The sequence below is a fragment of the Daphnia pulicaria genome, chromosome 3 (genome assembly GCF_021234035.1).
Source record: "Daphnia pulicaria isolate SC F1-1A chromosome 3, SC_F0-13Bv2, whole genome shotgun sequence".
Taxonomy (NCBI): domain Eukaryota; kingdom Metazoa; phylum Arthropoda; class Branchiopoda; order Diplostraca; family Daphniidae; genus Daphnia; species Daphnia pulicaria.
In genome coordinates this window covers 5019523-5091611 of record NC_060915.1, presented here as the reverse complement: position 1 = coordinate 5091611, position 72089 = coordinate 5019523, and positions in this window count along the sequence as shown.

Genomic DNA, 72089 nt, shown 5'->3' with positions numbered 1-72089 from the left:
CTTCTCAATCAAACATAAAAACTTTTCTCTCCCAAATGGCACCATATTCTTTTCAATCAAACATCAAATCTTTTCTCTCCCAAATGGCACCATATTCTCCTCAATCAAACATAAAAAAATTTTCTTTTCCAAATGGCACCATATTCTTCTCAATCAAACATAAAAAAAATTATCTCTTCCAAATGGCACCATATTCTTCTCAATCAAACATATAAACTTTTCTCTCCCAAATGGCACCATATACTTCTCAATCAAACATAAAAACTTTTCTCTCCCAAATGGCACCATATTCTTCTCAATCAAACATAAAAATTTCTCTCCCAAATGGCACAAAATTCTTTTTATTCAAATATAAAAACTTTTCTCTTCCAAATGACACCATATTCTTCTCAATCAAACATAAAAACTTTTCTCTCCCAAATGGCAACATATTCTTCTCAATCAAACATAAAAACTTTTCTCTCCCTAATGGCACCATATTCTCCTCAATCAAACATAAAAAACTTTTCTTTTCCAAATGGCACCATATTCTTCTCAATCAAACATAAAAACTTTTCTTTCCCAAATGGCACCATATTCTCCTCAATCAAACATTAAAAAATTTTCTTTTCCAAATGGCTCCATATTCTTCTCAATCAAATATAAAAACTTTTCTCTCCCAAATGGCACCATATTCTCCTCAATCAAACATAAAAAACTTTTCTTTTCCAAATGGCACCATATTCTTCTCAATCAAACATAAAAACTTTTCTCTCCCAAATGGCACCATATTCTCCTCAATCAAACATGAAAACTTTTCTCTCCCAAATGGCTCCATATTCTTCTCAATCAAACATAAAAAACTTTTCTCTCCCTAATGGCATCATATTCTTCTCAATCAAACATAAAAAACTTTTCTTTTCCAAATGGCACCATATTCTTCTCAATCAAACATAAAAATGTTTCTCTCCCAAATGGCACCAAATTCTTTTTAATCAAATATAAAAACTTTTCTTTCCCAAATGGCAACATATTCTTTTCAATCAAATATAAAAACTTTCTTCTCCCAAATGGCACCATATTCTTCTCAATCAAACATAAAAACTTTTCTCTCCCAAATGGCATCATATTCTTCTCAATCAAACATAAAAATTTTTCTCTCCCAAATGGCAGCAAATTCTTTTCAATCAAATATAAAAACTTTTCTCTTCCAAATGGCACCATATTCTTCTCAATCAAACATAAAAACTTTTCTCTTCCAAATGGCACCATATTCTTCTCAATCAAACATAAAAACTTTTCTCTCCCAAATGGCATCATATTCTTCTCAATAAAACATAAAAATTTTTCTCTCCCAAATGGCACAAAATTCTTTTTATTCAAATATAAAAACTTTTCTCTTCCAAATGACACCATATTCTTCGCAATCAAACATAAAAACTTTTCTCTCCCAAATGGCACCATATTCTTTTCAATCAAACATCAAATCTTTTCTCTCCCAAATGGCACCATATTCTCCTCAATCAAACATAAAAAAATTTTCTTTTCCAAATGGCACCATATTCTTCTCAATCAAACATAAAAAAAATTATCTCTTCCAAATGGAACCATATTCTCCTCAATCAAACATTAAAAAATTTTCTTTTCCAAATGGCTCCATATTCTTCTCAATCAAATATAAAAACTTTTCTCTCCCAAATGGCACCATATTCTCCTCAATCAAACATGAAAACTTTTCTCTCCCAAATGGCTCCATATTCTTCTCAATCAAACATAAAAAACTTTTCTCTCCCTAATGGCACCATATTCTCCTCAATCAAATAAAAAACTTTTCTTTTCCAAATGGCACCATATTCTTCGCAATCAAACATAAAAATTTTTCTCTCCCAAATGGCACCAAATTCTTTTTAATCAAATATAAAAACTTTTCTCTCCCAAATGGCACCATATTCTTTTCAATCAAATATAAAAACTTTTCTCTCCCAAATGGCACCATATTCTTCTCAATCAAACATCAAAACTTTTCTCTTCCAAATGGCACCATATTCTTCTCAATCAAACATAAAAATTTTTCTCTCCCAAATGGCAGCAAACTCTTTTCAATCAAATATAAAAACTTTTCTCTTCCAAATGGCACCATATTCTTCTCAATCAAACATAAAAACTTTTCTCTTCCAAATGGCACCATATTCTTCTCAATCAAACATAAAAATTTTTCTCTCCCAAATGGCAGCAAACTCTTTTCAATCAAATATAAAAACTTTTCTCTTCCAAATGGCACCATATTCTTCTCAATAAACATAAAAACTTTTCTCTCCCAAATGGCACCATATTCTTCTCAATCAAACATAAAAATTTTTCTCTCCCAAATGGCACAAAATTCTTTTTATTCAAATATAAAAACTTTTCTCTTCCAAATGACACCATATTCTTCTCAATCAAACATAAAAACTTTTCTCTCCAAAATGGCACCATATTCTTCTCAATCAAACATAAAAACTTTTCTCTTCCAAATGGCACCATATTCTTCTCAATCAAACATAAAAACTTTTCTCTTCCAAATGGCACCATATTCTTTTCAATAAATAGAAAAACTTTTCTCTCCCAAATGGCACCATATTCTTCTCAATCAAACATAAAAACTTTTCTCTCCCAAATGGCACCATATTCTTCTCAATCAAATATAGAAACTTTTCTCTCCCAAATGGCAACATATTCTTCTTAATCAAACATCAAAACTTTTCTCTCCCAAATGGCACCATTTTCTTCTCAATCAAACATAAAAAATTTTCTCTCCCAAATGGCACCATATTCTTCTCAATCAAATATAGAAACTTTTCTCTCCCAAATGGCAACATATTCTTCTTAATCAAACATCAAAACTTTTCTCTCCCAAATGGCACCATATTCTTCTCAATCAAACATAAAAACTTTTCTCTCCCAAATGGCACCATATTCTTCTCAATCAAACATAAAAACTTTTCTCTTCCAAATGGCACCATATTCTTCTCAATCAAATATAAAAACTTTTCTCTCCCAAATGGCAACATATTCTTCTTAATCAAACATCAAAACTTTTCTCTCCCAAATGGCACCATATTCTTCTCAATCAAACATAAAAACTATTCTCTCCCAAATGGCACCATATTCTTCTGAATAAAACATAAAAATTTTTCTCTCCCAAATGGCACAAAATTCTTTTTATTCAAATATAAAAACTTTTCTCTTCCAAATGACACCATATTCTTCTCAATCAAACATAAAAACTTTTCTCTCCCAAATGGCACCATATTCTTTTCAATCAAACATCAAATCTTTTCTCTCCCAAATGGCACCATATTCTCCTCAATCAAACATAAAAAAATTTTCTTTTCCAAATGGCACCATATTCTTCTCAATCAAACATTAAAAAAATTATCTCTTCCAAATGGCACCATATTCTTCTCAATCAAACATAAAAACTTTTCTCTCCCAAATGGCACCATATACTTCTCAATCAAACATAAAAACTTTTCTCTCCCAAATGGCACCATATTCTTCTCAATCAAACATAAAAATTTCTCTCCCAAATGGCACAAAATTCTTTTTATTCAAATATAAAAACTTTTCTCTTCCAAATGACACCATATTCTTCTCAATCAAACATAAAAACTTTTCTCTCCCAAATGGCAACATATTCTTCTCAATCAAACATAAAAACTTTTCTCTCCCTAATGGCACCATATTCTCCTCAATCAAACATAAAAAACTTTTCTTTTCCAAATGGCACCATATTCTTTTCAATCAAACATAAAAACTTTTCTTTCCCAAATGGCACCATATTCTCCTCAATCAAACATAAAAAACTTTTCTTTTCCAAATGGCACCATATTCTTCTCAATCAAACATAAAAACTTTTCTCTCCCAAATGGCACCATATTCTCCTCAATCAAACATGAAAACTTTTCTCTCCCAAATGGCTCCATATTCTTCTCAATCAAACATAAAAAACTTTTCTCTCCCTAATGGCACCATATTCTTCTCAATCAAACATAAAAAACTTTTCTTTTCCAAATGGCACCATATTCTTCTCAATCAAACATAAAAATTTTTCTCTCCCAAATGGCACCAAATTCTTTTTAATCAAATATAAAAACTTTTCTCTCCCAAATGGCACCATATTCTTTTCAATCAAATATAAAAACTTTTCTTTCCCAAATGGCACCATATTCTTCTCAATCAAACATAAAAACTTTTCTCTCCCAAATGGCATCATATTCTTCTCAATCAAACATAAAAAATTTTCTCTCCCAAATGGCAGCAAATTCTTTTCAATCAAATATAAAAACTTTTCTCTTCCAAATGGCACCATATTCTTCTCAATCAAACATAAAAACTTTTCTCTTCCAAATGGCACCATATTCTTCTCAATCAAACATAAAAACTTTTCTCTCCCAAATGGCATCATATTCTTCTCAATAAAACATAAAAATTTTTCTCTCCCAAATGGCACAAAATTCTTTTTATTCAAATATAAAAACTTTTCTCTTCCAAATGACACCATATTCTTCTCAATCAAACATAAAAACTTTTCTCTCCCAAATGGCACCATATTCTTTTCAATCAAACATCAAATCTTTTCTCTCCCAAATGGCACCATATTCTCCTCAATCAAACATAAAAAATTTTCTTTTCCAAATGGCACCATATTCTTCTCAATCAAACATAAAAAAAATTATCTCTTCCAAATGGCACCATATTCTCCTCAATCAAACATTAAAAACTTTTCTTTTCCAAATGGCTCCATATTCTTCTCAATCAAATATAAAAACTTTTCTCTCCCAAATGGCACCATATTCTCCTCAATCAAACATGAAAACTTTTCTCTCCCAAATGGCTCCATATTCTTCTCAATCAAACATAAAAAACTTTTCTCTCCCTAATGGCACCATATTCTCCTCAATCAAATAAAAAACTTTTCTTTTCCAAATGGCACCATATTCTTCGCAATCAAACATAAAAATTTTTCTCTCCCAAATGGCACCAAATTCTTTTTAATCAAATATAAAAACTTTTCTCTCCCAAATGGCACCATATTCTTTTCAATCAAATATAAAAACTTTTCTCTCCCAAATGGCACCATATTCTTCTCAATCAAACATCAAAACTTTTCTCTTCCAAATGGCACCATATTCTTCTCAATCAAACATAAAAATTTTTCTCTCCCAAATGGCAGCAAACTCTTTTCAATCAAATATAAAAACTTTTCTCTTCCAAATGGCACCATATTCTTCTCAATCAAACATAAAAACTTTTCTCTTCCAAATGGCACCATATTCTTCTCAATCAAATATAAAAACTTTTCTCTCCCAAATGGCAACATATTCTTCTTAATCAAACATCAAAAATTTTCTCTCCCAAATGGCACCATATTCTTCTCAATCAAACATAAAAACTTTTCTCTCCCAAATGGCACCATATTCTTCTCAATCAAATATAGAAACTTTTCTCTCCCAAATGGCAACATATTCTTCTTAATCAAACATCAAAACTTTTCTCTCCCAAATGGCACCATATTCTTCTCAATCAAACATAAAAACTTTTCTCTCCCAAATGGCATCATATTCTTCTCAATCAAACATAAAAACTTTTCTCTCCAAAATGGCACCATATTCTTTTCAATCAAATATAAAAACTTTTCTCTCCCAAATGGCACCATATTCTTCTCAATCAAACATCAAAACTTTTCTCTTCCAAATGGCACCATATTCTTCTCAATCAAACATAAATTTTTCTCTCCCAAATGGCAGCAAATTCTTTTCAATCAAATATAAAAACTTTTCTCTTCCAAATGGCACCATATTCTTCTCAATTAAACATAAAAACTTTTCTCTTCCAAATGGCACCATATTCTTCTCAATCAAATATAAAAACTTTTCTCTCCCAAATGGCTACATATTCTTCTTAATCAAACATCAAAACTTTTCTCTCCCTAATGGCACCATATTCTCCTCAATCAAACATAAAAAACTTTTCTTTTCCAAATGGCACCATATTCTTCTCAATCAAACATAAAAACTTTTCTCTCCCAAATGGCACCATATTCTTCTCAATCAAACATAAAAACTTTTCTCTCCCAAATGGCACCATATTCTTCTCAATCAAACATAAAAACTTTTCTCTCCCTAATGGCACCATATTCTCCTCAATCAAACATAAAAAAATTTTCTTTTCCAAATGGCACCATATTCTTCTCAATCAAACATAAAAACTTTTCTCTCCCAAATGGCACCAAATTCTTTTCAATCAAATATAAAAACTTTTCTCTCCCAAATGGCACCATATTCTTTTCAATCAAATATAAAAACTTTTCTCTCCCAAATGGCACCATATTCTTCTCAATCAAACATCAAACTTTTCTCTCCCAAATTGCACCATATTCTCCTCAATCAAACATAAAAAAATTTTCTTTTCCAAATGGCACCATAATCTTCTCAATCAAACATAAAAACTTTTCTTCTCAAATGGCACCATATTCTTCTCAATCAAACATAAAAACTTTTCTCTCCCAAATGGCACCATATTCTTCTCAATCAAACATCAAAACTTATCTCTTCCAGATGGCACCATATTCTTTTCAATCAAATATAAAAACTTTTCTCTCCCAAATGGCAACATATTCTTCTTTATAAAACATCAAAACTTTTCTCTCCCGAATGGCACCAAATTCTTCTCAATCAAACATCAAAACTTTTCTCTCCCAAATGGCAACATATTCTTCTTAATCAAACATCAAAACTTTTCTCTCCCAAATGGCACAAAATTCTTTTTATTCAAATATAAAAACTTTTCTCTTCCAAATGAAACCATATTCTTCTCAATCAAACATAAAAACTTTTCTCTCCCAAATGGCACCATATTCTTTTCAATCAAACATCAAATCTTTTCTCTCCCAAATGGCACCATACTCAATATAACATAAAAAAATTTTCTTTTCCAAATGGCACCATATTCTTCTCAATCAAACATAAAAAAATTATCTCTTCCAAATGGCACCATATTCTCCTCAATCAAACATTAAAAAATTTTCTTTTCCAAATGGCTCCATATTCTTCTCAATCAAATATAAAAACTTTTCTCTCCCAAATGGCACCATATTCTCCTCAATCAAACATGAAAACTTTTCTCTCCCAAATGGCTCCATATTCTTCTCAATCAAACATAAAAAACTTTTCTCTCCCTAATGGCACCTTATTCTCCTCAATCAAACATAAAAAACTTTTCTTTTCCAAATGGCACCATATTCTTCTCAATCAAACATAAAAATTTTTCTCTCCCAAATGGCACCAAATTCTTTTTAATCAAATATAAAAACTTTTCTCTCCCAAATGGCACCATATTCTTTTCAATCAAATATAAAAACTTTTCTCTCCCAAATGGCACCATATTCTTCTCAATCAAACATCAAAACTTTTCTCTTCCAAATGGCACCATATTCTTCTCAATCAAACATAAAAATTTTTCTCTCCCAAATGGCACAAAATTCTTTTTATTCAAATATAAAAACTTTTCTCTTCCAAATGACACCATATTCTTCTCAATCAAACATAAAAACTTTTCTCTCCCAAATGGCACCATATTCTTCTCAATCAAACATAAAAACTTTTCTCTTCCAAATAGCACCATATTCTTTTCAATCAAATAGAAAAACTTTTCTCTCCCAAATGGCACCATATTCTTCTCAATCAAACATAAAAACTTTTCTCTCCCAAATGGCACCATATTCTTCTCAATCAAACATAAAAAATTTTCTCTCCCAAATGGCACCATATTCTCCTCAATCAAACATAAAAAAATTTTCTTTTCCAAATGGCACCATATTCTTCTCAATCAAACATAAAAAAAATTATCTCTTCCAAATGGCACCATATTCATTTCAATCAAATATAAAAACTTTTCTATCCCAAATGGCACAACATTCTTCTCAATCAAACATAAAAAATTTGCTCTCCCGAATGGCACCAAATTCTTCTCAATCAAACATAAAAACTTTTCTCTCCCAAATGGCACCATATTCTTCTCAATCAAATATAGAAACTTTTCTCTCCCAAATGGCAACATATTCTTCTTAATCAAACATCAAAACTTTTCTCTCCCAAATGGCACCATATTCTTCTCAATCAAACATAAAAAATTTTCTCTCCCAAATGGCACCATATTCTTCTCAATCAAATATAGAAACTTTTCTCTCCCTAATGGCAACATATTCTTCTTAATCAAACATCAAAACTTTTCTCTCCCAAATGGCACCATATTCTTCTCAATCAAACATTAAAACTTTTCTCTCCCAAATGGCATCAAATTCTTCTCAATCAAACATAAAAACTTTTCTCTCCCAAATGGCACCATATTCTTCTCAATCAAACATAAAAACTTTTCTCTCCCAAATGGCACCATATTCTTCTCAATCAAACATAAAAACTTTTCTCTCCCAAATGGCACCATATTCTCTTCAATCAAACATAAAAAACTTTCCTTACCAAAGGGCACCATATTCTTCTCAATGAAACATAAAAACTTTTCTCTCCCAAATGGCACAACATTCTTCTCAATCAAACATCAAAACTTTTCTCTCCCGAATGGAACCAAATTCTTCTCAATCAAACATAAAAACTTTTCTCTCCCAAATGGCACCATATACTTCTCAATCACACATAAAAACTTTTCTCTCCCTAATGGCACCATATTCTCCTCAATCAAACATAAAAAACTTTTCTCTCCCTAATGGCACCATATTCTCCTCAATCAAACATAAAAATTTTTCTCTCCCAAATGGCACAAAATTCTTTTTATTCAAATATAAAAACTTTTCTCTTCCAAATGACACCATATTCTTCTCAATCAAACATAAAAACTTTTCTCTCCCAAATGGCACCATATTCTTCTCAATCAAACATAAAAACTTTTCTCTCCCTAATGGCACCATATTCTCCTCAATCAAACATAAAAAACTTTTCTTTTCCAAATGGCAACATATTCTTCTCAATCAAACATAAAAACTTTTCTCTCCCAAATGGCACCATATTCTTCTCAATCAAACATAAAAAATTTTCTCTCCCAAATGGCACCATATTCTCCTCAATCAAACATAAAAAAATTTTCTTTTCCAAATGGCACCATATTCTTCTCAATCAAACATAAAAAAAATTATCTCCCAAATGGCACCATATTCATTTCAATCAAATATAAAAACTTTTCTATCCCAAATGGCACAACATTCTTCTCAATCAAACATAAAAAATTTGCTCTCCCGAATGGCACCAAATTCTTCTCAATCAAACATAAAAACTTTTCTCTCCCAAATGGCACCATATTCTTCTCAATCAAATATAGAAACTTTTCTCTCCCAAATGGCAACATATTCTTCTTAATCAAACATCAAAACTTTTCTCTCCCAAATGGCACCATATTCTTCTCAATCAAACATAAAAAATTTTCTCTCCCAAATGGCACCATATTCTTCTCAATCAAATATAGAAACTTTTCTCTCCCTAATGGCAACATATTCTTCTTAATCAAACATCAAAACTTTTCTCTCCCAAATGGCACCATATTCTTCTCAATCAAACATAAAAACTTTTCTCTCCCAAATGGCACCATATTCTTCTCAATCAAACATAAAAAATTTTCTCTCCCAAATGGCACCATATTCTCCTCAATCAAACATAAAAAAATTTTCTTTTCCAAATGGCACCATATTCTTCTCAATCAAACATAAAAAAAATTATCTCTTCCAAATGGCACCATATTCATTTCAATCAAATATAAAAACTTTTCTATCCCAAATGGCACAACATTCTTCTCAATCAAACATAAAAAATTTGCTCTCCCGAATGGCACCAAATTCTTCTCAATCAAACATAAAAACTTTTCTCTCCCAAATGGCACCATATTCTTCTCAATCAAATATAGAAACTTTTCTCTCCCAAATGGCAACATATTCTTCTTAATCAAACATCAAAACTTTTCTCTCCCAAATGGCACCATATTCTTCTCAATCAAACATAAAAAATTTTCTCTCCCAAATGGCACCATATTCTTCTCAATCAAATATAGAAACTTTTCTCTCCCTAATGGCAACATATTCTTCTTAATCAAACATCAAAACTTTTCTCTCCCAAATGGCACCATATTCTTCTCAATCAAACATTAAAACTTTTCTCTCCCAAATGGCATCAAATTCTTCTCAATCAAACATAAAAACTTTTCTCTCCCAAATGGCACCATATTCTTCTCAATCAAACATAAAAACTTTTCTCTCCCAAATGGCACCATATTCTTCTCAATCAAACATAAAAACTTTTCTCTCCCAAATGGCACCATATTCTCTTCAATCAAACATAAAAAACTTTCCTTACCAAAGGGCACCATATTCTTCTCAATGAAACATAAAAACTTTTCTCTCCCAAATGGCACAACATTCTTCTCAATCAAACATCAAAACTTTTCTCTCCCGAATGGAACCAAATTCTTCTCAATCAAACATAAAAACTTTTCTCTCCCAAATGGCACCATATACTTCTCAATCACACATAAAAACTTTTCTCTCCCTAATGGCACCATATTCTCCTCAATCAAACATAAAAAACTTTTCTCTCCCTAATGGCACCATATTCTCCTCAATCAAACATAAAAATTTTTCTCTCCCAAATGGCACAAAATTCTTTTTATTCAAATATAAAAACTTTTCTCTTCCAAATGACACCATATTCTTCTCAATCAAACATAAAAACTTTTCTCTCCCAAATGGCACCATATTCTTCTCAATCAAACATAAAAACTTTTCTCTCCCTAATGGCACCATATTCTCCTCAATCAAACATAAAAAACTTTTCTTTTCCAAATGGCAACATATTCTTCTCAATCAAACATAAAAACTTTTCTCTCCCAAATGGCACCATATTCTTCTCAATCAAACATAAAAAATTTTCTCTCCCAAATGGCACCATATTCTCCTCAATCAAACATAAAAAAATTTTCTTTTCCAAATGGCACCATATTCTTCTCAATCAAACATAAAAAAAATTATCTCCCAAATGGCACCATATTCATTTCAATCAAATATAAAAACTTTTCTATCCCAAATGGCACAACATTCTTCTCAATCAAACATAAAAAATTTGCTCTCCCGAATGGCACCAAATTCTTCTCAATCAAACATAAAAACTTTTCTCTCCCAAATGGCACCATATTCTTCTCAATCAAATATAGAAACTTTTCTCTCCCAAATGGCAACATATTCTTCTTAATCAAACATCAAAACTTTTCTCTCCCAAATGGCACCATATTCTTCTCAATCAAACATAAAAAATTTTCTCTCCCAAATGGCACCATATTCTTCTCAATCAAATATAGAAACTTTTCTCTCCCTAATGGCAACATATTCTTCTTAATCAAACATCAAAACTTTTCTCTCCCAAATGGCACCATATTCTTCTCAATCAAACATAAAAACTTTTCTCTCCCAAATGGCATCATATTCTTCTCAATCAAACATAAAAACTTTTCTCTCCCAAATGGCACCATATTCTTCTCAATCAAACATAAAAACTTTTCTCTCCCAAATGGCACCATATTCTTCTCAATCAAACATAAAAACTTTTCTCTCCCAAATGGCACTATATTCTCTTCAATCAAACATAAAAAACTTTCCTTACCAAAGGGCACCATATTCTTCTCAATCAAACATAAAAAAAATTATCTCTCCCAAATGGCACCATATTCTTCTCAATCAAACATAAAAACTTTTCTCTCCCAAATGGCATCATATTCTTCTCAATCAAACATAAAACTTTTCTCTCCCAAATGGCATCATATTCTTCTCAATCAAACATAAAAACTTTTCTCTCCCAAATGGCACCATAATCTTCTCAATCAAACATAAAAACTTTTCTCTCCCAAATGGCACAACATTCTTCTCAATCAAACATCAAAACTTTTCTCTCCCGAATGGCACCATATTCTCCTCAATCAAACATAAAAATTTTTCTCTCCCAAATGGCACATAATTCTTTTTATTGAAATATAAAAACTTTTCTCTTCCAAATGACACCATATTCTTCTCAATCAAACATAAAAACTTTTCTCTCCCAAATGGCACCATATTCTTCTCAATCAAACATAAAAACTTTTCTCTCCCTAATGGCACCATATTCTCCTCAATCAAACATAAAAAACTTTTCTTTTCCAAATGGCAACATATTCTTCTCAATCAAACATAAAAACTTTTCTCTCCCAAATGGCACCATAATCTTCTCAATCAAACATAAAAACTTTTCTCTCCCAAATGAACCATATTCTTCTTAATCAAATATAAAAACTTTTCTCTCCCAAATGGCACAACATTCTTCTCAATCAAACATCAAAACTTTTCTCTCCCTAATGGCACCATATTCTCCTCAATCAAACATAAAAATTTTTCTCTCCCAAATGGCACAAAATTCTTTTTATTCAAATATAAAAACTTTTCTCTTCCAAATGACACCATATTCTTCTCAATCAAACATAAAAACTTTTCTCTCCCAAATGGCACCATATTCTTCTCAATCAAACATAAAAACCTTTCTCTCCCTAATGGCACCATATTCTCCTCAATCAAACATAAAAAACTTTTCTTTTCCAAATGGCAACATATTCTTCTCAATCAAACATAAAAACTTTTCTCTCCCAAATGGCACCATATTCTCCTCAATCAAACATAAAAAAAATTATCTCTTCCAAATGGCACCATATTCATTTCAATCAAATATAAAAACTTTTCTATCCCAAATGGCACAACATTCTTCTCAATCAAACATAAAAAATTGCTCTCCCGAATGGCACCAAATTCTTCTCAATCAAACATAAAAACTTTTCTCTCCCAAATGGCACCATATTCTTCTCAATCAAATATAGAAACTTTTCTCTCCCAAATGGCAACATATTCTTATTAATCAAACATCAAAACTTTTCTCTCCCAAATGGCACCATATTCTTCTCAATCAAACATAAAAAATTTTCTCTCCCAAATGGCACCATATTCTTCTCAATCAAATATAGAAACTTTTCTCTCCCTAATGGCAACATATTCTTCTTAATCAAACATCAAAACTTTTCTCTCCCAAATGGCACCATATTCTTCTCAATCAAACATAAAAACTTTTCTCTCCCAAATGGCACCATATTCTTCTCAATCAAACATAAAAAATTTTCTCTCCCAAATGGCACCATATTCTTTTTAATCAAATATAAAAACTTTTCTCTCCCAGATGGCACCATATTCTTTTCAATCAAATATAAAAACTTTTCTCTCCCAAATGGCACCATATTCTTCTCAATCAAACATCAAAACTTTTCTCTTCTAAATGGCACCATATTCTTCTCAATCAAACATAAAAATTTTTCTCTCCCAAATGGCAGCAAATTCTTTTCAATCAAATATAAAACTTTTCTCTTCCAAATGGCACCATATTCTTCTCAATTAAACATAAAAACTTTTCTCTTCCAAATGGCACCATATTCTTCTCAATCAAATATAAAAAATTTTCTCTCCCAAATGGCTACATATTCTTTTTAATCAAACATCAAAACTTTTCTCTCCCTAATGGCACCATATTCTCCTCAATCAAACATAGAAAACTTTTCTTTTCCAAATGGCACCATATTCTTCTCAATCAAACATAAAAACTTTTCTCTCCCAAATGGCACCATATTCTTCTCAATCAAACATAAAAACTTTTCTCTCCCTAATGGCACCATATTCTCCTCAATCAAACATAAAAAACTTTTCTTTTCCAAATGGCACCATATTCTTCTCAATCAAACATAAAAACTTTTCTCTCCCAAATGGCAACATATTCTCCTCAATCAAACATTAAAAAATTTTCTTTTCCAAATGGCACCATATTCTTCTCAATCAAACATAAAAACTTTTCTCTCCCAAATGGCACCAAATTCTTTTCAATCAAATATAAAAACTTTTCTCTCCCAAATGGCACCATATTCTTTTCAATCAAATATAAAAACTTTTCTCTCCCAAATGGCACCATATTCTTCTCAATCAAACATCAAAACTTTTCTCTCCCAAATTGCACCATATTCTCCTCAATCAAACATAAAAAATTTTCTTTTCCAAATGGCACCATAATCTTCTCAATCAAACATAAAAACTTTTCTTTCCAAATGGCACCATATTCTTCTCAATCAAACATAAAAACTTTTTTCTACCAAATGGCACCATATTCTTCTCATTCAAACATAAAAACTTTTCTCTCCCATATGGCACAATATTCTTCTTAGTCAAAAATAATAACTTTTCTCTCCCAAATGGCACCATATTCTTCTCAATCAAACATAAAAACTTTTCTCTCCCAAATGGCACCATATTCTTCTCAATCAAACATCAAAACTTATCTCTCCCAGATGGCACCATATTCTTTTCAATCAAATATAAAAACTTTTCTCTCCCAAATGGCAACATATTCTTATTAATCAAACATCAAAACTTTTCTCTCCCGAATGGCACCAAATTCTTCTCAATCAAACATAAAAACTTTTCTCTCCCAAATGGCACCATATTCTTCTCAATCAAACATAAAAACTTTTCTCTCCCAAATGGCACCATATTCTCTTCAATCAAACATAAAAAACTTTCCTTACCAAAGGGCACCATATTCTCCTCAATCAAACATTAAAAAAATTATCTCTCCCAAATGGCACCATATTCTTCTCAATCAAACATAAAAACTTTTCTCTCCCAAATGGCTTCATATTCTTCTCAATCAAACATAAAAACTTTTCTCTCCCAAATGGCATCATATTCTTCTCAATCAAACATAAAAACTTTTCTCTCCCAAATGGCACCATAATCTTCTCAATCAAACATAAAAACTTTTCTCTCCCAAATGGCACAACATTCTTCTCAATCAAACATCAAAACTTTTTTCTCCCGAATGGCCCCAAATTCTTCTCAATCAAACATAAAAACTTTTCTCTCCCAAATGGCACCATATACTTCTCAATCACACATAAAAACTTTTCTCTCCCTAATGGCACCATATTCTCCTCAATCAAACATAAAAAACTTTTCTCTCCCTAATGGCACCATATTCTCCTCAATCAAACATAAAAATTTTTCTCTCCCAAATGGCACAAAATTCTTTTTATTCAAATATAAAAACTTTTTTCTTCCAAATGACACCATATTCTTCTCAATCAAACATAAAAACTTTTCTCTCCCAAATGGCACCATATTCTTCTCAATCAAACATAAAAACTTTTCTCTCCCTAATGGCACCATATTCTCCTCAATCAAACATAAAAAACTTTTCTTTTCCAAATGGCAACATATTCTTCTCAATCAAACATAAAAACTTTTCTCTCCCAAATGGCACCATATTCTCCTCAATCAAACATTAAAAAATTTTCTTTTCCAAATGGCTCCATATTCTTCTCAATCAAACATAAAAACTTTTCTCTCGCAAATGGCACCATATTCTTTTCAATCAAATATAAAAACTTTTCTCTCCCAAATGGCACCATATTCTTCTCAATCAAACATCAAAACTTTTCTCTTCCAAATGGCACCATATTCTTCTCAATCAAACATAAAAATTTTTCTCTCCCAAATGGCAGCAAATTCTTTTCAATCAAATATAAAAACTTTTCTCTTCCAAATGGCACCATATTCTTCTCAATTAAACATAAAAACTTTTCTCTTCCAAATGGCACCATATTCTTCTCAATCAAACATAAAAACTTTTCTCTCCCTAATGGCACCATATTCTCCTCAATCAAACATAAAAAACTTTTCTTTTCCAAATGGCACCATATTCTTCTCAATCAAACATAAAAACTTTTCTCTCCCAAATGGCAACATATTCTCCTCAATCAAACATTAAAAAATTTTCTTTTCCAAATGGCACCATATTCTTCTCAATCAAACATAAAAACTTTTCTCTCCCAAATGGCACCAAATTCTTTTCAATCAAATATAAAAACTTTTCTCTCCCAAATGGCACCATATTCTTTTCAATCAAATATAAAAACTTTTCTCTCCCAAATGGCACCATATTCTTCTCAATCAAACATCAAAACTTTTCTCTCCCAAATTGCACCATATTCTCCTCAATCAAACATAAAAAAATTTTCTTTTCCAAATGGCACCATAATCTTCTCAATCAAACATAAAAACTTTTCTTTCCAAATGGCACCATATTCTTCTCAATCAAACATAAAAACTTTTTTCTACCAAATGGCACCATATTCTTCTCATTCAAACATAAAAACTTTTCTCTCCCATATGGCACAATATTCTTCTTAGTCAAAAATAATAACTTTTCTCTCCCAAATGGCACCATATTCTTCTCAATCAAACATAAAAACTTTTCTCTCCCAAATGGCACCATATTCTTCTCAATCAAACATCAAAACTTATCTCTCCCAGATGGCACCATATTCTTTTCAATCAAATATAAAAACTTTTCTCTCCCAAATGGCAACATATTCTTCTTAATCAAACATCAAAACTTTTCTCTCCCGAATGGCACCAAATTCTTCTCAATCAAACATAAAAACTTTTCTCTCCCAAATGGCACCATATTCTTCTCAATCAAACATAAAAACTTTTCTCTCCCAAATGGCACCATATTCTCTTCAATCAAACATAAAAAACTTTCCTTACCAAAGGGCACCATATTCTCCTCAATCAAACATAAAAAAAATTATCTCTCCCAAATGGCACCATATTCTTCTCAATCAAACATAAAAACTTTTCTCTCCCAAATGGCATCATATTCTTCTCAATCAAACATAAAAACTTTTCTCTCCCAAATGGCATCATATTCTTCTCAATCAAACATAAAAACTTTTCTCTCCCAAATGGCACCATAATCTTCTCAATCAAACATAAAAACTTTTCTCTCCCAAATGGCACAACATTCTTCTCAATCAAACATCAAAACTTTTTTCTCCCGAATGGCACCAAATTCTTCTCAATCAAACATAAAAACTTTTCTCTCCCAAATGGCACCATATACTTCTCAATCACACATAAAAACTTTTCTCTCCCTAATGGCACCATATTCTCCTCAATCAAACATAAAAAACTTTTCTCTCTCTAATGGCACCATATTCTCCTCAATCAAACATAAAAATTTTTCTCTCCCAAATGGCACAAAATTCTTTTTATTCAAATATAAAAACTTTTCTCTTCCAAATGACACCATATTCTTCTCAATCAAACATAAAAACTTTTCTCTCCCAAATGGCACCATATTCTTCTCAATCAAACATAAAAACTTTTCTCTCGCAAATGGCACCAAATTCTTTTCAATCAAATATAAAAACTTTTCTCTCCCAAATGGCAACATATTCTTCTTAATCAAACATCAAAACTTTTCTCTCCCAAATGGCACCATATTCTTCTCAATCAAACATAAAAACTTTTCTCTCCCAAATGGCACCATATTCTTCCTAATCAAATATAGAAACTTTTCTCTCCCAAATGGCAACATATTCTTCTTAATCAAACATCAAAACTTTTCTCTCCCAAATGGCACCATATTCTTCTCAATCAAACATCAAAACTTTTCTCTCCCAAATGGCACCATATTCTTCTCAATCAAACATAAAAACTTTTCTCTCCCAAATGGCACCATAATCTTCTCAATCAAACATAAAAACTTTTCTCTCCCAAATGAACCATATTCTTCTTAATCAAATATAAAAACTTTTCTCTCCCAAATGGCAACATAATCTTCTCAATAAAACATAAAAACTTTTCTCTCCCTAATGGCACCATATTCTCCTCAATCAAACATAAAAATTTTTCTCTCCCAAATGGCACAAAATTCTTTTTATTCAAATATAAAAACTTTTCTCTTCCAAATGACACCATATTCTTCTCAATCAAACATAAAAACTTTTCTCTCCCAAATGGCACCATATTCTTCTCAATCAAACATAAAAACTTTTCTCTCCCTTATGGCACCATATTCTCCTCAATCAAACATAAAAAACTTTTCTTTTCCAAATGGCAACATATTCTTCTCAATCAAACATAAAACCTTTTCTCTCCCAAATGGCACCATATTCTCCTCAATCAAACATTAAAAAATTTTCTTTTCCAAATGGCTCCATATTCTTCTCAATCAAACATAAAAACTTTTCTCTCGCAAATGGCACCAAATTCTTTTCAATCAAATATAAAAACTTTTTTCTCCCAAATGGCAACATATTCTTCTTAATCAAACATCAAAACTTTTCTCTCCCAAATGGAACCATATTCTTCTCAATCAAACATAAAAACTTTTCTCTCCCAAATGGCACCATATTCTTCTCAATCAAATATAGAAACTTTTCTCTCCCAAATGGCAACATATTCTTCTTAATCAAACATCAAAACTTTTCTCTCCCAAATGGCACCATATTCTTCTCAATCAAACATCAAAACTTTTCTCTCCCAAATGGCACCATATTCTTCTCAATCAAACATAAAAACTTTTCTCTCCCAAATGGCATCATATTCTTCTCAATCAAACATAAAAACTTTTCTCTCCCAAATGGCACCATAATCTTCTCAATCAAACATAAAAACTTTTCTCTCCCAAATGAACCATATTCTTCTTAATCAAATATAAAAACTTTTCTCTCCCAAATGGCACAACATTCTTCTCAATCAAACATCAAAACTTTTCTCTCCCTAATGGCACCATATTCTCCTCAATCAAACATAAAAATTTTTCTCTCCCAAATGGCACAAAATTCTTTTTATTCAAATATAAAAACTTTTCTCTTCCAAATGACACCATATTCTTCTCAATCAAACATAAAAACTTTTCTCTCCCAAATGGCACCATATTCTTCTCAATCAAACATAAAAACTTTTCTCTCCCTAATGGCACCATATTCTCCTCAATCAAACATAAAAAACTTTTCTTTTCCAAATGGCAACATATTCTTCTCAATCAAACATAAAAACTTTTCTCTCCCAAATGGCACCATATTCTCCTCAATCAAACATTAAAAAATTTTCTTTTCCAAATGGCTCCATATTCTTCTCAATCAAACATAAAAACTTTTCTCTCCCAAATGGCACCATATTCTTCTCAATCAAACATAAAAACTTTTCTCTCCCTAATGGCACCATATTCTCCTCAATCAAACATAAAAAACTTTTCTTTTCCAAATGGCACCATATTCTTCTCAATCAAACATAAAAACTTTTCTCTCCCAAATGGCACCATATTCTTCTCAATCAAACATAAAAAATTTTCTCTCCCAAATGGCACCATATTCTTCTCAATCAAATATAGAAATTTTTCTCTCCCTAATGGCAACATATTCTTCTTAATCAAACATCAAAACTTTTCTCTCCCAAATGGCACCATATTCTTCTCAATAAACATAAAAACTTTTCTCTCCCAAATGGCATCATATTCTTCTCAATCAAACATAAAAACTTTTCTCTCCCAAATGGCACCATAATCTTCTCAATCAAACATAAAAACTTTTCTCTCCCAAATGAACCATATTCGTCTTAATCAAATATAAAAACTTTTCTCTCCCAAATGGCACATTATTCTTCTCAATCAAACATAAAAACTTTTCTCTCCCAAATGGCACCATAATCTTCTCAATCAAACATAAAAACTTTTCTCTCCCAAATGAACCATATTCTTCTTAATCAAATATAAAAACTTTTCTCTCCCAAATGGCACAACATTCTTCTCAATCAAACATCAAAACTTTTCTCTCCCTAATGGCACCATATTCTCCTCAATCAAACATAAAAATTTTTCTCTCCCAAATGGCACAAAATTCTTTTTATTCAAATATAAAAACTTTTCTCTTCCAAATGACACCATATTCTTCTAAATCAAACATAAAAACTTTTCTCTCCCAAATGGCACCATATTCTTCTCAATCAAACATAAAAACTTTTCTCTCCCTAATGGCACCATATTCTCCTCAATCAAACATAAAAAACTTTTCTTTTCCAAATGGCAACATATTCTTCTCAATCAAACATAAAAACTTTTCTCTCCCAAATGGCACCATATTCTCCTCAATCAAACATTAAAAAATTTTCTTTTCCAAATGGCTCCATATTCTTCTCAATCAAACATAAAAACTTTTCTCTCGCAAATGGCACCAAATTCTTTTCAATCAAATATAAAAACTTTTCTCTCCCAAATGGCAACATATTCTTCTTAATCAAACTTCAAAACTTTTCTCTCCCAAATGGAACCATATTCTTCTCAATCAAACATAAAAACTTTTCTCTCCCAAATGGCACCATATTCTTCTCAATCAAATATAGAAACTTTTCTCTCCCAAATGGCAACATATTCTTCTTAATCAAACATCAAAACTTTTCTCTCCCAAATGGCACCATATTCTTCTCAATCAAACATCAAAACTTTTCTCTCCCAAATGGCACCATATTCTTCTCAATCAAACATAAAAACTTTTCTCTCCCAAATGGCATCATATTCTTCTCAATCAAACATAAAAACTTTTCTCTCCCAAATGGCAACATAATCTTCTCAATAAAACATAAAAACTTTTCTCTCCCAAATGAACCATATTCTTCTTAATCAAATATAAAAACTTTTCTCTCCCAAATGGCACAACATTCTTCTCAATCAATCATCAAAACTTTTCTCTCCCTAATGGCACCATATTCTCCTCAATCAAACATAAAAATTTTTCTCTTCCAAATGGCACCATATTCTTCTCAATTAAATATAAAAACTTTTCTCTCCCAAATGGCAACATATTCTTCTCAATCAAACATAAAAACTTTTCTCTCCCAAATTGCACCATATTCTCCTCAATCAAACATTAAAAACTTTTCTTTTCCAAATGGCAACATATTCTTCTCAATCAAACATAAAAACTTTTCTCTCCCAAATTGCACCATATTCTCCTCAATCAAACATTAAAAAATTTTCTTTTCCAAATGGCTCCATATTCTTCTCAATCAAACATAAAAACTTTTCTCTCCCAAATGGCACCATATTCTTCTCAATCAAACATAAAAACTTTTCTCTCCCTAATGGCACCATATTTTCCTCAATCAAACATAAAAAACTTTTCTTTTCCAAATGGCACCATATTCTTCTCAATCAAACATAGAAACTTTTCTCTCCCAAATGGCACCATATTCTCCTCAATCAAACATTAAAAAATTTTCTTTTCCAAATGGCTCCATATTCTTCTCAATCAAACATAAAAACTTTTCTCTCGTAAATGGCACCAAATTCTTTTCAATCAAATATAAAAACTTTTCTCTCCCAAATGGCAACATATTCTTCTTAATCAAACATCAAAACTTTTCTCTCCCAAATGGAACCATATTCTTCTCAATCAAACATAAAAACTTTTCTCTCCCAAATGGCACCATATTCTTCTCAATCAAATATAGAAACTTTTCTCTCCCAAATGGCAACATATTCTTCTTAATCAAACATCAAAACTTTTCTCTCCCAAATGGCACCAAATTCTTCTCAATCAAACATCAAAACTTTTCTCTCCCAAATGGCACCATATTCTTCTCAATCAAACATAAAAACTTTTCTCTCCCAAATGGCATCATATTCTTCTCAATAAAACATAAAAACTTTTCTCTCCCAAATGGCACAACATTCTTCTCAATCAAACATCAAAACTTTTCTCTCCCTAATGGCACCATATTCTCCTCAATCAAACATAAAAATTTTTCTCTCCCAAATGGCACAAAATTCTTTTTATTCAAATATAAAAACTTTTCTCTTCCAAATGACACCATATTCTTCTCAATCAAACATAAAAACTTTTCTCTCCCAAATGGCACCATATTCTTCTCAATCAAACATAAAAACTTTTCTCTCCCTAATGGCACCATATTCTCCTCAATCAAACATAAAAAACTTTTCTTTTCCAAATGGCAACATATTCTTCTCAATCAAACATAAAAACTTTTCTCTCCCAAATGGCACCATATTCTCCTCAATCAAACATTAAAAAATTTTCTTTTCCAAATGGCTCCATATTCTTCTCAATCAAACATAAAAACTTTTCTCTCCCAAATGGCACCATATTCTTCTCAATCAAACATAAAAACTTTTCTCTCCCTAATGGCACCATATTCTCCTCAATCAAACATAAAAAACTTTTCTTTTCCAAATGGCACCATATTCTTCTCAATCAAACATAAAAACTTTTCTCTCCCAAATCGCACCATATTCTTCTCAATCAAACATAAAAAATTTTCTCTCCCAAATGGCACCATATTCTTCTCAATCAAGTATAGAAATTTTTCTCTCCCTAATGGCAACATATTCTTCTTAATCAAACATCAAAACTTTTCTCTCCCAAATGGCACCATATTCTTCTCAATAAACATAAAAACTTTTCTCTCCCAAATGGCATCATATTCTTCTCAATCAAACATAAAAACTTTTCTCTCCCAAATGGCACCATAATCTTCTCAATCAAACATAAAAAATTTTCTCTCCCAAATGAACCATATTCTTCTTAATCAAATATAAAAACTTTTCTCTCCCAAATGGCACAACATTCTTCTCAATCAAACATCAAAACTTTTCTCTCCCTAATGGCACCATATTCTCCTCAATCAAACATAAAAATTTTTCTCTCCCAAATGGCACAAAATTCTTTTTATTCAAATATAAAAACTTTTCTCTTCCAAATGACACCATATTCTTCTCAATCAAACATAAAAACTTTTCTCTCCCAAATGGCACCATATTCTTCTCAATCAAACATAAAAACTTTTCTCTCCCTAATGGCACCATATTCTCCTCAATCAAACATAAAAAACTTTTCTTTTCCAAATGGCAACATATTCTTCTCAATCAAACATAAAAACTTTTCTCTCCCAAATTGCACCATATTCTCCTCAATCAAACATTAAAAACTTTTCTTTTCCAAATGGCAACATATTCTTCTCAATCAAACATAAAAACTTTTCTCTCCCAAATTGCACCATATTCTCCTCAATCAAACATTAAAAAATTTTCTTTTCCAAATGGCTCCATATTCTTCTCAATCAAACATAAAAACTTTTCTCTCCCAAATGGCACCATATTCTTCTCAATCAAACATAAAAACTTTTCTCTCCCTAATGGCACCATATTTTCCTCAATCAAACATAAAAAACTTTTCTTTTCCAAATGGCACCATATTCTTCTCAATCAAACATAGAAACTTTTCTCTCCCAAATGGCACCATATTCTCCTCAATCAAACATTAAAAAATTTTCTTTTCCAAATGGCTCCATATTCTTCTCAATCAAACATAAAAACTTTTCTCTCGTAAATGGCACCAAATTCTTTTCAATCAAATATAAAAACTTTTCTCTCCCAAATGGCAACATATTTTTCTTAATCAAACATCAAAACTTTTCTCTCCCAAATGGCACCATATTCTTCTCAATCAAACATAAAAACTTTTCTCTCCCAAATGGCACCATATTCTTCTTAATCAAATATAGAAACTTTTCTCTCCCAAATGGCAACATATTCTTCTTAATCAAACATCAAAACTTTTCTCTCCCAAATGGCACCATATTCTTCTCAATCAAACATCAAAACTTTTCTCTCCCAAATGGCACCATATTCTTCTCAATCAAACATAAAAACTTTTCTCTCCCAAATGGCATCATATTCTTCTCAATCAAACATAAAAACTTTTCTCTCCCAAATGGCACCATAATCTTCTCAATCAAACATAAAAACTTTTCTCTCCCAAATGAACCATATTCTTCTTAATCAAATATAAAAACTTTTCTCTCCCAAATGGCACAACATTCTTCTCAATCAAACATCAAAACATTTCTCTCCCTAATGGCACCATATTCTCCTCAATCAAACATAAAAATTTTTCTCTCCCAAATGGCACAAAATTCTTTTTATTCAAATATAAAAACTTTTCTCTTCCAAATGACACCATATTCTTCTCAATCAAACATAAAAACTTTTCTCTCCCAAATGGCACCATATTCTTCTCAATCAAACATCAAAACTTTTCTCTCCCAAATGGCACCATATTCTTCTCAATCAAACATAAAAACTTTTCTCTCCCAAATGGCATCATATTCTTCTCAATCAAACATAAAAACTTTTCTCTCCCAAATGGCACCATAATCTTCTCAATCAAACATAAAAACTTTTCTCTCCCAAATGAACCATATTCTTCTTAATCAAATATAAAAACTTTTCTCTCCCAAATGGCAAAACATTCTTCTCAATCAAACATCAAAACTTTTCTCTCCCAAATGGCACCAAATTCTTTTTAATCAAATATAAAAACTTTTCTCTCCCAAATGGCACCATATTCTTTTCAATCAAATATAAAAACTTTTCTCTCCCAAATGGCACCATATTCTCCTCAATCAAACATAAAAAAATTTTCTTTTCCAAATGGCTCCATATTCTTCTCAATCAAACATAAAAACTTTTCTCTCCCAAATGGCACCATATTCTTCTCAATCAAACATAAAAACTTTTCTCTCCCTAATGGCACCATATTTTCCTCAATCAAACATAAAAAACTTTTCTTTTCCAAATGGCACCATATTCTTCTCAATCAAACATAAAAACTTTTCTCTCCCAAATGGCACCATATTCTTCTCAATCAAACATAAAAACTTTTCTCTCCCTAATGGCACCATATTTTCCTCAATCAAACATAAAAAACTTTTCTTTTCCAAATGGCACCATATTCTTCTCAATCAAACATAGAAACTTTTCTCTCCCAAATGGCACCATATTCTCCTCAATCAAACATTAAAAAATTTTCTTTTCCAAATGGCTCCATATTCTTCTCAATCAAACATAAAAACTTTTCTCTCGTAAATGGCACCAAATTCTTTTCAATCAAATATAAAAACTTTTCTCTCCCAAATGGCAACATATTCTTCTTAATCAAATATCAAAACTTTTCTCTCCCAAATGGCACCATATTCTTCTCAATCAAACATAAAAACTTTTCTCTCCCAAATGGCACCATATTCTTCTCAATCAAATATAGAAACTTTTCTCTCCCAAATGGCAACATATTCTTCTTAATCAAACATCAAAACTTTTCTCTCCCAAATGGCACCATATTCTTCTCAATCAAACATCAAAACTTTTCTCTCCCAAATGGCACCATATTCTTCTCAATCAAACATAAAAACTTTTCTCTCCCAAATGGCATCATATTCTTCTCAATCAAACATAAAAACTTTTCTCTCCCAAATGGCACCATAATCTTCTCAATCAAACATAAAAACTTTTCTCTCCCAAATGAACCATATTCTTCTTAATCAAATATAAAAACTTTTCTCTCCCAAATGGCACAACATTCTTCTTTTTAATCAAACATCAAAACTTTTCTCTCCCTAATGGCACCATATTCTCCTCAATCAAACATAAAAATTTTTCTCTCCCAAATGGCACAAAATTCTTTTTATTCAAATATAAAAACTTTTCTCTTCCAAATGACACCATATTCTTCTCAATCAAACATAAAAACTTTTCTCTCCCAAATGGCACCATATTCTTCTCAATCAAACATCAAAACTTTTCTCTCCCAAATGGCACCATATTCTTCTCAATCAAACATAAAAACTTTTCTCTCCCAAATGGCATCATATTCTTCTCAATCAAACATAAAAACTTTTCTCTCCCAAATGGCACCATAATCTTCTCAATCAAACATAAAAACTTTTCTCTCCCAAATGAACCATATTCTTCTTAATCAAATATAAAAACTTTTCTCTCCCAAATGGCAAAACATTCTTCTCAATCAAACATCAAAACTTTTCTCTCCCAAATGGCACCAAATTCTTTTTAATCAAATATAAAAACTTTTCTCTCCCAAATGGCACCATATTCTTTTCAATCAAATATAAAAACTTTTCTCTCCCAAATGGCACCATATTCTCCTCAATCAAACATAAAAAAATTTTCTTTTCCAAATGGCACCATATTCTTCTCAATCAAACATAAAAAAATTATCTCTTCCAAATGGCACCATATTCTTCTCAATCAAACATAAAAACTTTTCTCTCCCAAATGGCACCATATACTTCTCAATCAAACATAAAAACTTTTCTCTCCCAAATGTCACCATATTCTTCTCAATCAAACATAAAAATTTTTCTCTCCCAAATTGAACAAAATTCTTTTTATTCAAATATAAAAACTTTTCTCTTCCAAATGACACCATATTCTTCTCAATCAAACATAAAAACTTTTCTCTCCCAAATGGCACCATATTCTTCTCAATCAAACATAAAAACTTTTCTCTTCCTAATGGCACCATATTCTCCTCAATCAAACATAAAAAACTTTTCTTTTCCAAATGGCACCATATTCTTCTCAATCAAACATAAAAACTTTTCTCTCCCAAATGGCACCATATTCTCCTCAATCAAACATTAAAAAATTTTCTTTTCCAAATGGCTCCATATTCTTCTCAATCAAATATAAAAACTTTTCTCTCCCAAATGGCACCATATTCTCCTCAATCAAACATAAAAAACTTTTCTTTTCCAAATGGCACCATATTCTTCTCAATCAAACATAAAAACTTTTCTCTCCCAAATTGCACCATATTCTCCTCAATCAAACATGAAAACTTTTCTCTCCCAAATGGCTCCATATTCTTCTCAATCAAACATAAAAAACTTTTCTCTCCCTAATGGCACCATATTCTCCTCAATCAAACATAAAAACTTTTCTCTCCCAAATGGCATCATATTCTTCTCAATCAAACATAAAAATTTTTCTCTCCCAAATGGAACCAAATTCTTTTTAATCAAACATCAAAACTTTTCTCTTCCAAATGGCACCATATTCTTCTCAATCAAACATAAAAACTTTTCTCTCCCAAATGGCAAAACATTCTTCTCAATCAAACATCAAAACTTTTCTCTCCCAAATGGCACCAAATTCTTTTTAATCAAATATAAAAACTTTTCTCTCCCAAATGGCACCATATTCTTTTCAATCAAATATAAAAACTTTTCTCTCCCAAATGGCACCATATTCTTCTTAATCAAACATCAAAACTTTTCTCTCCCAAATGGCACCATATTCTTCTCAATCAAACATAAAAACTTTTCTCTCCCAAATGGCATCATATTCTTCTCAATAAAACATAAAAATTTTTCTCTCCCAAATGGCACAAAATTCTTTTTATTCAAATATAAAAACTTTTCTCTTCCAAATGACACCATATTCTTCTCAATCAAACATAAAAACTTTTCTCTCCCAAATGGCACCATATTCTTTTCAATCAAACATCAAATCTTTTCTCTCCCAAATGGCACCATATTCTCCTCAATCAAACATAAAAAAATTTTCTTTTCCAAATGGCACCATATTCTTCTCAATCAAACATAAAAAAAATTATCTCTTCCAAATGGCACCATATTCTTCTCAATCAAACATAAAAACTTTTCTCTCCCAAATGGCACCATAATCTTCTCAATCAAACATAAAAACTTTTCTCTCCCAAATGAACCATATTCTTCTTAATCAAATATAAAAACTTTTCTCTCCCAAATGGCAAAACATTCTTCTCAATCAAACATCAAAACTTTTCTCTCCCAAATGGCACCAAATTCTTTTTAATCAAATATAAAAACTTTTCTCTCCCAAATGGCACCATATTCTTTTCAATCAAATATAAAAACTTTTCTCTCCCAAATGGCACCATATTCTCCTCAATCAAACATAAAAAAATTTTCTTTTCCAAATGGCACCATATTCTTCTCAATCAAACATAAAAAAATTATCTCTTCCAAATGGCACCATATTCTTCTCAATCAAACATAAAAACTTTTCTCTCCCAAATGGCACCATATACTTCTCAATCAAACATAAAAACTTTTCTCTCCCAAATGTCACCATATTCTTCTCAATCAAACATAAAAATTTTTCTCTCCCAAATTGAACAAAATTCTTTTTATTCAAATATAAAAACTTTTCTCTTCCAAATGACACCATATTCTTCTCAATCAAACATAAAAACTTTTCTCTCCCAAATGGCACCATATTCTTCTCAATCAAACATAAAAACTTTTCTCTTCCTAATGGCACCATATTCTCCTCAATCAAACATAAAAAACTTTTCTTTTCCAAATGGCACCATATTCTTCTCAATCAAACATAAAAACTTTTCTCTCCCAAATGGCACCATATTCTCCTCAATCAAACATTAAAAAATTTTCTTTTCCAAATGGCTCCATATTCTTCTCAATCAAATATAAAAACTTTTCTCTCCCAAATGGCACCATATTCTCCTCAATCAAACATAAAAAACTTTTCTTTTCCAAATGGCACCATATTCTTCTCAATCAAACATAAAAACTTTTCTCTCCCAAATTGCACCATATTCTCCTCAATCAAACATGAAAACTTTTCTCTCCCAAATGGCTCCATATTCTTCTCAATCAAACATAAAAAACTTTTCTCTCCCTAATGGCACCATATTCTCCTCAATCAAACATAAAAACTTTTCTCTCCCAAATGGCATCATATTCTTCTCAATCAAACATAAAAATTTTTCTCTCCCAAATGGAACCAAATTCTTTTTAATCAAACATCAAAACTTTTCTCTTCCAAATGGCACCATATTCTTCTCAATCAAACATAAAAACTTTTCTCTCCCAAATGGCAAAACATTCTTCTCAATCAAACATCAAAACTTTTCTCTCCCAAATGGCACCAAATTCTTTTTAATCAAATATAAAAACTTTTCTCTCCCAAATGGCACCATATTCTTTTCAATCAAATATAAAAACTTTTCTCTCCCAAATGGCACCATATTCTTCTTAATCAAACATCAAAACTTTTCTCTCCCAAATGGCACCATATTCTTCTCAATCAAACATAAAAACTTTTCTCTCCCAAATGGCATCATATTCTTCTCAATAAAACATAAAAATTTTTCTCTCCCAAATGGCACAAAATTCTTTTTATTCAAATATAAAAACTTTTCTCTTCCAAATGACACCATATTCTTCTCAATCAAACATAAAAACTTTTCTCTCCCAAATGGCACCATATTCTTTTCAATCAAACATCAAATCTTTTCTCTCCCAAATGGCACCATATTCTCCTCAATCAAACATAAAAAAATTTTCTTTTCCAAATGGCACCATATTCTTCTCAATCAAACATAAAAAAAATTATCTCTTCCAAATGGCACCATATTCTTCTCAATCAAACATAAAAACTTTTCTCTCCCAAATGGCACCATATACTTCTCAATCAAACATAAAAACTTTTCTCTCCCAAATGGCACCATATTCTTCTCAATCAAACATAAAAATTTTTCTCTCCCAAATGGCACAAAATTCTTTTTATTCAAATATAAAAACTTTTCTCTTCCAAATGACACCATATTCTTCTCAATCAAACATAAAAACTTTTCTCTCCCAAATGGCACCATATTCTTCTCAATCAAACATAAAATTTTTTCTCTCCCTAATGGCACCATATTCTCCTCAATCAAACATAAAAAACTTTTCTTTTCCAAATGGCACCATATTCTTCTCAATAAACATAAAAACTTTTCTCTCCCAAATGGCACCATATACTTCTCAATCAAACATAAAAACTTTTCTCTCCCAAATGGCACCATATTCTTCTCAATCAAACATAAAAATTTTTCTCTCCCAAATGGCACAAAATTCTTTTTATTCAAATATAAAAAATTTTCTTTTCCAAATGGCTCCATATTCTTCTCAATCAAATATAAAAACTTTTCTCTCCCAAATGGCACCATATTCTCCTCAATCAAACATAAAAAACTTTTCTTTTCCAAATGGCACCATATTCTTCTCAATCAAACATAAAAACTTTTCTCTCCCAAATGGCACCATATTCTCCTCAATAAAACATGAAAACTTTTCTCTCCCAAATGGCTCCATATTCTTCTCAATCAAACATAAAAAACTTTTCTCTCCCTAATTGCATTAAATTCTCCTCAATCAAACATAAAAAACTTTTCTTTTCCAAATGGCACCATATTCTTCTCAATCAAACATAAAAATTTTTCTCTCCCAAATGGCACCAAATTCTTTTTAATCAAATATAAAAACTTTTCTCTCCCAAATGGCACCATATTCTTTTCAATCAAATATAAAAACTTTTCTCTCCCAAATGGCACCATATTCTTCTCAATCAAACATCAAAACTTTTCTCTTCCAAATGGCACCATATTCTTCTCAATCAAACATAAAAATTTATCTCTCCCAAATGGCAGCAAACTCTTTTCAATCAAATATAAAAACTTTTCTCTTCCAAATGGCACCATATTCTTCTCAATCAAACATAAAAACTTTTCTCTTCCAAATGGCACCATATTCTTCTCAATCAAATATAAAAACTTTTCTCTCCCAAATGGCAACATATTCTTCTTAATCAAACATCAAAACTTTTCTCTCCCAAATGGCACCATATTCTTCTCAATCAAACATAAAAACTTTTCTCTCCCAAATGGCACCATATTCTTCTCAATCAAACATAAAAATTTTTCTCTCCCAAATGGCACAAAATTCTTTTTATTCAAATATAAAAACTTTTCTCTTCCAAATGACACCATATTCTTCTCAATCAAACATAAAAACTTTTCTCTCCAAAATGGCACCATATTCTTCTCAATCAAACATAAAAACTTTTCTCTTCCAAATGGCACCATATTCTTTTCAATCAAATAGAAAAACTTTTCTCTCCCAAATGGCACCATATTCTTCTCAATCAAACATAAAAACTTTTCTCTCCCAAATGGCACCATATTCTTCTCAATCAAACATAAAAACTTTTCTCTCCCAAATGGCACCATATTCAATCAAACATAAAAACTGTTCTCTTCCAAATGGCACCATATTCTTCTCAATCAAATATAAAAACTTTTCTCTCCCAAATGGCAACATATTCTTCTTAATCAAACATCAAAACTTTTCTCTCCCAAATGGCACCATATTCTTCTCAATCAAACATAAAAACTTTTCTCTCCCAAATGGCACCATATTCTTCTCAATCAAACATAAAAATTTTTCTCTCCCAAATGGCACAAAATTCTTTTTATTCAAATATAAAAACTTTTCTCTTCCAAATGACACCATATTCTTCTCAATCAAACATAAAAACTTTTCTCTCCAAAATGGCACCATATTCTTCTCAATCAAACATAAAAACTTTTCTCTTCCAAATGGCACCATATTCTTCTTAATCAAACATAAAAAAAATTATCTCTCCCAAATGGCACCATTTTCTTCTCAATCAAACATAAAAACTTTTCTCTCCCAAATGGCATCATATTCTTCTCAATCAAACATAAAAACTTTTCTCTCCCAAATGGCATCATATTCTTCTCAATCAAACATAAAAACTTTTCTCTCCCTAATGGCACCATATTCTCCTCAATCAAACATAAAAAACTTTTCTTTTCCAAATGGCACCATATTCTCCTCAATCAAACATAAAAAACTTTTCTTTTCCAAATGGCACCATATTCTTCTCAATCAAACATAAAAACTTTTCTCTCCCAAATGGCAACATATTCTCCTCAATCAAACATTAAAAAATTTTCTTTTCCAAATGGCACCATATTCTTCTCAATCAAACAAAAAAACTTTTCTCTCCCAAATGGCACCATATTCTCTTCAATCAAACATAAAAAACTTTCCTTACCAAAGGGCACCATATTCTTCTCAATCAAACATAAAAAAAATTATCTCTCCCAAATGGCACCATATTCTTCTCAATCAAACATAAAAACTTTTCTCTCCCAAATGGCACAACATTCTTCTCAATCAAACATCAAAACTTTTCTCTCCCGAATGGCACCAAATTCTTCTCAATCAAACATAAAAACTTTTCTCTCCCAAATGGCACCATATACTTCTCAATCACACATAAAAACTTTTCTCTCCCTAATGGCAAAATATTCTCCTCAATCAAACATAAAAATTTTTCTCTCCCAAATGGCACAAAATTCTTTTTATTCAAATATAAAAACTTTTCTCTTCCAAATGACACCATATTCTTCTCAATCAAACATAAAAACTTTTCTCTCCCAAATGGCACCATATTCTTCTCAATCAAACATAAAAACTTTTCTCTCCCTAATGGCACCATATTCTCCTCAATAAAACATAAAAAACTTTTCTTTTCCAAATGGCAACATATTCTTCTCAATCAAACATAAAAACTTTTCTCTCCCAAATGGCACCATATTCTCCTCAATCAAACATTAAAAAATTTTCTTTTCCAAATGGCTCCATATTCTTCTCAATCAAACATAAAAACTTTTCTCTCCCAAATGGCACCATATTCTTCTCAATCAAACATAAAAACTTTTCTCTCCCTAATGGCACCATATTCTCCTCAATCAAACATAAAAAACTTTTGTTTTCCAAATGGCACCATATTCTTCTCAATCAAACATAAAAACTTTTCTCTCCCAAATGGCACCATATTCTCCTCAATCAAACATTAAAAAATTTTCTTTTCCAAATGGCTCCATATTCTTCTCAATCAAACATAAAAACTTTTCTCTCGCAAATGGCACCAAATTCTTTTCAATCAAATATAAAAACTTTTCTCTCCCAAATGGCACCATAATCTTCTCAATCAAACATAAAAACTTTTCTCTCCCAAATGAACCATATTCTTCTTAATCAAATATAAAAACTTTTCTCTCCCAAATGGCACAACATTCTTCTCAATCAAACATCAAAACTTTTCTCTCCCTAATGGCACCATATTCTCCTCAATCAAACATAAAAATTTTTCTCTCCCAAATGGCACAAAATTCTTTTTATTCAAATATAAAAACTTTTCTTTTCCAAATGGCAACATATTCTTCTCAATCAAACATAAAAACTTTTCTCTCCCAAATGGCACCATATTCTCCTCAATCAAACATTAAAAAATTTTCTTTTCCAAATGGCTCCATATTCTTCTCAATCAAACATAAAAACTTTTCTCTCCCAAATGGCACCATATTCTTCTCAATCAAACATAAAAACTTTTCTCTCCCTAATGGCACCATATTCTCCTCAATCAAACATAAAAAACTTTTCTTTTCCAAATGGCACCATAATCTTCTCAATCAAACATAAAAACTTTTCTTTCCAAATGGCACCATATTCTTCTCAATCAAACATAAAAACTTTTCTCTCCCAAATGGCACCATATTCTTCTCAATCAAACATCAAAACTTATCTCTCCCAGATGGCACCATATTCTTTTCAATCAAATATAAAAACTTTTCTCTCCCAAATGGCAACATATTCTTCTTAATCAAACATTAAAACTTTTCTCTCCCGAATGGCACCAAATTCTTCTCAATCAAACATCAAAACTTTTCTCTCCCAAATGGCACAAAATTCTTTTTATTCAAATATAAAAACTTTTCTCTTCCAAATGACACCATGTTCTTCTCAATCAAACATAAAAACTTTTCTCTCCCAAATGGCACCATATTCTTTTCAATCAAACATTAAATCTTTTCTCTCCCAAATGGCACCATATTCTCCTCAATCAAACATAAAAAAAATTATCTCTTCCAAATGGCACCATATTCATTTCAATCAAATATAAAAACTTTTCTATCCCAAATGGCACAACATTCTTCTCAATCAAACATAAAAAATTTGCTCTCCCGAATGGCACCAAATTCTTCTCAATCAAACATAAAAACTTTTCTCTCCCAAATGGCACCATATTCTTCTCAATCAAATATAGAAACTTTTCTCTCCCAAATGGCAACATATTCTTCTTAATCAAACATCAAAACTTTTCTCTCCCAAATGGCACCATATTCTTCTCAATCAAACATAAAAAATTTTCTCTCCCAAATGGCACCATATTCTTCTCAATCAAATATAGAAACTTTTCTCTCCCTAATGGCAACATATTCTTCTTAATCAAACATCAAAACTTTTCTCTCCCAAATGGCACCATATTCTTCTCAATCAAACATAAAAACTTTTCTCTCCCAAATGGCATCATATTCTTCTCAATCAAACATAAAAACTTTTCTCTCCCAAATGGCACCATAATCTTCTCAATCAAACATAAAAACTTTTCTCTCCCAAATGAACCATATTCTTCTTAATCAAATATAAAAACTTTTCTCTCCCAAATGGCACAACATTCTTCTCAATCAAACATAAAAACTTTTCTCTCCCAAATGGCACCATAATCTTCTCAATCAAACATAAAAATTTTTCTCTCCCAAATGGCACAAAATTCTTTTTATTCAAATATAAAAACTTTTCTCTTCCAAATGACACCATATTCTTCTCAATCAAACATAAAAACTTTTCTCTCCCATATGGCACCATATTCTTCTCAATCAAACATAAAAACTTTTCTCTCCCTAATGGCACCATATTCTCCTCAATCAAACATAAAAAACTTTTCTTTTCCAAATGGCAACATATTCTTCTCAATCAAACATAAAAACTTTTCTCTCCCAAATGGCACCATATTCTCCTCAATCAAACATTAAAAAATTTTCTTTTCCAAATGGCTCCATATTCTTCTCAATCAAACATAAAAATTTTTCTCTCCCAAATGGCACAAAATTATTTTTATTCAAATATAAAAACTTTTCTCTTCCAAATGACACCATATTCTTCTCAATCAAACATAAAAACTTTTCTCTCCCAAATGGCACCATATTCTTCTCAATCAAACATAAAAACTTTTCTCTCCCTAATGGCACCATATTCTCCTCAATCAAACATAAAAAACTTTTCTTTTCCAAATGGCAACATATTCTTCTCAATCAAACATAAAAACTTTTCTCTCCCAAATGGCACCATATTCTCCTCAATCAAACATTAAAAAATTTTCTTTTCCAAATGGCTCCATATTCTTCTCAATCAAACATAAAAACTTTTCTCTCCCAAATGGCACCATATTCTTCTCAATCAAACATAAAAACTTTTCTCTCCCAAATGGCACCATATTCTCCTGAATCAAACATTAAAAAATTTTCTTTTCCAAATGGCTCCATATTCTTCTCAATCAAACATAAAAACTTTTCTCTCCCAAATGGCACCATATTCTTCTCAATCAAACATAAAAACTTTTCTCTCCCTAATGGCACCATATTCTCCTCAATCAAACATAAAAAACTTTTGTTTTCCAAATGGCACCATATTCTTCTCAATCAAACATAAAAACTTTTCTCTCCCAAATGGCACCATATTCTCCTCAATCAAACATTAAAAAATTTTCTTTTCCAAATGGCTCCATATTCTTCTCAATCAAACATAAAAACTTTTCTCTCCCAAATGGCACCATATTCTTCTCAATCAAATATAGAAACTTTTCTCTCCCAAATGGCAACATATTCTTCTTAATCAAACATCAAAACTTTTCTCTCCCAAATGGCACCATATTCTTCTCAATCAAACATAAAAAATTTTCTCTCCCAAATGGCACCATATTCTTCTCAATCAAATATAGAAACTTTTCTCTCCCTAATGGCAACATATTCTTCTTAATCAAACATCAAAACTTTTCTCTCCCAAATGGCACCATATTCTTCTCAATCAAACATAAAAACTTTTCTCTCCCAAATGGCATCATATTCTTCTCAATCAAACATAAAAACTTTTCTCTCCCAAATGGCACCATAATCTTCTCAATCAAACATAAAAACTTTTCTCTCCCAAATGAACCATATTCTTCTTAATCAAATATAAAAACTTTTCTCTCCCAAATGGCACAACATTCTTCTCAATCAAACATAAAAACTTTTCTCTCCCTAATGGCACCATATTCTCCTCAATCAAACATAAAAATTTTTCTCTCCCAAATGGCACAAAATTCTTTTTATTCAAATATAAAAACTTTTCTCTTCCAAATGACACCATATTCTTCTCAATCAAACATAAAAACTTTTCTCTCCCAAATGGCACCATATTCTTCTCAATCAAACATAAAAACTTTTCTCTCCCTAATGGCACCATATTCTCCTCAATCAAACATAAAAAACTTTTCTTTTCCAAATGGCAACATATTCTTCTCAATCAAACATAAAAACTTTTCTCTCCCAAATGGCACCATATTCTCCTCAATCAAACATTAAAAAATTTTCTTTTCCAAATGGCTCCATATTCTTCTCAATCAAACATAAAAATTTTTCTCTCCCAAATGGCACAAAATTCTTTTTATTCAAATATAAAAACTTTTCTCTTCCAAATGACACCATATTCTTCTCAATCAAACATAAAAACTTTTCTCTCCCAAATGGCACCATATTCTTCTCAATCAAACATAAAAACTTTTCTCTCCCTAATGGCACCATATTCTCCTCAATCAAACATAAAAAACTTTTCTTTTCCAAATGGCAACATATTCTTCTCAATCAAACATAAAAACTTTTCTCTCCCAAATGGCACCATATTCTCCTCAATCAAACATTAAAAAATTTTCTTTTCCAAATGGCTCCATATTCTTCTCAATCAAACATAAAAACTTTTCTCTCCCAAATGGCACCATATTCTTCTCAATCAAACATAAAAACTTTTCTCTCCCTAATGGCACCATATTCTCCTCAATCAAACATAAAAAAATTTTCTCTCCCAAATGGCACCATATTCTTCTCAATCAAATATAGAAACTTTTCTCTCCCAAATGGCAACATATTCTTCTTAATCAAACATCAAAACTTTTCTCTCCCAAATGGCACCATATTCTTCTCAATCAAACATCAAAACTTTTCTCTCCCAAATGGCACCATATTCTTCTCAATCAAACATAAAAACTTTTCTCTCCCAAATGGCATCATATTCTTCTCAATCAAACATAAAAACTTTTCTCTCCCAAATGGCACCATAATCTTCTCAATCAAACATAAAAACTTTTCTCTCCCAAATGAACCATATTCTTCTTAATCAAATATAAAAAATTTTCTCTCCCAAATGGCACAACATTCTTCTCAATCAAACATCAAAACTTTTCTCTCCCTAATGGCACCATATTCTCCTCAATCAAACATAAAAAAATTTTCTTTTCCAAATGGCTCCATATTCTTCTCAATCAAACATAAAAACTTTTCTCTCCCAAATGGCACCATATTCTTCTCAATCAAACATAAAAACTTTTCTCTCCCTAATGGCACCATATTCTCCTCAATCAAACATAAAAAACTTTTCTTTTCCAAATGGCACCATAATCTTCTCAATCAAACATAAAAACTTTTCTTTCCAAATGGCACCATATTCTTCTCAATCAAACATAAAAACTTTTCTCTCCCAAATGGCACCATATTCTTCTCAATCAAACATCAAAACTTATCTCTCCCAGATGGCACCATATTCTTTTCAATCAAATATAAAAACTTTTCTCTCCCAAATGGCAACATATTCTTCTTAATCAAACATCAAAACTTTTCTCTCCCGAATGGCACCAAATTCTTCTCAATCAAACATCAAAACTTTTCTCTCCCAAATGGCACAAAATTCTTTTTATTCAAATATAAAAACTTTTCTCTTCCAAATGACACCATATTCTTCTCAATCAAACATAAAATCTTTTCTCTCCCAAATGGCACCATATTCTTTTCAATCAAACATTAAATCTTTTCTCTCCCAAATGGCACCATATTCTCCTCAATCAAACATAAAAAAAATTATCTCTTCCAAATGGCACCATATTCATTTCAATCAAATATAAAAACTTTTCTATCCCAAATGGCACAACATTCTTCTCAATCAAACATAAAAAATTTGCTCTCCCGAATGGCACCAAATTCTTCTCAATCAAACATAAAAACTTTTCACTCCCAAATGGCACCATATTCTTCTCAATCAAATATAGAAACTTTTCTCTCCCAAATGGCAACATATTCTTCTTAATCAAACATCAAAACTTTTCTCTCCCAAATGGCACCATATTCTTCTCAATCAAACATAAAAAATTTTCTCTCCCAAATGGCACCATATTCTTCTCAATCAAATATAGAAACTTTTCTCTCCCTAATGGCAACATATTCTTCTTAATCAAACATCAAAACTTTTCTCTCCCAAATGGCACCATATTCTTCTCAATCAAACATAAAAACTTTTCTCTCCCAAATGGCATCATATTCTTCTTAATCAAACATCAAAACTTTTCTCTCCCAAATGGCACCATATTCTTCTCAATCAAACATAAAAACTTTTCTCTCCCAAATGAACCATATTCTTCTTAATCAAATATAAAAACTTTTCTCTCCCAAATGGCACAACATTCTTCTCAATCAAACATAAAAACTTTTCTCTCCCTAATGGCACCATATTCTCCTCAATCAAACATAAAAATTTTTCTCTCCCAAATGGCACAAAATTCTTTTTATTCAAATATAAAAACTTTTCTCTTCCAAATGACACCATATTCTTCTCAATCAAACATAAAAACTTTTCTCTCCCAAATGGCACCATATTCTTCTCAATCAAACATAAAAACTTTTCTCTCCCTAATGGCACCATATTCTCCTCAATCAAACATAAAAAACTTTTCTTTTCCAAATGGCAACATATTCTTCTCAATCAAACATAAAAACTTTTCTTTCCCAAATGGCACCATATTCTCCTCAATCAAACATTAAAAAATTTTCTTTTCCAAATGGCTCCATATTCTTCTCAATCAAACATAAAAACTTTTCTCTCCCAAATGGCACCATATTCTTCTCAATCAAACATAAAAAATTTTCTCTCCCAAATGGCACCATATTCTTCTCAATCAAATATAGAAACTTTTCTCTCCCTAATGGCAACATATTCTTCTTAATCAAACATCAAAACTTTTCTCTCCCAAATGGCACCATATTCTTCTCAATCAAACATAAAAACTTTTCTCTCCCAAATGGCATCATATTCTTCTCAATCAAACATAAAACTTTTTCTCTCCCAAATGGCACCATAATCTTCTCAATCAAACATAAAAACTTTTCTCTCCCAAATGAACCATATTCTTCTTAATCAAATATAAAAACTTTTCTCTCCCAAATGGCACAACATTCTTCTCAATCAAACATAAAAACTTTTCTCTCCCTAATGGCACCATATTCTCCTCAATCAAACATAAAAATTTTTCTCTCCCAAATGGCACAAAATTCTTTTTATTCAAATATAAAAACTTTTCTCTTCCAAATGACACCATATTCTTCTCAATCAAACATAAAAACTTTTCTCTCCCAAATGGCACCATATTCTTCTCAATCAAACATAAAAACTTTTCTCTCCCTAATGGCACCATATTCTCCTCAATCAAACATAAAAAACTTTTCTTTTCCAAATGGCAACATATTCTTCTCAATCAAACATAAAAACTTTTCTCTCCCAAATGGCACCATATTCTCCTCAATCAAACATTAAAAAATTTTCTTTTCCAAATGGCTCCATATTCTTCTCAATCAAACATAAAAACTTTTCTCTCCCAAATGGCACCATATTCTTCTCAATCAAACATAAAAACTTTTCTCTCCCTAATGGCACCATATTCTCCTCAATCAAACATAAAAAACTTTTCTTTTCCAAATGGCACCATAATCTTCTCAATCAAACATAAAAACTTTTCTTTCCAAATGGCACCATATTCTTCTCAATCAAACATAAAAACTTTTCTCTCCCAAATGGCACCATATTCTTCTCAATCAAACATCAAAACTTATCTCTCCCAGATGGCACCATATTCTTTTCAATCAAATATAAAAACTTTTCTCTCCCAAATGGCAACATATTCTTCTTAATCAAACATCAAAACTTTTCTCTCCCGAATGGCACCAAATTCTTCTCAATCAAACATAAAAACTTTTCTCTCCCAAATGGCAACATATTCTTCTTAATCAAACATCAAAACTTTTCTCTCCCAAATGGCACAAAATTCTTTTTATTCAAATATAAAAACTTTTCTCTTCCAAATGACACCATATTCTTCTCAATCAAACATAAAAACTTTTCTCTCCCAAATGGCACCATATTCTTTTCAATCAAACATCAAATCTTTTCTCTCCCAAATGGCACCATATTCTCCTCAATCAAACATAAAAAAAAATATCTCTTCCAAATGGCACCATATTCATTTCAATCAAATATAAAAACTTTTCTATCCCAAATGGCACAACATTCTTCTCAATCAAACATAAAAAATTTGCTCTCCCGAATGGCACCAAATTCTTCTCAATCAAACATAAAAACTTTTCTCTCCCAAAGGGCACCATATTCTTCTCAATCAAATATAGAAACTTTTCTCTCCCAAATGGCAACATAGTCTTCTTAATCAAACATCAAAACTTTTCTCTCCCAAATGGCACCATATTCTTCTCAATCAAACATAAAAAATTTTCTCTCCCAAATGGCACCATATTCTTCTCAATCAAATATAGAAACTTTTCTCTCCCTAATGGCATATATTCTTCTTAATCAAACATCAAAACTTTTCTCTCCCAAATGGCACCATATTCTTCTCAATCAAACATAAAAACTTTTCTCTCCCAAATGGCATCATATTCTTCTCAATCAAACATAAAAACTTTTCTCTCCCAAATGGCACCATAATCTTCTCAATCAAACATAAAAACTTTTCTCTCCCAAATGGCACCATATTCTTCTTAATCAAATATAAAAACTTTTCTCTCCCAAATGGCACAACATTCTTCTCAATCAAACATCAAAACTTTTCTCTCCCGAATGGCACCAAATTCTTCTCAATCAAACATAAAAACTTTTCTCTCCCAAATGGCACCATATTCTTCTCAATCAAACATAAAAACTTTTCTCTCCCAAATGGCACCATATTCTCTTCAATCAAACATAAAAAACTTTCCTTACCAAAGGGCACCATATTCTTCTCAATCAAACATAAAAAAAATTATCTCTCCCAAATGGCACCATATTCTTCGCAATCAAACATAAAAACTTTTCTCTCCCAAATGGCATCATATTCTTCTCAATCAAACATAAAAACTTTTCTCTCCCAAATGGCATCATATTCTTCTCAATCAAACATAAAAACTTTTCTCTCCCAAATGGCACCATAATCTTCTCAATCAAACATAAAAACTTTTCTTTCCCAAATGGCACAACATTCTTCTCAATCAAACATCAAAACTTTTCTCTCCCGAATGGCACCATATTCTTCTCAATCAAACATCAAAACTTATCTCTCCCAGATGGCACCATATTCTTTTCAATCAAATATAAAAACTTTTCTCTCCCAAATGGCACCATATTCTTCTCAATCAAACATAAAAAAAAATTATCTCTTCCAAATGGCACCATATTCTTCTCAATCAAACATAAAAACTTTTCTCTCCCAAATGGCACCATATACTTCTCAATCAAACATAAAAACTTTTCTCTCCCAAATGGCACCATATTCTTCTCAATCAAACATAAAAAATTTTCTCTCCCAAATGGCACAAAATTCTTTTTATTCAAATATAAAAACTTTTCTCTTCCAAATGACACCATATTCTTCTCAATCAAACATTAAAAAATTTTCTTTTCCAAATGGCTCCATATTCTTCTCAATCAAATATAAAAACTTTTCTCTCCCAAATGGCACCATATTCTTCTCAATCAAACATAAAAACTTTTCACTCCCAAATGGCACCATATTCTTCTCAATCAAACATAAAAAATTTTCTCTCCCAAATGGCACCATATGCTCCTCAATCAAACATAAAAAAATTTTCTTTTCCAAATGGCACCATATTCTTCTCAATCAAACATAAAAAAAATTATCTCTTCCAAATGGCACAATATTCATTTCAATCAAATATAAAAACTTTTCTATCCCAAATGGCACAACATTCTTCTCAATCAAACATAAAAAATTTGCTCTCCCGAATGGCACCAAATTCTTCTCAATCAAACATAAAAACTTTTCTCTCCCAAATGGCACCATATTCTTCTCAATCAAATATAGAAACTTTTCTCTCCCAAATGGCAACATATTCTTCTTAATCAAACATCAAAACTTTTCTCTCCCAAATGGCACCATATTCTTCTCAATCAAACACAAAAAATTTTCTCTCCCAAATGGCACCATATTCTTCTCAATCAAATATAGAAACTTTTCTCTCCCTAATGGCAACATATTCTTCTTAATCAAACATCAAAACTTTTCTCTCCCAAATGGCACCATATTCTTCTCAATCAAACATAAAAACTTTTCTCTCCCAAATGGCATCATATTCTTCTCAATCAAACATAAAAACTTTTCTCTCCCAAATGGCACAACATTCTTCTCAATCAAACATCAAAACTTTTCTCTCCCGAATGGCACCAAATTCTTCTCAATCAAACATAAAAACTTTTCTCTCCCAAATGGCACCATATACTTCTCAATAAAACATAAAAACTTTTCTCTCCCTAATGGCACCATATTCTCCTCAATCAAACATAAAAAACTTTTCTCTCCAAAATGGCACCATATTCTTTTCAATCAAATATAAAAACTTTTCTCTCCCAAATGGCACCATATTCTTCTCAATCAAACATCAAAACTTTTCTCTCCCAAATGGCAACATATTCTCCTCAATCAAACATTAAAAAATTTTCTTTTCCAAATGGCACCATATTCTTCTTAATCAAACATCAAAACTTTTCTCTCCCGAATGGCACCAAATTCTTCTCAATCAAACATAAAAACTTTTCTCTCCCAAATGGCAACATATTCTTCTTAATCAAACATCAAAACTTTTCTCTCCCAAATGGCACAAAATTCTTTTTATTCAAATATAAAAACTTTTCTCTTCCAAATGACACCATATTCTTCTCAATCAAACATAAAAACTTTTCTCTCCCAAATGGCACCATATTCTTTTCAATCAAACATCAAATCTTTTCTCTCCCAAATGGCACCATATTCTCCTCAATCAAACATAAAAAAAATTATCTCTTCCAAATGGCACCATATTCATTTCAATCAAATATAAAAACTTTTCTATCCCAAATGGCACAACATTCTTCTCAATCAAACATAAAAAATTTGCTCTCCCGAATGGCACCAAATTCTTCTCAATCAAACATAAAAACTTTTCTCTCCCAAATGGCACCATATTCTTCTTAATCAAATATAAAAACTTTTCTCTCCCAAATGGCACAACATTCTTCTCAATCAAACATCAAAACTTTTCTCTCCCGAATGGCACCAAATTCTTCTCAATCAAACATAAAAACTTTTCTCTCCCAAATGGCACCATATTCTTCTCAATCAAACATAAAAACTGTTCTCTCCCAAATGGCACCATATTCTCTTCAATCAAACATAAAAAACTTTCCTTACCAAAGGGCACCATATTCTTCTCAATCAAACATAAAAAAAATTATCTTTCCCAAATGGCACCATATTCTTCTCAATCAAACATAAAAACTTTTCTCTCCCAAATGGCATCATATTCTTCTCAATCAAACATAAAAACTTTTCTCTCCCAAATGGCATCATATTCTTCTCAATCAAACATAAAAACTTTTCTCTCCCAAATGGCACCATAATCTTCTCAATCAAACATAAAAACTTTTCTCTTCCAAATGGCACAACATTCTTCTCAATCAAACATCAAAACTTTTCTCTCCCGAATGGCACCATATTCTTCTCAATCAAACATCAAAACTTATCTCTCCCAGATGGCACCATATTCTTTTCAATCAAATATAAAAACTTTTCTCTCCCAAATGGCACCATATTCTTCTCAATCAAACATAAAAAAAATTATCTCTTCCAAATGGCACCATATTCTTCTCAATCAAACATAAAAACTTTTCTCTCCCAAATGGCACCATATACTTCTCAATCAAACATAAAAACTTTTCTCTCCCAAATGGCACCATATTCTTCTCAATCAAACATAAAAAATTTTCTCTCCCAAATGGCACAAAATTCTTTTTATTCAAATATAAAAACTTTTCTCTTCCAAATGACACCATATTCTTCTCAATCAAACATTAAAAAATTTTCTTTTCCAAATGGCTCCATATTCTTCTCAATCAAATATAAAAACTTTTCTCTCCCAAATGGCACCATATTCTTCTCAATCAAACATAAAAACTTTTCTCTCCCAAATGGCACCATATTCTTCTCAATCAAACATAAAAAATTTTCTCTCCCAAATGGCACCATATTCTCCTCAATCAAACATAAAAAAATTTTCTTTTCCAAATGGCACCATATTCTTCTCAATCAAACATAAAAAAAATTATCTCTTCCAAATGGCACAATATTCATTTCAATCAAATATAAAAACTTTTCTATCCCAAATGGCACAACATTCTTCTCAATCAAACATAAAAAATTTGCTCTCCCGAATGGCACCAAATTCTTCTCAATCAAACATAAAAACTTTTCTCTCCCAAATGGCACCATATTCTTCTCAATCAAATATAGAAACTTTTCTCTCCCAAATGGCAACATTTTCTTCTTAATCAAACATCAAAACTTTTCTCTCCCAAATGGCACCATATTCTTCTCAATCAAACATAAAAACTTTTCTCTCCCGAATGGCACCATATTCTCCTCAATCAAACATAAAAAACTTTTCTTTTCCAAATGGCACCATATTCTTCTCAATCAAACATAAAAACTTTTCTCTCCCAAATGGCACCATATTCTTCTCAATCAAACATAAAAACGTTTCTCTCCCTAATGGCACCATATTCTCCTCAATCAAACATAAAAAACTTTTCTTTTCCAAATGGCACCATATTCTTCTCAATCAAACATAAAAACTTTTCTCTCCCAAATGGCAACATATTCTCCTCAATCAAACATTAAAAAATTTTCTTTTCCAAATGGCACCATATTCTTCTCAATCAAACATAAAAACTTTTCTCTCCCAAATGGCACCATATTCTTCTCAATCAAACATAAAAACTTTTCTCTCCCAAATGGCACCATATTCTCTTCAATCAAACATAAAAAACTTTCCTTACCAAAGGGCACCATATTCTTCTCAATCAAACATAAAAAAAATTATCTCTCCCAAATGGCACCATTTTCTTCTCAATCAAACATAAAAACTTTTCTCTCCCAAATGGCATCATATTCTTCTCAATCAAACATAAAAACTTTTCTCTCCCAAATGGCATCATATTCTTCTCAATCAAACATAAAAACTTTTCTCTCCCAAATGGCAACATATTCTCCTCAATCAAACATTAAAAAATTTTCTTTTCCAAATGGCACCATATTCTTCTCAATCAAACAAAAAACTTTTCTCTCCCAAATGGCACCATATTCTCTTCAATCAAACATAAAAAACTTTCCTTACCAAAGGGCACCATATTCTTCTCAATCAAACATAAAAAAAATTATCTCTCCCAAATGGCACCATATTCTTCTCAATCAAACATAAAAACTTTTCTCTCCCAAATGGCACAACATTCTTCTCAATCAAACATCAAAACTTTTCTCTCCCGAATGGCACCAAATTCTTCTCAATCAAACATAAAAACTTTTCTCTCCCAAATGGCACCATATACTTCTCAATCACACATAAAAACTTTTCTCTCCCTAATGGCACCATATTCTCCTCAATCAAACATAAAAAACTTTTCTCTCCCTAATGGCAAAATATTCTCCTCAATCAAACATAAAAATTTTTCTCTCCCAAATGGCACAAAATTCTTTTTATTCAAATATAAAAACTTTTCTCTTCCAAATGACACCATATTCTTCTCAATCAAACATAAAAACTTTTCTCTCCCAAATGGCACCATATTCTTCTCAATCAAACATAAAAACTTTTCTCTCCCTAATGGCACCATATTCTCCTCAATCAAACATAAAAAACTTTTCTTTTCCAAATGGCAACATATTCTTCTCAATCAAACATCAAAACTTTTCTCTCCCAAATGGCACCATATTCTCCTCAATCAAACATTAAAAAATTTTCTTTTCCAAATGGCTCCATATTCTTCTCAATCAAACATAAAAACTTTTCTCTCCCAAATGGCACCATATTCTTCTCAATCAAACATAAAAACTTTTCTCTCCCTAATGGCACCATATTCTCCTCAATCAAACATAAAAAACTTTTCTTTTCCAAATGGCACCATATTCTTCTCAATCAAACATAAAAACTTTTCTCTCCCAAATGGCACCATATTCTCCTCAATCAAACATTAAAAAATTTTCTTTTCCAAATGGCTCCATATTCTTCTCAATCAAACATAAAAACTTTTCTCTCGCAAATGGCACCAAATTCTTTTCAATCAAATATAAAAACTTTTCTCTCCCAAATGGCAACATATTCTTCTTAATCAAACATCAAAACTTTTCTCTCCCAAATGGCACCATATTCTTCTCAATCAAACATAAAAAATTTTCTCTCCCAAATGGCACCATATTCTTCTCAATCAAATATAGAAACTTTTCTCTCCCAAATGGCAACATATTCTTCTTAATCAAACATCAAAACTTTTCTCTCCCAAATGGCACAGTATTCTTCTCAATCAAACATCAAAACTTTTCTCTCCCAAATGGCACCATATTCTTCTCAATCAAACATAAAAAAAAATTATCTCTCCCAAATGGCACCATATTCTTCTCAATCAAACATAAAAACTTTTCTCTCCCAAATGGCACAACATTCTTCTCAATCAAACATCAAAACTTTTCTCTCCCGAATGGCACCAAATTCTTCTCAATCAAACATAAAAACTTTTCTCTCCCAAATGGCACCATATACTTCTCAATCACACATAAAAACTTTTCTCTCCCTAATGGCACCATATTCTCCTCAATCAAACATAAAAAACTTTTCTCTCCCTAATGGCAAAATATTCTCCTCAATCAAACATAAAAATTTTTCTCTCCCAAATGGCACAAAATTCTTTTTATTCAAATATAAAAACTTTTCTCTTCCAAATGACACCATATTCTTCTCAATCAAACATAAAAACTTTTCTCTCCCAAATGGCACCATATTCTTCTCAATCCAACATAAAAACTTTTCTCTCCCTAATGGCACCATATTCTCCTCAATCAAACATAAAAAACTTTTCTTTTCCAAATGGCAACATATTCTTCTCAATCAAACATCAAAACTTTTCTCTCCCAAATGGCACCATATTCTCCTCAATCAAACATTAAAAAATTTTCTTTTCCAAATGGCTCCATATTCTTCTCAATCAAACATAAAAACTTTTCTCTCCCAAATGGCACCATATTCTTCTCAATCAAACATAAAAACTTTTCTCTCCCTAATGGCACCATATTCTCCTCAATCAAACATAAAAAACTTTTCTTTTCCAAATGGCACCATATTCTTCTCAATCAAACATAAAAACTTTTCTCTCCCAAATGGCACCATATTCTCCTCAATCAAACATTAAAAAATTTTCTTTTCCAAATGGCTCCATATTCTTCTCAATCAAACATAAAAACTTTTCTCTCGCAAATGGCACCAAATTCTTTTCAATCAAATATAAAAACTTTTCTCTCCCAAATGGCAACATATTCTTCTTAATCAAACATCAAAACTTTTCTCTCCCAAATGGCACCATATTCTTCTCAATCAAACATAAAAAATTTTCTCTCCCAAATGGCACCATATTCTTCTCAATCAAATATAGAAACTTTTCTCTCCCAAATGGCAACATATTCTTCTTAATCAAACATCAAAACTTTTCTCTCCCAAATGGCACAGTATTCTTCTCAATCAAACATCAAAACTTTTCTCTCCCAAATGGCACCATATTCTTCTCAATCAAACATAAAAACTTTTCTCTCCCAAATGGCATCATATTCTTCTCAATCAAACATAAAAACTTTTCTCTCCCAAATGGCACCATAATCTTCTCAATCAAACATAAAAACTTTTCTCTCCCAAATGAACCAAATTCTTCTTAATCAAATATAAAAACTTTTCTCTCCCAAATGGCACAACATTCTTCTCAATCAAACATCAAAACTTTTCTCTCCCTAATGGCACCATATTCTCCTCAATCAAACATAAAAAACTTTTCTTTTCCAAATGGCAACATATTCTTCTCAATCAAACATAAAAACTTTTCTCTCCCAAATAGCACCATATTCTCCTCAATCAAACATTAAAAAATTTTCTTTTCCAAATGGCTCCATATTCTTCTCAATCAAACATAAAAACTTTTCTCTCCCAAATGGCACCATATTCTTCTCAATCAAACATAAAAACTTTTCTCTCCCTAATGGCACCATATTCTCCTCAATCAAACATAAAAAACTTTTCTTTTCCAAATGGCACCATAATCTTCTCAATCAAACATAAAAACTTTTCTTTCCAAATGGCACCATATTCTTCTCAATCAAACATAAAAACTTTTCTCTCCCAAATGGCACCATATTCTTCTCAATCAAACATCAAAACTTATCTCTCCCAGATGGCACCATATTCTTTTCAATCAAATATAAAAACTTTTCTCTCCCAAATGGCAACATATTCTTCTTAATCAAACATCAAAACTTTTCTCTCCCGAATGGCACCAAATTCTTCTCAATCAAACATAAAAACTTTTCTCTCCCAAATGGCAACATATTCTTCTTAATCAAACATCAAAACTTTTCTCTCCCAAATGGCACTAAATTCTTTTTATTCAAATATAAAAACTTTTCTCTTCCAAATGACACCATATTCTTCTCAATCAAACATAAAAACTTTTCTCTCCCAAATGGCACCATATTCTTTTCAATCAAACATCAAATCTTTTCTCTCCCAAATGGCACCATATTCTCCTCAATCAAACATAAAAAAAATTATCTCTTCCAAATGGCACCATATTCATTTCAATCAAATATAAAAACTTTTCTATCCCAAATGGCACAACATTCTTCTCAATCAAACATAAAAAATTTGCTCTCCCGAATGGCACCAAATTCTTCTCAATCAAACATAAAAACTTTTCTCTCCCAAATGGCACCATATTCTTCTCAATCAAATATAGAAACTTTTCTCTCCCAAATGGCAACATATTCTTCTTAATCAAACATCAAAACTTTTCTCTCCCAAATGGCACCATATTCTTCTCAATCAAACATAAAAAATTTTCTCTCCCAAATGGCACCATATTCTTCTCAATCAAATATAGAAACTTTTCTCTCCCTAATGGCAACATATTCTTCTTAATCAAACATCAAAACTTTTCTCTCCCAAATGGCACCATATTCTTCTCAATCAAACATAAAAACTTTTCTCTCCCAAATGGCATCATATTCTTCTCAATCAAACATAAAAACTTTTCTCTCCCAAATGGCACCATAATCTTCTCAATCAAACATAAAAACTTTTCTCTCCCAAATGAACCATATTCTTCTTAATCAAATATAAAAACTTTTCTCTCCCAAATGGCACAACATTTTTCTCAATCAAACATCAAAACTTTTCTCTCCCTAATGGCACCATATTCTCCTCAATCAAACATAAAAATTTTTCTCTCCCAAATGGCACAAAATTCTTTTTATTCAAATATAAAAACTTTTCTCTTCCAAATGACACCATATTCTTCTCAATCAAACATAAAATCTTTTCTCTCCCAAATGGCACCATATTCTTCTCAATCAAACATAAAAACTTTTCTCTCCCTAATGGCACCATATTCTCCTCAATCAAACATAAAAAACTTTTCTTTTCCAAATGGCAACATATTCTTCTCAATCAAACATAAAAACTTTTCTCTCCCAAATGGCACCATATTCTCCTCAATCAAACATTAAAAAATTTTCTTTTCCAAATGGCTCCATATTCTTCTCAATCAAACATAAAAACTTTTCTCTCCCAAATGGCACCATATTCTTCTCAATCAAACATAAAAACTTTTCTCTCCCTAATGGCAACATATTCTCCTCAATCAAACATAAAAAACTTTTCTTTTCCAAATGGCACCATAATCTTCTCAATCAAACATAAAAACTTTTCTTTCCAAATGGCACCATATTCTTCTCAATCAAACATAAAAACTTTTCTCTCCCAAATGGCACCATATTCTTCTCAATCAAACATAAAAACTTTTCTCTCCCAAATGGCACAAAATTCTTTTTATTCAAATATAAAAACTTTTCTCTTCCAAATGACACCATATTCTTCTCAATCAAACATAAAAACTTTTCTCTCCCAAATGGCACCATATTCTTTTCAATCAAACATCAAATCTTTTCTCTCCCAAATGGCACCATATTCTCCTCCATCAAACATAAAAAAATTTTCTTTTCCAAATGGCACCATATTCTTCTCAATCAAACATAAAAAAAATTATCTCTTCCAAATGGCACCATATTCATTTCAATCAAATATAAAAACTTTTCTATCCCAAATGGCACAACATTCTTCTCAATCAAACATAAAAAATTTGCTCTCCCGAATGGCACCAAATTCTTCTCAATCAAACATAAAAACTTTTCTCTCCCAAATGGCACCATATTCTTCTCAATCAAATATAGAAACTTTTCTCTCCCAAATGGCAACATATTCTTCTTAATCAAACATCAAAACTTTTCTCTCCCAAATGGCACCATATTCTTCTCAATCAAACATAAAAAATTTTCGCTCCCAAATGGCACCATATTCTTCTCAATCAAATATAGAAACTTTTCTCTCCCTAATGGCAACATATTCTTCTTAATCAAACATCAAAACTTTTCTCTCCCAAATGGCACCATATTCTTCTCAATCAAACATAAAAACTTTTCTCTCCCAAATGGCATCATATTCTTCTCAATCAAACATAAAAACTTTTCTCTCCCAAATGGCACCATAATCTTCTCAATCAAACATAAAAACTTTTCTCTCCCAAATGGCACCATATTCTTCTTAATCAAATATAAAAACTTTTCTCTCCCAAATGGCACAACATTCTTCTCAATCAAACATCAAAACTTTTCTCTCCCGAATGGCACCAAATTCTTCTCAATCAAACATAAAATCTTTTCTCTCCCAAATGGCACCATATTCTTCTCAATCAAACATAAAAACTTTTCTCTCCCAAATGGCACCATATTCTCTTCAATCAAACATAAAAAACTTTCCTTACCAAAGGGCACCATATTCTCCTCAATCAAACATAAAAAACTTTTCTTTTCCAAATGGCACCATATTCTTCTCAATCAAACATAAAAACTTTTCTCTCCCAAATGGCACCATATTCTTCTCAATCAAACATAAAAATTTTTCTCTCCCAAATGGCACCATATTCTCCTCAATCAAACATTAAAAAATTTTCTTTTCCAAATGGCACCATATTCTTCTCAATCAAACATAAAAACTTTTCTCTCCCAAATGGCACCAAATTCTTTTCAATCAAATATAAAAACTTTTCTCTCCCAAATGGCACCATATTCTTTTCAATCAAATATAAAAACTTTTCTCTCCCAAATGGCACCATATTCTTCTCAATCAAACATCAAAACTTTTCTCTCCCAAATTGCACCATATTCTCCTCAATCAAACATAAAAAAATTTTCTTTTCCAAATGGCACCATAATCTTCTCAATCAAACATAAAAACTTTTCTTTCCAAATGGCACCATATTCTTCTCAATCAAACATAAAAACTTTTTTCTACCAAATGGCACCATATTCTTCTCATTCAAACATAAAAACTTTTCTCTCCCATATGGCACAATATTCTTCTTAGTCAAAAATAATAACTTTTCTCTCCCAAATGGCACCATATTCTTCTCAATCAAACATAAAAACTTTTCTCTCCCAAATGGCACCATATTCTTCTCAATCAAACATCAAAACTTATCTCTCCCAGATGGCACCATATTCTTTTCAATCAAATATAAAAACTTTTCTCTCCCAAATGGCACCAAATTCTTTTCAATCAAATATAAAAACTTTTCTCTCCCAAATGGCACCATATTCTTTTCAATCAAATATAAAAACTTTTCTCTCCCAAATGGCACCATATTCTTCTCAATCAAACATAAAAACTTTTCTTTCCCTAATGGCACCATATTCTCCTCAATCAAACATAAAAAACTTTTCTTTTCCAAATGGCACCATATTCTTCTCAATCAAACATGAAAACTTTTCTCTCCCAAATGGCACCATATTCTTCTCAATCAAACATAAAAACTTTTCTCTCCCTAATGGCACCATATTCTCCTCAATCAAACATAAAAAACTTTTCTTTTCCAAATGGCACCATATTCTTCTCAATCAAACATAAAAACTTTTCTCTCCCAAATGGCACCAAATTCTTTTCAATCAAATATAAAAACTTTTCTCTCCCAAATGGCACCATATTCTTTTCAATCAAATATAAAAACTTTTCTCTCCCAAATGGCACCATATTCTTCTCAATCAAACATCAAAACTTTTCTCTCCCAAATTGCACCATATTCTCCTCAATCAAACATAAAAAAATTTTCTTTTCCAAATGGCACCATAATCTTCTCAATCAAACATAAAAACTTTTCTTTCCAAATGGCACCATATTCTTCTCAATCAAACATAAAAACTTTTTTCTACCAAATGGCACCATATTCTTCTCATTCAAACATAAAAACTTTTCTCTCCCATATGGCACAATATTCTTCTTAGTCAAAAATAATAACTTTTCTCTCCCAAATGGCACCATATTCTTCTCAATCAAACATAAAAACTTTTCTCTCCCAAATGGCACCATATTCTTCTCAATCAAACATCAAAACTTATCTCTCCCAGATGGCACCATATTCTTTTCAATCAAATATAAAAACTTTTCTCTCCCAAATGGCACCAAATTCTTTTCAATCAAATATAAAAACTTTTCTCTCCCAAATGGCACCATATTCTTTTCAATCAAATATAAAAACTTTTCTCTCCCAAATGGCACCATATTCTTCTCAATCAAACATAAAAACTTTTCTTTCCCTAATGGCACCATATTCTCCTCAATCAAACATAAAAAACTTTTCTTTTCCAAATGGCACCATATTCTTCTCAATCAAACATAAAAACTTTTCTCTCCCAAATGGCACCAAATTCTTTTCAATCAAATATAAAAACTTTTCTCTCCCAAATGGCACCATATTCTTTTCAATCAAATATAAAAACTTTTCTCTCCCAAATGGCGTCATATTCTTCTCAATCAAACATCAAAACTTTTCTCTCCCAAATTGCACCATATTCTCCTCAATCAAACATAAAAAAATTTTCTTTTCCAAATGGCACCATAATCTTCTCAATCAAACATAAAAACTTTTCTTTCCAAATGGCACCATATTCTTCTCAATCAAACATAAAAACTTTTTTCTACCAAATGGCACCATATTCTTCTCATTCAAACATAAAAACTTTTCTCTCCCATATGGCACAATATTCTTCTTAGTCAAAAATAATAACTTTTCTCTCCCAAATGGCACCATATTCTTCTCAATCAAACATAAAAACTTTTCTCTCCCAAATGGCACCATATTCTTCTCAATCAAACATCAAAACTTATCTCTCCCAGATGGCACCATATTCTTTTCAATCAAATATAAAAACTTTTCTCTCCCAAATGGCACCAAATTCTTTTCAATCAAATATAAAAACTTTTCTCTCCCAAATGGCACCATATTCTTTTCAATCAAATATAAAAACTTTTCTCTCCCAAATGGCACCATATTCTTCTCAATCAAACATAAAAACTTTTCTTTCCCTAATGGCACCATATTCTCCTCAATCAAACATAAAAAACTTTTCTTTTCCAAATGGCACCATATTCTTCTCAATCAAACATGAAAACTTTTCTCTCCCAAATGGCACCATATTCTTCTCAATCAAACATAAAAACTTTTCTCTCCCTAATGGCACCATATTCTCCTCAATCAAACATAAAAAACTTTTCTTTTCCAAATGGCACCATATTCTTCTCAATCAAACATAAAAACTTTTCTCTCCCAAATGGCACCAAATTCTTTTCAATCAAATATAAAAACTTTTCTCTCCCAAATGGCACCATATTCTTTTCAATCAAATATAAAAACTTTTCTCTCCCAAATGGCACCATATTCTTCTCAATCAAACATCAAAACTTTTCTCTCCCAAATTGCACCATATTCTCCTCAATCAAACATAAAAAAATTTTCTTTTCCAAATGGCACCATAATCTTCTCAATCAAACATAAAAACTTTTCTTTCCAAATGGCACCATATTCTTCTCAATCAAACATAAAAACTTTTTTCTACCAAATGGCACCATATTCTTCTCATTCAAACATAAAAACTTTTCTCTCCCATATGGCACAATATTCTTCTTAGTCAAAAATAATAACTTTTCTCTCCCAAATGGCACCATATTCTTCTCAATCAAACATAAAAACTTTTCTCTCCCAAATGGCACCATATTCTTCTCAATCAAACATCAAAACTTATCTCTCCCAGATGGCACCATATTCTTTTCAATCAAATATAAAAACTTTTCTCTCCCAAATGGCAACATATTCTTCTTAATCAAACATCAAAACTTTTCTCTCCCGAATGGCACCAAATTCTTCTCAATCAAACATAAAAACTTTTCTCTCCCAAATGGCACCATATTCTTCTCAATCAAACATAAAAACTTTTCTCTCCCAAATGGCACCATATTCTCTTCAATCAAACATAAAAAACTTTCCTTACCAAAGGGCACCATATTCTTCTCAATCAAACATAAAAAAAATTATCTCTCCCAAATGGCACCATATTCTTCTCAATCAAACATAAAAACTTTTCTCTCCCAAATGGCATCATATTCTTCTCAATCAAACATAAAAACTTTTCTCTCCCAAATGGCACCATATTCTTCTCAATCAAACATAAAAACTTTTTTCTACCAAATGGCACCATATTCTTCTCATTCAAACATAAAAACTTTTCTCTCCCATATGGCACAATATTCTTCTTAGTCAAAAATAATAACTTTTCTCTCCCAAATGGCACCATATTCTTCTCAATCAAACATAAAAAGTTTTCTCTCCCAAATGGCACCATATTCTTCTCAATCAAACATCAAAACTTATCTCTCCCAGATGGCACCATATTCTTTTCAATCAAATATAAAAACTTTTCTCTCCCAAATGGCAACATATTCTTCTTAATCAAACATCAAAACTTTTCTCTCCCGAATGGCACCAAATTCTTCTCAATCAAACATAAAAAAAATTATCTCTCCCAAATGGCACCATATTCTTCTCAATCAAACATAAAAACTTTTCTCTCCCAAATGGCATCATATTCTTCTCAATCAAACATAAAAACTTTTCTCTCCCAAATGGCATCATATTCTTCTTAATCAAACATAAAAACTTTTCTCTCCCAAATGGCACCATAATCTTCTCAATCAAACATAAAAACTTTTCTCTCCCAAATGGCACAACATTCTTCTCAATCAAACATCAAAACTTTTCTCTCCCGCATGGCACCAAATTCTTCTCAATCAAACATAAAAACTTTTCTCTCCCAAATGGCACCATATTCTTTTCAATCAAATATAAAAACTTTTCTCTCCCAAATGGCACCATATTCTTCTCAATCAAACATCAAAACTTCTCTCTCCCAAATTGCACCATATTCTCCTCAATCAAACATAAAAAATTTTCTCTCCCAAATGGCAACATATTCTTCTTAATCAAACATCAAAACTTTTCTCTCCCGAATGGCACCAAATTCTTCTCAATCAAACATAAAAACTTTTCTCTCCCAAATGGCACCATATACTTCTCAATCAAACATAAAAACTTTTCTCTCCCAAATGGCACCATATTCTCCTCAATCAAACATTAAAAAATTTTCTTTTCCAAATGGCACCATATTCTTCTCAATCAAACATAAAAACTTTTCTCTCCCAAATGGCACCAAATTCTTTTCAATCAAATATAAAAACTTTTCTCTCCCAAATGGCACCATATTCTTTTCAATCAAATATAAAAACTTTTCTCTCCCAAATGACACCATATTCTTCTCAATCAAACATAAAAACTTTTCTCTCCCTAATGGCACCATATTCTCCTCAATCAAACATAAAAAACTTTTCTTTTCCAAATGGCACCATATTCTTCTCAATCAAACATAAAAACTTTTCTCTCCCAAATGGCACCATATTCTTCTCAATCAAACATAAAAACTTTTCTCTCCCTAATGGCACCATATTCTCCTCAATCAAACATAAAAAACTTTTCTTTTCCAAATGGCACCATATTCTTCTCAATCAAACATAAAAACTTTTCTCTCCCAAATGGCACCATATTCTCCTCAATCAAACATTAAAAAATTTTCTTTTCCAAATGGCACCATATTCTTCTCAATCAAACATAAAAACTTTTCTCTCCCAAATGGCACCAAATTCTTTTCAATCAAATATAAAAACTTTTCTCTCTCAAATGGCACCATATTCTTTTCAATCAAATATAAAAACTTTTCTCTCCCAAATGGCACCATATTCTTCTCAATCAAACATCAAAACTTTTCTCTCCCAAATTGCACCATATTCTCCTCAATCAAACATAAAAAAATTTTCTTTTCCAAATGGCACCATAATCTTCTCAATCAAACATAAAAACTTTTCTTTCCAAATGGCACCATATTCTTCTCAATCAAACATAAAAACTTTTTTCTACCAAATGGCACCATATTCTTCTCATTCAAACATAAAAACTTTTCTCTCCCATATGGCACAATATTCTTCTTAGTCAAAAATAATAACTTTTCTCTCCCAAATGGCACCATATTCTTCTCAATCAAACATAAAAACTTTTCTCTCCCAAATGGCACCATATTCTTCTCAATCAAACATCAAAACTTATCTCTCCCAGATGGCACCATATTCTTTTCAATCAAATATAAAAACTTTTCTCTCCCAAATGGCACTATATTCTTCTCAATCAAACATAAAAACTTTTCTCTCCCAAATGGCACCATATTCTCTTCAATCAAACATAAAAAACTTTCCTTACCAAAGGGCACCATATTCTTCTCAATCAAACATAAAAAAAATTATCTCTCCCAAATGGCACCATATTCTTCTCAATCAAACATAAAAACTTTTCTCTCCCAAATGGCATCATATTCTTCTCAATCAAACATAAAAACTTTTCTCTCCCAAATGGCACCATATTCTTCTCAATCAAACATAAAAACTTTTTTCTACCAAATGGCACCATATTCTTCTCATTCAAACATAAAAACTTTTCTCTCCCATATGGCACAATATTCTTCTTAGTCAAAAATAATAACTTTTCTCTCCCAAATGGCACCATATTCTTCTCAATCAAACATAAAAAGTTTTCTCTCCCAAATGGCACCATATTCTTCTCAATCAAACATCAAAACTTATCTCTCCCAGATGGCACCATATTCTTTTCAATCAAATATAAAAACTTTTCTCTCCCAAATGGCAACATATTCTTCTTAATCAAACATCAAAACTTTTCTCTCCCGAATGGCACCAAATTCTTCTCAATCAAACATAAAAAAAATTATCTCTCCCAAATGGCACCATATTCTTCTCAATCAAACATAAAAACTTTTCTCTCCCAAATGGCATCATATTCTTCTCAATCTAACATAAAAACTTTTCTCTCCCAAATGGCATCATATTCTTCTCAATCAAACATAAAAACTTTTCTCTCCCAAATGGCACCATAATCTTCTCAATCAAACATAAAAACTTTTCTCTCCCAAATGGCACAACATTCTTCTCAATCAAACATCAAAACTTTTCTCTCCCGAATGGCACCAAATTCTTCTCAATCAAACATAAAAACTTTTCTCTCCCAAATGGCACAACATTCTTCTCAATCAAACATCAAAACTTTTCTCTCCCGAATGGCACCAAATTCTTCTCAATCAAACATAAAAACTTTTCTCTCCCAAATGGCACCATATTCTTTTCAATCAAATATAAAAACTTTTCTCTCCCAAATGGCACCATATTCTTCTCAATCAAACATCAAAACTTTTCTCTCCCAAATTGCACCATATTCTCCTCAATCAAACATAAAAAACTTTTCTTTTCCAAATGGCTCCATATTCTTCTCAATCAAACATAAAAACTTTTCTCTCCCAAATGGCACCATATTCTTCTCAATCAAAAATAAAAACTTTTCTCTCCCTAATGGCACCATATTCTCCTCAATCAAACATAAAAAACTTTTCTTTTCCAAATGGCACCATATTCTTCTCAATCAAACATAAAAACTTTTCTCTCCCAAATGGCACCATATTCTCCTCAATCAAACATTAAAAAATTTTCTTTTCCAAATGGCTCCATATTCTTCTCAATCAAACATAAAAACTTTTCTCTCCCTAATGGCATCATATTCTCCTCAATCAAACATAAAAAACTTTTCTTTTCCAAATGGCAACATATTCTTCTCAATCAAACATAAAAACTTTTCTCTCCCAAATGGCACCATTTTCTCCTCAATCAAACATTAAAAAATTTTCTTTTCCAAATGGCTCCATATTCTTCTCTATCAAACATAAAAACTTTTCTCTCCCAAATGGCACCATATTCTTCTCAATCAAACATAAAAACTTTTCTCTCCCTAATGGCACCATATTCTCCTCAATCAAACATAAAAAACTTTTCTTTTCCAAATGGCACCATATTCTTCTCAATCAAACATAAAAACTTTTCTCTCCCAAATGGCACCATATTCTCCTCAATCATACATTAAAAAATTTTCTTTTCCAAATGGCTCCATATTCTTCTCAATCAAACATAAAAACTTTTCTCTCGCAAATGGCACCAAATTCTTTTCAATCAAATATAAAAACTTTTCTCTCCCAAATGGCAACATATTCTTCTTAATCAAACATCAAAACTTTTCTCTCCCAAATGGCACCATATTCTTCTCAATCAAACATAAAAACTTTTCTCTCCCAAATGGCACCATATTCTTCTCAATCAAATATAGAAACTTTTCTCTCCCAAATGGCAACATATTCTTCTTAATCAAACATCAAAACTTTTCTCTCCCAAATGGCACCATATTCTTCTCAATCAAACATCAAAACTTTTCTCTCCCAAATGGCACCATATTCTTCTCAATCAAACATAAAAACTTTTCTCTCCCAAATGGCATCATATTCTTCTCAATCAAACATAAAAACTTTTCTCTCCCAAATGGCACCATAATCTTCTCAATCAAACATAAAAACTTTTCTCTCCCAAATGAACCATATTCTTCTTAATCAAATATAAAAACTTTTCTCTCCCAAATGGCACAACATTCTTCTCAATCAAACATCAAAACTTTTCTCTCCCAAATGGCACCAAATTCTTTTTAATCAAATATAAAAACTTTTCTCTCCCAAATGGCACCATATTCTTTTCAATCAAATATAAAAACTTTTCTCTCCCAAATGGCACCATATTCTCCTCAATCAAACATAAAAAAATTTTCTTTTCCAAATGGCACCATATTCTTCTCAATCAAACATAAAAAAAATTATCTCTTCCAAATGGCACCATATTCTTCTCAATCAAACATAAAAACTTTTCTCTCCCAAATGGCACCATATTCTTCTCAATCAAATATAGAAACTTTTCTCTCCCAAATGGCAACATATTCTTCTTAATCAAACATCAAAACTTTTCTCTCCCAAATGGCACCATATTCTTCTCAATCAAACATCAAAACTTTTCTCTCCCAAATGGCACCATATTTTTCTCAATCAAACATCAAAACTTTTCTCTCCCAAATGGCACCATATTCTTCTCAATCAAACATAAAAACTTTTCTCTTCCAAATGGCACCATATTCTTTTCAATCAAATATAAAAACTTTTCTCTCCCAAATGGCACCATATTCTTCTCAATCAAACATAAAAATTTTTCTCTCCCAAATGGCACCATATTCTTCTCAATCAAACATAAAAACTTTTCTCTCCCAAATGGCACCATATTCTTCTCAATCAAACATAAAAACTTTTCTCTCCCTAATGGCACCATATTCTCCTCAATCAAACATAAAAAACTTTTCTTTTCCAAATGGCAACATATTCTTCTCAATCAAACATAAAAACTTTTCTCTCCCAAATGGCACCATATTCTTCTCAATCAAACATTAAAAAATTTTCTTTTCCAAATGACTCCATATTCTTCTCAATCAAACATAAAAACTTTTCTCTCGCAAATGGCACCAAATTCTTTTCAATCAAATATAAAAACTTTTCTCTCCCAAATGGCACCATATTCTCCTCAATCAAACATTAAAAAATTTTCTTTTCCAAATGGCTCCATATTCTTCTCAATCAAACATAAAAACTTTTCTCTCCCAAATGGCACCATATTCTTCTCAATCAAACATAAAAACTTTTCTCTCCCTAATGGCACCATATTCTCCTCAATCAAACATAAAAAACTTTTCTTTTCCAAATGGCACCATATTCTTCTCAATCAAACATAAAAACTTTTCTCTCCCAAATGGCACCATAATCTTCTCAATCAAACATAAAAACTTTTCTCTCCCAAATGGCACAACATTCTTCTCAATCAAACATCAAAAATTTTCTCTCCCGAATGGCACCAAATTCTTCTCAATCAAACATAAAAACTTTTCTCTCCCAAATGGCAACATATACTTCTCAATCACACATAAAAACTTTTCTCTCCCTAATGGCACCATATTCTCCTCAATCAAACATAAAAAACTTTTCTCTCCCTAATGGCACCATATTCTCCTCAATCAAACATAAAAATTTATCTCTCCCAAATGGCACAAAATTCTTTTTATTCAAATATAAAAACTTTTCTCTTCCAAATGACACCATATTCTTCTCAATCAAACATAAAAACTTTTCTCTCCCAAATGGCACCATATTCTTCTCAATCAAACATAAAAACTTTTCTCTCCCTAATGGCGCCATATTCTCCTCAATCAAACATAAAAAACTTTTCTTTTCCAAATGGCAACATATTCTTCTCAATCAAACATAAAAACTTTTCTCTCCCAAATGGCACCATATTCTCCTCAATCAAACATTAAAAAATTTTCTTTTCCAAATGGCTCCATATTCTTCTCAATCAAACATAAAAACTTTTCTCTCCCAAATGGCACCATATTCTTCTCAATCAAACATAAAAACTTTTCTCTCCCTAATGGCACCATATTCTCCTCAATCAAACATAAAAAACTTTTCTTTTCCAAATGGCACCATATTCTTCTCAATCAAACATAACAACTTTTCTCTCCCAAATGGCACCATATTCTCCTCAATCAAACATTAAAAAATTTTCTTTTCCAAATGGCTCCATATTCTTCTCAATCAAACATAAAAACTTTTCTCTCGCAAATGGCACCAAATTCTTTTCAATCAAATATAAAAACTTTTCTCTCCCAAATGGCAACATATTCTTCTTAATCAAGCATCAAAACTTTTCTCTTCCAAATGGCACCATATTCTTCTCAATATAACATAAAAACTTTTCTCTCCCAAATGGCACCATATTCTTCTTAATCAAATATAGAAACTTTTCTCTCCCAAATGGCAACATATTCTTCTCAATCAAACATAAAAACTTTTCTCTCCCAAATGGCACCATATTCTTCTCAATCAAACATAAAAACTTTTCTCTCCCTAATGGCACCATATTCTCCTCAATCAAACATAAAAAACTTTTCTTTTCCAAATGGCACCATATTCTTCTCAATCAAACATAAAAACTTTTCTCTCCCAAATGGCACCATATTCTCCTCAATCAAACATTAAAAAATTTTCTTTTCCAAATGGCTCCATATTCTTCTCAATCAAATATAGAAACTTTTCTCTCCCAAATGGCAACATATTCTTCTTAATCAAACATCAAAACTTTTCTCTCCCAAATGGCACCATATTCTTCTCAATCAAACATAAAAAATTTTCTCTCCCAAATGGCACCATATTCTTCTCAATCAAATATAGAAACTTTTCTCTCCCTAATGGCAACATATTCTTCTTAATCAAACATCAAAACTTTTCTCTCCCAAATGGCACCATATTCTTCTCAATCAAACATAAAAACTTTTCTCTCCCAAATGGCATCATATTCTTCTCAATAAAACATAAAAACTTTTGTCTCCCTAATGGCACCATATTCTCCTCAATCAAACATAAAAAACTTTTCTTTTCCAAATGGCACCATATTCTTCTCAATCAAACATAAAAATTTTTCTCTCCCAAATGGCACCATATTCTTTTTAATCAAATATAAAAACTTTTCTCTCCAAAATGGCACCATATTCTTTTTAATCAAATATAAAAACTTTTCTCTCCCAAATGGCAACATATTCTTTTTAATCAAATATAAAAACTTTTCTCTCCAAAATGGCACCATATTCTTTTCAATCAAATATAAAAACTTTTCTCTCCCAAATAGCACCATATTCTTCTCAATCAAACATAAAAATTTTTCTCTCCCAAATGGCAGCAAATTCTTTTCAATCAAATATAAAAACTTATCTCTTCCAAATGGCACCATATTCTTCTCAATTAAACATAAAAACTTTTCTCTTCCAAATGGCACCATATTCTTCTCAATCAAATATAAAAACTTTTCTCTCCCAAATGGCTACATATTCTTCTTAATCAAACATCAAAACTTTTCTCTCCCTAATGGCACCATATTCTCCTCAATCAAACATAAAAAACTTTTCTTTTCCAAATGGCAACATATTCTTCTCAATCAAACATAAAAACTTTTCTCTCCCAAATGGCACCATATTCTTCTCAATCAAACATAAAAACTTTTCTCTCCCTAATGGCACCATATTCTCCTCAATCAAACATAAAAAACTTTTCTTTTCCAAATGGCAACATATTCTTCTCAATCAAACATAAAAACTTTTCTCTCCCAAATGGCACCATATTCTCCTCAATCAAACATTAAAAAATTTTCTTTTCCAAATGACTCCATATTCTTCTCAATCAAACATAAAAACTTTTCTCTCGCAAATGGCACCAAATTCTTTTCAATCAAATATAAAAACTTTTCTCTCCCAAATGGCACCATATTCTTTTCAATCAAATATAAAAACTTTTCTCTCCCAAATGGCACCATATTCTTCTCAATCAAACATCAAAACTTTTCTCTCCCAAATGGCACCATATTCTTCTCAATCAAACATCAAAACTTTTCTCTCCCAAATGGCACCATATTCTTCTCAATCAAACATAAAAAAAATTATCTCTCCCAAATGGCAACATATTCTTCTCAATCAAACATCAAAACTTTTCTCTCCCAAATGGAACCATATTCTTCTCAATCAAACATCAAAACTTTTCTCTCCCAAATGGAACCATATTCTTCTCAATCAAACATAAAAACTTTTTTCTACCAAATGGCACCATATTCTTCTCATTCAAACATAAAAACTTTTCTCTCCCATATGGCACAATATTCTTCTCAATCAAAAATAATAACTTTTCTCTCCCAAATGAACCATATTCTTCTTAATCAAATATAAAAACTTTTCTCTCCCAAATGGCACAGCATTCTTCTCAATCAAACATAAAAAATTTGCTCTCCCGAATGGCACCAAATTCTTCTCAATCAAACATAAAAACATTTCTCTCCCAAATGGAACCATATTCTTCTCAATCAAACATAAAAACTTTTCTCTCCCAAATGGCACCATATTCTCCTCAATCAAAAATGAAAGCTTTTCTCTCCAAAATGGCACCAACCATATTCTTCTGAATCAAACATCAAAACTTTTCTCTCCCAAATGGTACCAAATTCTTCTCAATCAAAAATGAAAGCTTTTCTCTCCCAAATGGCACCATATTCTTCTTAATCAAATATAAAAACTTTTCTCTCCCAAATGGCACCATATTCTTCTCAATCAAACATAAAATCTTTTCTCTCCCTAATGGCACCATATTCTCCTCAATCAAACATAAAAAACTTTTCTCTCCCAAACGGCACCATATTCTTCTCAATCAAACATAAAAACTTTTCTCTCCCAAATGGCACCATAATCTTCTCAATCAAACATAAAAAATTTTCTCTCCCAAATGGCACCATATTCTCCTCAATCAAACATAAAAAAATTTTCTTTTCCAAATGGCACCATATTCTTCTCAATCAAACATAAAAAAAATTATCTCTTCCAAATGGCACCATATTCATTTCAATCAAATATAAAAACTTTTCTCTCCCAAATGGCACCATATTCTTCTTAATCAAATATAAAAACTTTTCTCTCCCAAATGGCACAACATTCTTCTCAATCAAACATCAAAACTTTTCTCTCCCGAATGGCACCAAATTCTTCTCAATCAAACATAAAAACTTTTCTCTCCCAAATGGCACCATATACTTCTCAATCAAACATCAAAACTTTTCTCTCCCTAATGGCACCATATTCTCCTCAATCAAACATAAAAAACTTTTCTTTTCCAAATGGCACCATATTCTTCTCAATCAAACATAAAAATTTTTCTCTCCCAAATGGCACCATATTCTTTTTAATCAAATATAAAAACTTTTCTCTCCAAAATGGCACCATATTCTTTTCAATCAAATATAAAATTTTTTCTCTCCCAAATGGCACCATATTCTTCTCAATCAAACATCAAAACTTTTCTCTTCCAAATGGCACCATATTCTTCTCAATCAAACATAAAAATTTTTCTCTCGCAAATGGCAGCAAATTCTTTTCAATCAAATATAAAAACTTTTCTCTTCCAAATGGCACCATATTCTTCTCAATTAAACATAAAAACTTTTCTCTTCCAAATGGCACCATATTCTTCTCAATCAAATATAAAAACTTTTCTCTCCCAAATGGCTACATATTCTCCTCAATCAAACATTAAAAAATTTTCTTTTCCAAATGACTCCATATTCTTCTCAATCAAACATAAAAACTTTTCTCTCGCAAATGGCACCAAATTCTTTTCAATCAAATATAAAAACTTTTCTCTCCCAAATGGCACCATATTCTTTTCAATCAAATATAAAACTTTTCTCTCCCAAATGGCACCATATTCTTCTCAATCAAACATCAAAACTTTTCTCTCCCAAATGGCACCATATTCTTCTTAATCAAACATCAAAACTTTTCTCTCCAAAATGGCACCATATTCTTCTCAATCAAACATAAAAAAAATTATCTCTCCCAAATGGCAACATATTCTTCTCAATCAAACATCAAAACTTTTCTCTCCCAAATGGAACCATATTCTTCTCAATCAAACATAAAAACTTTTTTCTACCAAATGGCACCATATTCTTCTCATTCAAACATAAAAACTTTTCTCTCCCATATGGCACAATATTCTTCTCAATCAAAAATAATAACTTTTCTCTCCCAAATGAACCATATTCTTCTTAATCAAATATAAAAACTTTTCTCTCCCAAATGGCACAGCATTCTTCTCAATCAAACATAAAAAATTTGCTCTCCCGAATGGCACCAAATTCTTCTCAATCAAACATAAAAACATTTCTCTCCCAAATGGCACCATATTCTTCTCAATCAAACATAAAAACTTTTCTCTCCCAAATGGCACCATATTCTCCTCAATCAAAAATGAAAGCTTTTCTCTCCAAAATGGCACCAACCATATTCTTCTGAATCAAACATCAAAACTTTTCTCTCCCAAATGGCACCAAATTCTTCTCAATCAAAAATGAAAGCTTTTCTCTCCCAAATGGCACCATATTCTTCTTAATCAAATATAAAAACTTTTCTCTCCCAAATGGCACCATATTCTTCTCAATCAAACATAAAATCTTTTCTCTCCCTAATGGCACCATATTCTCCTCAATCAAACACAAAAAACTTTTCTCTCCCAAACGGCACCATATTCTTCTCAATCAAACATAAAAACTTTTCTCTCCCAAATGGCACCATATTCTTCTCAATCAAACATAAAAAATTTTCTCTCCCAAATGGCACCATATTCTCCTCAATCAAACATAAAAAAATTTTCTTTTCCAAATGGCACCATATTCTTCTCAATCAAACATAAAAAAAATTATCTCTTCCAAATGGCACCATATTCATTTCAATCAAATATAAAAACTTTTCTATCTTAAATGGCACAACATTCTTCTCAATCAAACATAAAAAATTTGCTCTCCCAAATGGCACCACATTCTTCTCAATCAAACATAAAAAATTTGCTCTCCCAAATGGCACCATATTCTCCTCAATCAAACATTAAAAAATTTTCTTTTCCAAATGGCTCCATATTCTTCTCAATCAAATATAGAAACTTTTCTCTCCCAAATGGCAACATATTCTTCTTAATCAAACATCAAAACTTTTCTCTCCCAAATGGCACCATATTCTTCTCAATCAAACATAAAAAATTTTCTCTCCCAAATGGCACCATATTCTTCTCAATCAAATATAGAAACTTTTCTCTCCCTAATGGCAACATATTCTTCTTAATCAAACATCAAAACTTTTCTCTCCCAAATGGCACCATATTCTTCTCAATCAAACATAAAAACTTTTCTCTCCCAAATGGCATCATATTCTTCTCAATAAAACATAAAAACTTTTCTCTCCCTAATGGCACCATATTCTCCTCAATCAAACATAAAAAACTTTTCTTTTCCAAATGGCACCATATTCTTCTCAATCAAACATAAAAATTTTTCTCTCCCAAATGGCACCATATTCTTTTTAATCAAATATAAAAACTTTTCTCTCCAAAATGGCACCATATTCTTTTTAATCAAATATAAAAACTTTTCTCTCCCAAATGGCAACATATTCTTTTTAATCAAATATAAAAACTTTTCTCTCCAAAATGGCACCATATTCTTTTCAATCAAATATAAAAACTTTTCTCTCCCAAATAGCACCATATTCTTCTCAATCAAACATAAAAATTTTTCTCTCCCAAATGGCAGCAAATTCTTCTCAATCAAACATCAAAACTTTTCTCTCCCAAATGGCACCATATTCTTCTCAATCAAACATCAAAACTTTTCTCTCCCAAATGGCACCATATTCTTCTCAATCAAACATAAAAAAAATTATCTCTCCCAAATGGCAACATATTCTTCTCAATCAAACATCAAAACTTTTCTCTCCCAAATGGAACCATATTCTTCTCAATCAAACATCAAAACTTTTCTCTCCCAAATGGAACCATATTCTTCTCAATCAAACATAAAAACTTTTTTCTACCAAATGGCACCATATTCTTCTCATTCAAACATAAAAACTTTTCTCTCCCATATGGCACAATATTCTTCTCAATCAAAAATAATAACTTTTCTCTCCCAAATGAACCATATTCTTCTTAATCAAATATAAAAACTTTTCTCTCCCAAATGGCACAGCATTCTTCTCAATCAAACATAAAAAATTTGCTCTCCCGAATGGCACCAAATTCTTCTCAATCAAACATAAAAACATTTCTCTCCCAAATGGAACCATATTCTTCTCAATCAAACATAAAAACTTTTCTCTCCCAAATGGCACCATATTCTCCTCAATCAAAAATGAAAGCTTTTCTCTCCAAAATGGCACCAACCATATTCTTCTGAATCAAACATCAAAACTTTTCTCTCCCAAATGGTACCAAATTCTTCTCAATCAAAAATGAAATCTTTTCTCTCCCTAATGGCACCATATTCTCCTCAATCAAACATAAAAAACTTTTCTCTCCCAAACGGCACCATATTCTTCTCAATCAAACATAAAAACTTTTCTCTCCCAAATGGCACCATAATCTTCTCAATCAAACATAAAAAAATTTCTCTCCCAAATGGCACCATATTCTCCTCAATCAAACATAAAAAAATTTTCTTTTCCAAATGGCACCATATTCTTCTCAATCAAACATAAAAAAATTATCTCTTCCAAATGGCACCATATTCATTTCAATCAAATATAAAAACTTTTCTCTCCCAAATGGCACCATATTCTTCTTAATCAAATATAAAAACTTTTCTCTCCCAAATGGCACAACATTCTTCTCAATCAAACATCAAAACTTTTCTCTCCCGAATGGCACCAAATTCTTCTCAATCAAACATAAAAACTTTTCTCTCCCAAATGGCACCATATACTTCTCAATCAAACATCAAAACTTTTCTCTCCCTAATGGCACCATATTCTCCTCAATCAAACATAAAAAACTTTTCTTTTCCAAATGGCACCATATTCTTCTCAATCAAACATAAAAATTTTTCTCTCCCAAATGGCACCATATTCTTTTTAATCAAATATAAAAACTTTTCTCTCCAAAATGGCATCATATTCTTTTCAATCAAATATAAAATTTTTTCTCTCCCAAATGGCACCATATTCTTCTCAATCAAACATCAAAACTTTTCTCTTCCAAATGGCACCATATTCTTCTCAATCAAACATAAAAATTTTTCTCTCGCAAATGGCAGCAAATTCTTTTCAATCAAATATAAAAACTTTTCTCTTCCAAATGGCACCATATTCTTCTCAATTAAACATAAAAACTTTTCTCTTCCAAATGGCACCATATTCTTCTCAATCAAATATAAAAACTTTTCTCTCCCAAATGGCTACATATTCTCCTCAATCAAACATTAAAAAATTTTCTTTTCCAAATGACTCCATATTCTTCTCAATCAAACATAAAAACTTTTCTCTCGCAAATGGCACCAAATTCTTTTCAATCAAATATAAAAACTTTTCTCTCCCAAATGGCACCATATTCTTTTCAATCAAATATAAAACTTTTCTCTCCCAAATGGCACCATATTCTTCTCAATCAAACATCAAAACTTTTCTCTCCCAAATGGCACCATATTCTTCTTAATCAAACATCAAAACTTTTCTCTCCAAAATGGCACCATATTCTTCTCAATCAAACATAAAAAAAATTATCTCTCCCAAATGGCAACATATTCTTCTCAATCAAACATCAAAACTTTTCTCTCCCAAATGGAACCATATTCTTCTCAATCAAACATAAAAACTTTTTTCTACCAAATGGCACCATATTCTTCTCATTCAAACATAAAAACTTTTCTCTCCCATATGGCACAATATTCTTCTCAATCAAAAATAATAACTTTTCTCTCCCAAATGAACCATATTCTTCTTAATCAAATATAAAAACTTTTCTCTCCCAAATGGCACAGCATTCTTCTCAATCAAACATAAAAAATTTGCTCTCCCGAATGGCACCAAATTCTTCTCAATCAAACATAAAAACATTTCTCTCCCAAATGGCACCATATTCTTCTCAATCAAACATAAAAACTTTTCTCTCCCAAATGGCACCATATTCTCCTCAATCAAAAATGAAAGCTTTTCTCTCCAAAATGGCACCAACCATATTCTTCTGAATCAAACATCAAAACTTTTCTCTCCCAAATGGCACCAAATTCTTCTCAATCAAAAATGAAAGCTTTTCTCTCCCAAATGGCACCATATTCTTCTTAATCAAATATAAAAACTTTTCTCTCCCAAATGGCACCATATTCTTCTCAATCAAACATAAAATCTTTTCTCTCCCTAATGGCACCATATTCTCCTCAATCAAACACAAAAAACTTTTCTCTCCCAAACGGCACCATATTCTTCTCAATCAAACATAAAAACTTTTCTCTCCCAAATGGCACCATATTCTTCTCAATCAAACATAAAAAATTTTCTCTCCCAAATGGCACCATATTCTCCTCAATCAAACATAAAAAAATTTTCTTTTCCAAATGGCACCATATTCTTCTCAATCAAACATAAAAAAAATTATCTCTTCCAAATGGCACCATATTCATTTCAATCAAATATAAAAACTTTTCTATCTTAAATGGCACAACATTCTTCTCAATCAAACATAAAAAATTTGCTCTCCCAAATGGCACCACATTCTTCTCAATCAAACATAAAAAATTTGCTCTCCCAAATGGCACCATATTCTCCTCAATCAAACATTAAAAAATTTTCTTTTCCAAATGGCTCCATATTCTTCTCAATCAAATATAGAAACTTTTCTCTCCCAAATGGCAACATATTCTTCTTAATCAAACATCAAAACTTTTCTCTCCCAAATGGCACCATATTCTTCTCAATCAAACATAAAAAATTTTCTCTCCCAAATGGCACCATATTCTTCTCAATCAAATATAGAAACTTTTCTCTCCCTAATGGCAACATATTCTTCTTAATCAAACATCAAAACTTTTCTCTCCCAAATGGCACCATATTCTTCTCAATCAAACATAAAAACTTTTCTCTCCCAAATGGCATCATATTCTTCTCAATAAAACATAAAAACTTTTCTCTCCCTAATGGCACCATATTCTCCTCAATCAAACATAAAAAACTTTTCTTTTCCAAATGGCACCATATTCTTCTCAATCAAACATAAAAATTTTTCTCTCCCAAATGGCACCATATTCTTTTTAATCAAATATAAAAACTTTTCTCTCCAAAATGGCACCATATTCTTTTTAATCAAATATAAAAACTTTTCTCTCCCAAATGGCAACATATTCTTTTTAATCAAATATAAAAACTTTTCTCTCCAAAATGGCACCATATTCTTTTCAATCAAATATAAAAACTTTTCTCTCCCAAATAGCACCATATTCTTCTCAATCAAACATAAAAATTTTTCTCTCCCAAATGGCAGCAAATTCTTTTCAATCAAATATAAAAACTTATCTCTTCCAAATGGCACCATATTCTTCTCAATTAAACATAAAAACTTTTCTCTTCCAAATGGCACCATATTCTTCTCAATCAAATATAAAAACTTTTCTCTCCCAAATGGCTACATATTCTTCTTAATCAAACATCAAAACTTTTCTCTCCCTAATGGCACCATATTCTCCTCAATCAAACATAAAAAACTTTTCTTTTCCAAATGGCAACATATTCTTCTCAATCAAACATAAAAACTTTTCTCTCCCAAATGGCACCATATTCTTCTCAATCAAACATAAAAACTTTTCTCTCCCTAATGGCACCATATTCTCCTCAATCAAACATAAAAAACTTTTCTTTTCCAAATGGCAACATATTCTTCTCAATCAAACATAAAAACTTTTCTCTCCCAAATGGCACCATATTCTCCTCAATCAAACATTAAAAAATTTTCTTTTCCAAATGACTCCATATTCTTCTCAATCAAACATAAAAACTTTTCTCTCGCAAATGGCACCAAATTCTTTTCAATCAAATATAAAAACTTTTCTCTCCCAAATGGCACCATATTCTTTTCAATCAAATATAAAAACTTTTCTCTCCCAAATGGCACCATATTCTTCTCAATCAAACATCAAAACTTTTCTCTCCCAAATGGCACCATATTCTTCTCAATCAAACATCAAAACTTTTCTCTCCCAAATGGCACCATATTCTTCTCAATCAAACATAAAAAAAATTATCTCTCCCAAATGGCAACATATTCTTCTCAATCAAACATCAAAACTTTTCTCTCCCAAATGGAACCATATTCTTCTCAATCAAACATCAAAACTTTTCTCTCCCAAATGGAACCATATTCTTCTCAATCAAACATAAAAACTTTTTTCTACCAAATGGCACCATATTCTTCTCATTCAAACATAAAAACTTTTCTCTCCCATATGGCACAATATTCTTCTCAATCAAAAATAATAACTTTTCTCTCCCAAATGAACCATATTCTTCTTAATCAAATATAAAAACTTTTCTCTCCCAAATGGCACAGCATTCTTCTCAATCAAACATAAAAAATTTGCTCTCCCGAATGGCACCAAATTCTTCTCAATCAAACATAAAAACATTTCTCTCCCAAATGGAACCATATTCTTCTCAATCAAACATAAAAACTTTTCTCTCCCAAATGGCACCATATTCTCCTCAATCAAAAATGAAAGCTTTTCTCTCCAAAATGGCACCAACCATATTCTTCTGAATCAAACATCAAAACTTTTCTCTCCCAAATGGTACCAAATTCTTCTCAATCAAAAATGAAAGCTTTTCTCTCCCAAATGTCACCATATTCTTCTTAATCAAATATAAAAACTTTTCTCTCCCAAATGGCACCATATTCTTCTCAATCAAACATAAAATCTTTTCTCTCCCTAATGGCACCATATTCTCCTCAATCAAACATAAAAAACTTTTCTCTCCCAAACGGCACCATATTCTTCTCAATCAAACATAAAAACTTTTCTCTCCCAAATGGCACCATAATCTTCTCAATCAAACATAAAAAATTTTCTCTCCCAAATGGCAC